Source organism: Simochromis diagramma, unplaced genomic scaffold (genome assembly GCF_900408965.1).
Source record: "Simochromis diagramma unplaced genomic scaffold, fSimDia1.1 OVJJ01000802.1, whole genome shotgun sequence".
Taxonomy (NCBI): domain Eukaryota; kingdom Metazoa; phylum Chordata; class Actinopteri; order Cichliformes; family Cichlidae; genus Simochromis; species Simochromis diagramma.
Genome location: NW_024387492.1, coordinates 6,867,070 through 6,929,192, shown reverse-complemented (window position 1 = coordinate 6,929,192; position 62,123 = coordinate 6,867,070). Strand labels below are relative to the sequence as shown.

At 39.0% G+C, this 62,123-nt stretch overlaps 3 protein-coding genes across 6 annotated transcripts; 2 read left to right on the top strand and 1 right to left on the bottom strand.

The window, feature by feature from the left end:
• Nucleotides 1-9,483: 9,483 nt before the first annotated feature.
• tmem63a (transmembrane protein 63A) lies at nt 9,484-25,495 on the bottom strand. Of its 3 annotated transcripts, XM_040017605.1 has the most exons (23): nt 25,198-25,495; nt 21,802-21,978; nt 21,533-21,612; nt 21,330-21,408; nt 20,760-20,797; nt 20,484-20,626; nt 20,160-20,211; nt 19,940-20,048; nt 19,697-19,767; nt 19,511-19,591; nt 18,956-19,073; nt 17,193-17,326; nt 16,504-16,647; nt 15,558-15,711; nt 15,368-15,474; nt 15,192-15,278; nt 14,765-14,830; nt 14,216-14,378; nt 13,962-14,067; nt 13,677-13,844; nt 12,454-12,569; nt 12,314-12,364; nt 9,484-11,792 (listed from the first exon to the last, which is right to left on the bottom strand). In XM_040017605.1, exons 2-23 carry the CDS (start codon nt 21,952-21,954, stop codon nt 11,631-11,633), a joined length of 2,382 nt encoding a protein of 793 aa, XP_039873539.1. In that variant the 5' UTR covers nt 21,955-21,978; nt 25,198-25,495; the 3' UTR covers nt 9,484-11,630. The 3 variants fall into 3 exon arrangements, with proteins under 3 accessions (XP_039873539.1, XP_039873538.1, XP_039873541.1); XM_040017604.1 differs by lacking the exon at nt 25,198-25,495 and having other exon boundaries at nt 21,802-22,262; XM_040017607.1 differs by lacking the exons at nt 9,484-11,792; nt 12,314-12,364; nt 12,454-12,569; nt 25,198-25,495 and having other exon boundaries at nt 13,727-13,844; nt 13,962-14,099; nt 21,802-22,265.
• Nucleotides 25,496-28,246: 2,751 nt separating this feature from the next.
• gprc6a (G protein-coupled receptor, class C, group 6, member A) lies at nt 28,247-37,377 on the top strand. Of its 2 annotated transcripts, none has more exons than XM_040017603.1 (7): nt 28,247-28,710; nt 29,914-30,080; nt 30,343-30,452; nt 30,767-31,516; nt 33,157-33,372; nt 34,090-34,216; nt 34,390-37,377. In XM_040017603.1, the coding sequence occupies exons 1-7, from the start codon at nt 28,589-28,591 to the stop codon at nt 35,544-35,546; spliced, it is 2,649 nt and encodes an 882-aa protein (XP_039873537.1). In that variant the 5' UTR covers nt 28,247-28,588; the 3' UTR covers nt 35,547-37,377. The 2 variants fall into 2 exon arrangements, with proteins under 2 accessions (XP_039873537.1, XP_039873536.1); XM_040017602.1 differs by lacking the exon at nt 28,247-28,710 and adding an exon at nt 29,499-29,827.
• A 2,283-nt stretch (nt 37,378-39,660) lies between these two features.
• LOC120725518 (G-protein coupled receptor family C group 6 member A-like) lies at nt 39,661-55,667 on the top strand. Its single transcript, XM_040018507.1, has 2 exons — nt 39,661-39,811; nt 54,535-55,667. The coding sequence occupies exons 1-2, from the start codon at nt 39,661-39,663 to the stop codon at nt 55,665-55,667; spliced, it is 1,284 nt and encodes a 427-aa protein (XP_039874441.1).
• The last annotated feature ends 6,456 nt before the right edge of the window (nt 55,668-62,123 follow it).

Below are 62,123 nucleotides of genomic sequence, written 5' to 3'. Positions count from 1 at the left end.
CGCTTTTACAAGAAAACTACAATGTTTTGCTAATTGGGTGAAGAGTTTCCTTATTTGTGTGTAGAGTTTTGCAAAAATAGCCAATAGTTACAAAAAATATGCTTAAGCCATCAGAAAAAACTGTAAGATTAAGGAACTGACCTCCCAGCCCATTGTTCCTTCAGTGGGCTGGGTTCAGTCATTATGCAAATGTACTGTTTATAAGACTGGGGAAACCTGCAGTCAGCTGAGACTGAAGAAGTCACTTGGATGACGCTACGCTACGTCCAGATGAACAGAATCAACTTTTTGGAGATTACCATCGCACTATTTCAATAGCATGTAGGAAAACTGAGAGATGCTGGTAAAATGACACTTCTTTCTTGTTATTTTGAGATATCTAAAGGGATTAAATGTGTAGTGTTCTTTACACAGACAGAAAAGCCAGTTTGGTCCATTATGTAAAATCAGTTTGATGTCCTCTGCACTAGAGGCTGGCTCTAAAATGGATCAGATCCACAAAGTCTGATGTTAAAATGTTCAATTTAACAGTATTACAAAGCATATTTGCAGTCTTAACCTCACATTTCCTCCACTGTTTAACATGGCAAATTGGGCAAGATTAAAACACACAATTTTTTGTTAGGTAAACAAAAAAAGAAAAAGGTTTTTACCATATTTTATTCTTTTACATATGCTGACATCCTCTTGCAGCTTGCAGCACTATTCCTGGACACCTTGACCTTTCTGCACTCATTCCTGGCTGAGGAATTGTAAAATTTGTTGCTTCTATAGTTAAATAAATATTTGGTACGTTACTAAATATTTACTATCATATAAGTAGGGATGGGGAATGTTTCTTTTAGAGCCGTGTCTTTAGTAAAAGAAGTAATAAAATGCTGAAAACAGCTCTTTACATATGAAACTGTATTATTGGCAAATTGTGTAAAAAAAAAAAATCCCCATCAGTGTTATATTGATTAGTAGTACTGCTGTAGATGTTTAGAACCTAGCACTGTGTCATGTTAACTGTATGTACCTACAGCAGGATTAAAAATATTAATGAAAAATGAATCTTTAAAAAAAAACCCGGTCAAGTTGCTGGTTATATTATACTGGATGTGCAGCCTGAGAAGTGCAAGCTACAGCTTTGGTGAGTGAAATTCTAGTCATTTAGTAGTCCTACTCACATTGACTTACTCAATATGACTGCATTGCACCTGTACAGTCTTTGAATACAGATTGCTAACCAAGTTAGTTATCCTGATGAATTATCACTCAATCCTCTGATTCGTATAAATTAACCTCTAGCTGGAAAACGCAACATGGTGGCAGCGAAATGAATACACTGAAGCTTCAGAATGCTGAAGTGTCTAACGTTGGCGTCATGGACGGGTTTCAAGGTTCCAGACCAATCTCTCCCGTTTGTCTTCTGCTTTGCCTCTGCAATCTAAGAGAGAAAACTGTGACTACATTTCACTGCGAATGTACTGTGTGTGGATGGTTGTAAGCGTGCAGTGAAAATCCATTATTTATTTCTTTTTTGGAATAGCAAAGTGACTTGAGCCCTCCTGTCAAAGTTGGTTGCTAGTTCAGTTCAAATGGTCTGCTGCCAACCTGTTGATGTCATGGTGGCTATGTCCTTTATTTATACTCTCGATGGAAAAGACCAAGCACAATTCCAGGTTTTCTAAATGGTGTGTCAAAGAGTTCAAGAATACAGTTAGATTTTCAGGCTCAAGTGCCCTCATACAGATGATTTTACATGAAAAGTGGCATGGCTTTGCAAAACTAGCCTTTTGACCTGTTACTATATTTTGGCTCGGGTTACATTCCTACTTAATTGTACAAAAGTATGCATTATACAGGGTGGGCCATTTATATGGATACACCGTAATAACATGGGAATGGTTGGTGATATTAAATTCCTGTTTGTGACACATTAGTATATGTGAGGGGGCAAACTCCTCAAGATGGGTGGTGACCATGGTGGCCATTTAGAAGTCGGCCATCTTGGATACGACTTTTGTTTTTTTCAACAGGAAGAGGGCCATGTGACACATCAAACTTATTGGTAATGTCACAAGAAAAACAATGGTGTGCTTGGTTTCAACGTAACTTTATTCTTTCATGAGTTATTTACAAGTTTCTGACCACTTATAAAATGTGTTCAATGTGCTGCCCATTGTGTTGGGTTGTCAGTGCAACCCTCTTCTCCCACTCTTCACACAATGAGAGCAACACCGCAGGAGAAATGCCAGCACAGGCATCCAGTACCCGTAGTTTCAGGTGCTGCACATCTCGTATCTTCACACCATAGACAATTGCCTTCAGATGACCCCAAAGATAAAAGTCTAAGGGGGTCAGATCGGGAGACCTTGGGGGCCATTCAACTGGCCCATGACGACCAATCCACTTTCCAGGAAACTCTTCATCTAGGAATGCTCAGACCTGGCACCCATAATGTGGTGGTGCACCATGTTGCTGGAAAAACTCAGGGAACGTGCCAGCTTCAGTGCATACAGAGGGAAACAAATCATCATGTAGCAATTTCAAATATCCAGTGGCCTTGAGGTTTCCATTGATGAAGAATGGACCCACTATCATTGTATCCCATATACCACACCAAACCATCACTTTTGTTGTTCCAACAGTCTTGGAGGGATCCATCCAATGTGGGTTAGTGTCAGACCAATAGCGGTGGTTTTGTTTGTTAACTTCACCATTCACATAAAAGTTTGCCTCATCACTGAACAAAATCTTCTGCGTGAACTGAGGGTCCTGTTCCAATTTTTGTTTTGCCCATTCTGCAAATTCTGTGCGCCGATCTGGGTCATCCTCGTTGAGATGCTGCAGTAGCTGGAGTTTGTAAGGGTGCCATTTGTGAGTAGCTAATATCTGCCGAAGGGATGTTTGACTAATGCCACTCTCCAGTGACATGCGGCGAGCGCTACGCTGTGGGCTCTTGCTGAATGAAGCTAGGACAGCCACTGATGTTTCTTAATCAGTGACAGTTTTCTTGCGTCCACATTTTGGCAAATCCAACACTGAACCAGTTTCACGAAACTTAGCAAGCAGTTTGCTAACTGTAGCATGGGAGATGGGTGGTCTCGTAGGGTGACCTGGATACTGCGTTCACCAGATATCAACACAATTTCGATCCGCTCCTCACGTGTTAACCTCTTCGACATGTCAATGGCTGTGAACAAAGAGAAGCTTGTAAATAACTCATGAAAGAATAAAGTTACGTTGAAACCAAGCACACCATTGTTTTTCTTGTGACATTACCAATAAGTTTGATGTGTCACATGGCCTTCTTCCTATTGAAAAAACAAAAGTCGTATCCAAGATGGCCGACTTCTAAATGGCCACCATGGTCACCACCCATCTTGAGGAGTTTGCCCCCTCACATATACTAATGTGCCACAAACAGGACTTTAATATCACCAACCATTCCCATTTTATTACGGTGTATCCATATAAATGGCCCACCCTGTATTATTGGGTCATAATCTTTGTTTTATTAATGTGTAATGAAACAAAGACAGACATTATTAGTAATGTGTATCATTTTGAAGTTCGACACAGGTATGATTCTAATGCAGGGCGTAATATAGGATATCATATTACTATATTTATATTTTAAAATCCATAAAATAACAAGTACTTGAAAAAAAGTATAAAATAAATCATAAGAAGTCCAATAAATTTAATAATAAATCAATTTAGTTTAGACTGTGCTCGCTTTAGGCACTGACTCTCTTTCACCCTTTAAGTTCAAAGAAAGGAAGACATACAGAGGACCCAAACCAGAGACTTTGGTTTGGCAATTTCGACCAAACTATGCATATAATTGGTTAAGCACTATAAACATCTGGTAGGACGCAAGCTTAGATCTCTCTGACTCGATGAATGATTTGCACATGGAGAAAATAGCAGTGCTAGCAAACCAGCTTAGTGTGCTTTTCCTGGGCTCACAGTCATTTTCTGTGTATGACAGTTCACTAAATATGCATAATTAGTGATGAGATATCATCCTTTCACAGACAATATATCATCACAGTTTACTGGATTGTGAAAATATATTTGTATGGGTGTCAAGCAATTTAACAACCAGGATCTAAGGCCTTAAAAGTTAACAAACAGTCTCTTCATTTGTCTGTTTCAAGGTTAAGGCAGTCTTGGCATGACATAATCTAGTGTAGGAGAGGAGGGAAAGGGTGCTATGTATCAGTGTGTGCTGTCTGATTTTTGCCATCATATTGAATATTTGCAGTCAGTTGTGCTATCTGTATTTGACAGTCAAATCTGTTTGCTTTTGAAAGATGATGCAACAAAGAGTTTTTATTTTGATAGAGAGATGCCTCCCAATCAGCTAAGCTGCTGTGGCTTGGTTTAATCACTTTTTGTAAAACTGTGTATTTAAAGGTCAGAATTTTGTGAAGAGACCAAACTTTTTTCCTCTTTAGTTTCTACCATTATTCTTTTTCCAGTTCAAAATAACTTACTTTCTCTCTGTCTTCTATTTGTAATATAGAGCTTTTGGACATCTTTTGTAGATTACATGGAACAATTAAATCTGTTTTCTCTTTCTTATGCTGTCAACTCCTTTCATTTACCATGCTGATTCACATCTGATCAGTCATGTTTACCAGTCTGCTCATTAAATGTCTTTTAAATACATGGGCAACCATCCACCATCCCTTTCACCATGACAATTACCCAGCCATCTTGTAACAATTAACAAAGAGTCTTCATCTTCCAACCAAAAGTGTTTGACTCTAAATGATGATCCCTTCCTGTCTTTCTGCCTCTGTCTGTTGCTTCTTTTATTTGTTGGTATTCATACCAGTTTATTTCTAACAATATACAAACACTCACTGGTCACTTTATTAGATAAACTTTGCAAGCACTGGGTTGGACCCACCTTTGGCTTCAGAAGGACCTTATTTCTTTGTGGTACAGATATTTGAGCTTTCTCACATGGTGTAGTATCTTTCGGAATAAGTCATCAGAGTTGTTATAAAGCAGGGGTGTCCAACTCCAGTCCCCGAGAGCTACTGTCCTGCAGCTTTTAGATGCATCCTTGTTCTGACACACCTGAATCAAATGAGTGGTTTTTAACAAGCCTTTGCCAAACTTGATGACATGCTGACGAGGTAATCCAATCATTTGATTCAGCCGTGCTGGAGTAGGGATGCATCTAAAAGCTGCAGGACAGTAGCTCTCGAGGACTGGAGTTGGATAGCCGTGTCATAAAGGACTGGATATAGTCAGGAACAATAGTGAGATCGGCATATTAAAAGTGTAGTGTCAAGAAAACATCCTGCACACTGTTATATCACCATAGTGATTCAAGGAAGGGTAAAGCCATAATTTCATGTTGTACAACCAATTCTGACCCTACCTTCTGAATATCACAGCAGGAATCGAGGCTTATCAAATTGATGAGCAGCAATTTTCAGCCTTCTCCTTTTCACGTTTGGTGGGCCTGTGCGAACTGTAGCTTCAGGAGTGGTACTTAGTGTGGTCTTCTGCTGCTTGAGCTCATCTCCTTCAAGGTTTGATATGCTGTGCCTTCAGAGCTGCTCTTCTGCATACATTTTTTGTAACCAATAGTTATTTGAGTTACTTTTACTAACTTCCCATCAGCTCAAAGTAGTATGGCCATTCTCCTTTGACCTCAAGGATTTACAAAAACATTTTCACCAAGAGAACAGGCCTCACTGGATATTTCTTTTTTTCAGACCATTCTCTGTAAACCCTAGAGATGGCTGTTTGGGGAAATTTCAGCACATCAGCAGTTTGTGAAATACCCGTTTCAAATCAACATGCTCAAAGTCACTTAAATCACCTCTCTTCCCCATACTGATGCTCAGTTTGAACTCCAGCAGATCGTCTCGAATATGTCTACATGTCTAAATGCATTGTTTTGCTGCCTTGTGATTGGTCGATTCCATTATTGTATTAATTTGAACAGCTGTTCCTAAAACATTGGCTGAGCATATATACTGTATTTACAGTATATAGAGAGACTCAGCAGTGTTGGCCTCCTTATTGAGTATTGTGTGAAGCAAATCTTGTTTGAGAGACACTAAGCGAACATCGGTTGTTTGGTTTATCCTGGCTCACATCCAGCAGTCTTAGCCAGAACAAGCAGCATGAACTTGGCTTAAGTTGCACAGAAAAACATGATTGGCTACTGTCCAATGAAAGATTCTGGACAGTCTGCTGGGCAAATCTTGGCCATGATGATCCCATTGTAGGCCTTTACATTGCCTGACAGCTGAGCTTTCCACTATGTAATTTGTGCCATATGACTCGTATGCCCTTGCAATCCAAGAATGTGAGAGTTTCTGAGTTAGAAACCTCAATTACATACATACACGAAAACAACACAGCAGAATACAGGGCATTGTTTTCACTTCTCACCTTTGCACATATTTTATTCTTACCCAGCTGTCATAACCAATGAGAAAATAAATCCATATTTTTGGTCACATTTATAATCATTTTTTTTTTTATGCACTAATCATTCAATTACCTCCTTCTCTACATGCAGTAGTTTGAATTTTAATTGCGGGGTCCAGTTCACTCACTCTACAGCAGATTTACTGTAATCAAGTCAGCGTAAAGGTTTGCAACTGTATCTCACTTACACTAGCTTCAGCGCTCACACTTCACTCACTCTTCACAGCTGCGTAGAATTACTGCCAATTCAGCTAATTCAATATCAAATAGAAGCGGTTGGGTGTGTGTGCACCCTGTGAATACTGTGAAAGCATCGTGAATTCAGCCTGGGAGTTAATGGTGGATCCGTTTACTAACAATAAAAACAACTGCATGGAGGATTCATTTGAAAAATGTAAACGCACTGAAGCCTTTGGATTTTCACCCCATTTCTGATCACATTTGTGGTCAACATCTTATTTGCCAAAGGGCTGTAACTCTCAGACCGTTGCAGATGTTTCCTCTCAGCAATCACAAAACAGATAATCAGGTTTTAATTATTACTGCCGTCCATTCATTCCCATGCTCGTCTATTCCCTTGTCACGCTGCATTTCCAGGACTGTGTGTTGGCTGTAACCATCCAAACAAAGGGGCCTCGGTCTGGAGTCACATGCTTCGTCAGCAGCGGTGATTTCAGCTGCCTGGCCCTCCGCCCTTCTGGCTAATGTAGTCCAAGAGAAAAGAGAATGAGAGTGGGGTGACTTTTCTACAGAGAGCTCCACAGAGAAGAGAACACACAAGGACAGCCCCTCATCAACCCACCTACTCACCCACACAGACAAAACACACTTTGAGCTTGTGGCTCACATTGGCACCTCATTAGAGTTGGCAGTCTTGGTGGAAGTTTTGGACTTACAGAATGACACGCACGCACATACACACTGCTTCAGTCCAGCTTTCCATTTGGCCAGAGAGGAAGTTAAGACTTGGACTCAAGCGGCCTGCTTCTGTGCTTGTCCTGCTGCTCTGGGAAACTCACCTCCCAGGCGACCAGCGTTGCCATGGCACTAATCCTGACAGACAAAAGATAGGAGTGCCACAGAGCATGATGCTTCCAGGGGTTCTCATTGGTTGGCACCATCCCACGAGATGTTGTGATTGGCCAGAGCTGTGTTTATATACAAATTGCAGCAGTCAGAGGTCACTTCCATCGATCTTGGTGGTGACATGAAGGAAATCTGACCCCAAACCCTCAAAACACTAAATGGGCTTAATTCTTATTTGATACACACACACATACATCCACACACCCGAACACACACAGCGGCTCTTTCTTAACTTCAGTGTCCTGGGAGTGCACAATTAACTGAATACTGAGAGAGAGGGAGGGAAGTGACATAATAGCATCTGTGGTACACAAAAGCACAGACGTCAACAATACTAAGAATGCATTTAGGGCACTGAGTTCAACGCTTTACACACCTATACAAAACAGCCAGAGAGGGTTTGGATTAACAGTGGATAAATTGTATTGTGTATGCAAGTACTAGCTAAGTCTCTGCTCTTTCATTTGATGAGGGGCCCCAACAATCTACTCAAACACAGTAATTACTATAATCAATAGGCTTACCCACTCTCCTTAAATTTGATTATTCTTTTTCTTATATACTTGAGAGTGATATCAAAGTTCCCATCTAAGTCTTGGCAAGACAGCTAAAATAATCTCATTTTAATGCCAGTTAAAATAAAATAGTATTTCTTGTCATCCAGATAATTTCTGAACGATCCTTATTAACTGCTTAAATGGTTCCACTAAGCCACCATCCCAGCTGGTACTAATAGAAGCTGTTTAGCTGTTTACTAGCAAACCTTGAGGGCTATTTAAAGCTGGTTGGCTAAACATGGAAAAAAAAAAACCCAACAGTGTAAGGACAGACACAGGGTAATGCGCAGACACAGCATAAGTTTCCAATAATAAGTGAAAAAAAGAGGAATATTTGCCCAGGTTTAAATGAAGCATTTCTCCTAAAGACATTATTATTTTCCCGGAAATTTGTACCAAATGACACAACTGGTTTCCAAGAAAAGTCTTGGTAACTGTTAGGAAATAAATTAGAAAATTACAGCGCCATATAAATAAAGCTTTAGCAAACAAATTTATGTGATCAAAACTATATTTTTTCCACGTTTCTCTTTATGCGCAGTGTATGAATTCAATAGTCAGAGGAGAAAGAAAATGAGAATAAAAGAATATGTGACTATCCAAGTGAATTCCTTGCATGTGAAATGCCACAAACTACTCCCAAGATTGCATGTGACTGGATCAAACTTCAGACTTTCACACACCCATGACATAAAGTCGAGCACAATGTGGGCCAAAGCAAGAGCCAATGAGTTTGTGGCGTTTTTAACATCGGGTCAGAGTTTGGTGTGTGGTTTTGGAAACTTGTATTGTACACTGTAGTTCTGGCTGCAGCTCAGAGCTCCTTCCCAGGCTCCTGCAGCCTTTAACATCAACATTATTGCCGCTCCACTGAGCTAGCAGAAGGCAAGTTTCTCCAGCAGCGACCATGCATTACATGTTCAAAGCACAGAGGATATATCAGGTGTCTAATATCAAAATCTAATCTTATTTCACCAGCTCATCTTTGGAGCCACATGAGGATATGTGCAAGTTATTAGTTCCCCTGCATCCTGACCCTCTACAGCTTTTCTCATGTGACTTTCTCCAAGTTTTTCAGATCAGTTTCCAAATCTCTTTGCGTGAGACTCAGGCAGGTTTCCCCCTTTTCCTTCTCACTATTAGCTTTTCATTAAAAAGGTTACACTGAAAATTGTGTTATGACTTTAAGTATACTGGAGATCGAGTAATACTAAGAACAGAACTTTATTGCTTAATCACTTTCACACAATACTAACACTTGAGAAAGGGTAAACATGTGAGAGGCTGTTTTGTAATACTTAATCTTTGTCAGACATTGGGGTAGAGCACAGTCAGTAACCTTTGTGCTCAGTGCTTACAAAATTTATATTGCTCAGGGGGATTTTTTTAAAAATATTTCTTCATTTCTTTTTTTATCATCTGGTACCTTCACTTAAGTAGCTGATGTATAAAGCTTCCAAGTAAATGCATGCACATTTATACTGGATTCTTGGGCCAGGATGTACGAGGACATAGTTGTCCCAAACCTCTTCAATAGTTACTCTTCCTGAACAGATTTTTTGTTCTTCAAGAGCTACTGCGAGGCTCCGTTAGTCTGCGCTGATATTCGTCCAGCAGGTCCGTACGTCTCCTTTCACCACAGCTACTAGATGCTTAGCACTTCATTACCCATATTTAACAACTACGGCACCCTAAAAGCCTTTTATTTGACAACAGTGGTCTTTCTCAGCTGAGGCAGGTACCCGTGGTGAGAAAGGGGAAAAGGCCAAGAAGAAGAGAAAGGGAACAGAAAAGGAGACAATAGCGAGGGATCAGGTGAGGAGGTGGAGCTGCTGGAATAGTTACCCAGTAAACTGGCTCATACCGATGTCAGAGTAAGTTAGAAATCCTTTATGTAGCATTGTGCATTACTGCTCTATGAATATTTCGGAGATCACACAAACCCACTGCAGCTCAACAGTGCCCCCCAATGACAAAACAGACTTATGAATGTTAATGTGCTGCCAATAACTGCATGATCTGAGAACATGTTATCTATTATAACTCCAAAGAATCAACACTCTGCTTACCCGCCACTGAACAAGTTTTCTTTAATAATTTGTTTCTTTGTTAAATGCTTAATTTAAGCTGCAAAAGATACATTTGACGCAGATAAACATTGACCTGTTTATAACATTCATTAAGTAATGCTTCAGAATTTTTATCTGACCTTAGACAACATTGTATATGGCACCAACAATCAAAACATGGTTTTGGTTTCCACCTCCTGTAGAACTGATTGTATTACAAAAAGCAAAAACTGATTTTTTTAGTAAACACAAGAAAGATACAAAAAAGTGCAATATTAAGGAGACCCTTGGCAGGTGCTCTGGCAATAATCAGCAATCAATCCCTTTGGCATTTGTGTAGCAGACGTAAATCAGTATGTGTGAGAAATTAATTCTGGTGTTCCTTTGCAAACATTATGACTCATATTCATTTGTTCATGTCTTCCCCCTTCCCCCCTTCATTTTGTTCCTTAACATATCTACATCAATTAATGCCCATCTAGTAGATGGTTTGTCATGGTTTTAAACAAAGAATGAGCAGCTGCCTCAAATAAATCTAAATGCTCATTGCCCACCATCATATTCCAGCCAGAGCCAATAATGCTAACCGTCAGTCTAAAATGTCTCAGCTCTGAGTAAACCACGCCAAATATTCTGCTGCTGGCTGCAAGGGTGAACAAAGACCCTGAAGATTTCTTGCTTTTTTGGTAAAAAGGTTTGTACATTAGCACGTTTGCTACCCTTTTTCTTCGTGTACTCATGCAGCAAAGATTTCCAGTAAAGTGTTCTCATTACAATATTTCCCGGTTTCTGTTTTCAAACAAACATGAAATAATGACTCAAAGGCAGCCTGGTGTAATGCAAACCAGCTGCCACTCCAAAGCCTTTTTAACCTGCTGCCCAGATGTTAATACAGCTGTGACGTCACCTGAGAATCAAACCAGTTAGAAAGGTGACAGCGATGTATAAAATGCTCCTTTTAAACTTTTTTTTCTTTAGTTGCCTCCCTCATGCCAGCTGACCGGGCTTTTCAGGAGGGGAGAATTAAAGAGAAAAGCTCAGGAGTGTTTGAGAAAGCTCCTGCAATTTACACTTGAGGTGTATTGAAACATTAAACCATATAAAGCTATCCCGGTGGACCCCATAAGCTTGTGAAATGAGCATAACAACAACTGACATGACATGGTGAGTTGGTCCTTATCAATTGGTTGTGCTTTATGACAGATAATATTAAAATCTTGTTTCCTATGTATACTGGTCAAACGTATTCTCTAGATATCCAATAAAAGTCCCACCCATAAATAGTAATTTTTAAAATGAACAACACATTTTCTCTGAAACCATAAACTTATCTCACAGAAGAAATTAAATAAGTTACCACTTTGTAACATCGTAGGTGCTGATCTATGAAGGTTTCTGGACTCAACGGGACTGTCTGTAAAACCTCGAAGAAGCAAATTTATGATCAAGACAAAGGAGCATCTTGACTTCAAGGGTTCAAATCACTGTTGGATTCTTCCATGTTTTTGTCTACTGGTGTGAAGCTGCAGGCTGCAGCGTCATCAAAAGACCCATAAGACTGCGGAGCTTGATCGTCATTTTGTGGGATGCTGGCAGGTGATTTAGGGTTGAGTACTCTGGGAAGGTAAACCTGTTAACGTACAGCCAAGACAAAATGGATGAGCAGTGAAAACAAAAGAAAAGCGTGTTTCTCTATGCTGATTTTTGTAAATTCTTAACTCTATGTGATGTGATTCATGCAATGCTGAAAGTGGTGGCCAAAGTATGACCTTGTGAAGACAGAAAGGAAAGATACAGCTTCGAAAAAACAAAACTGGAGTCAGCTTTGAACATAAGTGCAGAAACTACTAATAAGGCTCAAAGTTCACGACTTGAACAACCCTCGGGATCCACAGGGTAGACTTCCATTTTAGCTCTCTCGGGTCTATAATCCTCCAACTTTTTGTGTTATTTAAGTGCAGTTGCATTTTCTGTGGCAGCTGAAGCCAAAGTAATTCATCATTATGTTAGTCATTGCTTATTAATGACTAACAGGACAAATGACAAATAGGGCAAATGAATGGACATGCAGGTTGACGTAAGTTCAGGCCCCTCTTAAATATGCCTGAGCTTTAGTTATAATGTGGACATTTTAAAGAACAAATACAGTACCGAAGTGCTTTCGTCCACGCCCTCTCCTGGATCCTCGTCCTCGTCCTTGACCTGAGAGAGAACGCAAACACTTTGAGCACTGATTGTGCAGGACGACATAGAAACAACAGAGTACTGATCACGCACAAGAAAATACTCACCACATAGTTGAGTGGACTGAGGTACTTGAAAAAGCCAAAGCAGGTATAGCTGAGAGAGATGATGATGGTGATACACAGGACCACCAAAGTAAACAGAGATGTGGGTGCCCAGAAACCTGAAACATTGCATGCACACACAAACACAATTTCTACGGAGCCCCTCTGATGACATGGTCCAAATGCTTATGCTTATGTCTCTACGCAGCTGTCCAGGAATTGTATCAATATGATGTTCGCATGTTATCTATTTCGTTGCCACGTTATACCAGATTCGTGCCCACAAATTAGCATTTCGTGGGCATGAAGTAGAATTTTGTGGCCACGATTTATTTATTTTTTGGACCATGTCATCAGAGGGGCTCTGTAGATTTCAGATACAGGTATGGAAAACTTTAATTCATAGCTGACAGGGGGGAGGGGGGTGCCTTTGGGTTGAAATAACCGTTCAATACTGAAGACGTGGACTCAAGTAAGCATTAAGTGTGAATGTATAATTTATCATTAAAAACAGATGAGGCAAATCAATTTGTGTAATTTTCATTTTATCTTCAAAATAAGCTTGTCCTGTATTTTTGGCTGCATTTGGCTTATCTTGAACTACAACTACGCAGAGCTAGTCTTCTGATGCTTGAAGTAGCAGTTTTTTCCCCCAAAAATAACATTTTAAAAACTCAGCAGCAATGTCTCTCTGCAGAAATCATGACTCAGTTACTCAATAAAATATCCATAAACCTTTTTGTGAGCTCAAACTACTCAAAACAACTTAAAGAAGCGAACTAGCACCGTAGTGATAAAACTGTGACTCTCACAGCAAAACAATGTAGACAGGACATCAAAGGTCAGAGGAAAAGCGTGTACATTTGACTCTGAGATAAAATGTCCCTCAAGCATTATTGGCCATGTTTAGGGTTAAACACAATGGATAATTTGCGTTGCAGAATTTTAAAAGTGGCAGTCAGTGCCGCCTCACAGCAAGGAGGTTTTGAGTCATCTATGCCTGGCTAGCTAGCACACCAGAGTCCAAAGACATGCACATCAGATAGCATGTTTATGAGGATTAAAAATTGGCAGTTTGTATGGATATGAATTAAAATGGTATGGTATTCTACTTCTCTGTATTCTATCATCTAGTGTCTGCTGGGACAGAGTCTGCCTCTCGTGACTCTTTGATAATTTGAGAAACCCTTATGAAAAAGGATGAAAAAGGATAGATTATTTCTCACCCATTCTGAGTGCAGAAAAGAAGTAAAGCCATATTAGGCAGATGATGGGTGCGCCCAGAGCTTGATTCACAGCCTCCAGGTGAACTTGGCGGTCTAGGCGAGCAGACAGGTAAACAAAGCACAGGTTGTATCTGTCCACCAGGTACTTAAGGACCATGTAGATGAGACCTGATACAGTCAGAAAGGAGGCGATTAAAAACTGAAAAGTCAACAGACTATTAGATAATAAAGAAAAAAACAACAACAACAAACATCTAGCGGAGCAACACTTGTGTAGTTACTCACCAAAAGGCACTATTACAGGACAAATGATGCTGTAAGCCAGGATAACCGTAAATAAACAAAGAATCCAGCCGTACATGGCTCCGTATTCAAACTCATATGCCTGATTCTGTAACACGATGTTGACAAGTTATTCACCTTCTAAATACGAAGGGGAGAATCAGAAAGATATTCACAAACAATATATTCTCTAACAGTTGTAGATTTATGACAGAATGAAATTAGAGCAAAGTATAGCAGTTAAAGCCACTACAAACCTCTTTGACATATTTCCTTTCAGCAGCAGAGCGAGCAATCATCAAACGAATGACGTAAAGCAGTAACCCTGGCAACCGCAACAACTCCATCGCAGAGCCCACGAGGGCTGCTGCAATTACGTAGTTGACAAAAAATGCCCCTTGGTCAGGTAAAAACACACACCTGGTGTAATCAAACCAGAGACCACCAAAAGAGAAGAACAGGGCAAAACGTTAATTTCGGTAAATAAATAGTTTGTCCAGGATCATAAGAAGCTATATTTAAAAACATTTACCCATTTTGTATGATATTACACTATTACACTGTCTAAGCATGTCAGCTTCAACCAAACCATTATAATCTCAGAAAAGCATCTAGCTGTAAATAAAACAACCAACAATCATACTTTAAATGTAAAATTTATATTCTAAATCAATGTAAAGAACACAGTACAAAATAATCTTAAAAACAGGCAAGTTATTAATATGTTAGTAAAGCTTGTATTATATAATATCAAAGAAATGATGACTTAATCTCAACTCTATTAACTTTCAAGATAGCTCACTTACTCAAATCTCACTGTCCCATCGGAGAGAAATTTTTTGTCAAATAGCCATTGGAAGAACACAGCAAGACTAAACAAAAACACAGAAAGTTAGCCAAGCTTTCTTGGCTACATGTACCGACACCATTAAACATCTCTACACTTGGGGGGATTTTTATTTTACTGAGCAAACTACATATGAACATAAAAAGGATTTATTTCATGCAAAGCATTTACACTTGGCTGTGGCGACTGAACTTGGATAGTTTTTGTCAGCGAGTCTTATGAAATGTAGGCCAACAGTGAGTTATGGCTTCTGATACATGGAAGTGTTTGAGTTCCTCCATTTCTTGCTGTATGCGACATACTGAGAAGTAGTTTCAGTGAATAGACAATAAACCTAGTTTTTTTGGAAACTGGTGCTTATTCAAACTGGCAGTAATAAAAATTACCTGGTGAGTCCTAGCGAGGGGAGGAGGAGTACCATGAAGAGCAGAAAAAAGTACAGCTTGCGCATCATGCTCAGCTGCTCGCTGGACCTGAGACACAGATGGCAGCGGAATAAAACAAATTACCTCTGAAACCAATCAGTACACTACTGCTCTGTGTGTGTGTGTGTCCTTTCTACCTGCTCCAGTGTGCCTCTCCTAGTGTAGAATAGTACACTATTGTAGGAAGCAGGGCAGAGAAGGCCCACAGCAGGAACGTGGGGAAGAACTGACTGATGATGGGGCTCTAGGGCAAAAAACAAACAAAACAACCTTTAGACTTGCTGCAAACCTGTGATGGTTAACTGTGTTTGCATGTGCAAGTCTCACATTAAGAGCGTTGATGGGCTTGGTCACGTTGAACTTATCCATGGTGTTGATAATGATAGTGGGGGTCGTGAATAAGGTCAGCAGGATGAAAAGGAATAAATTTAGCGCTACATAGCGCGCGTACCAATGAAAACCCTGCACTGAGAGATTTTCCCTGTGGGTTAGGAAAAACGTGAAAAACAGAAATAACAGGAGAGTTACATACAAAGAGACACTGCAAAGAAAAGGCTGGTGTGCACCGTGAATACTTCCTCATAAATGTCTCCTGTTTCTGATGTGAACAGTATACATTAAGAATACAAATGTTGTGTGCTTGCTTTCTCAAAAAAGGTTAAATTACTACGCCGATAAAATGTGACAGCAAACGCGCTCTAGTGTGAACCCTCAAAGCGGCCCACATGCGCAAAAGAAGACCATTCAAACAGCAGTCGCTTTCTAAAACATCAGATATGTATCGGATTCAGTACCACATACGAAAGTGACCCAGATCAGATTTGAAAATATCGCATTTGTGCTGTTCACACGGTCATACCATGATTGGATATGGGTCGCAAAGGGTCAAAAAAGTCAGATTTGATGCGCTTTCGCCTGCAGTGTGAACGTAGCCTATGTGCAGAGTATAGGTTTTGATGTTAGTACAGGCAGAACTTAGATGCTCAAATTGTAAAATTCTGGGCTGACACAAATAAAGGTACTTTTGACTGCTCCCTTTTTTCTAAATGTTGCCACAGTTTGGAGTGAAAGATAATAAACCAGATAACTTTGCTACATTCCACAAATACTAATGCTTACTAACAATTTTGCCAGAGTCAATGTATTTTTTTGTATTATTATTTTGTTATTGTTGCCACTTAGTCCATCTACATAGATAAATTAGTTTATGAGTAAAATTCTACGGAGTACATGGGGAGCATACAGTGTGAAAGGTTAGTGTTTCAGATCTTACCAGTAAACATTCCTTGTATATGGTGCAAACCCGACGCGCCACTTGTTCACTTTCAGACTTTGGCTTTTGGATGACGGCTGGCGCTGCGCTCCACAACAGCTGCTCATGGTACCACACTTGACTGCATTGAAGTCTTTCAGAATTCTGCAGCAGGTAAATGATAACTTTTAGCGATTAACGTTTGCATTAGCTTTCAGAAAAATTGCCACGAGGCATTTTCCCATTAAACGTCAACAGAATAAGAAATCTGATGACAACGCAATTAAGAGATCATGGTCATCATCAGGGAAGAGGATAAACCACACAGAATATTGCTGCTTACAGAAAAACACTGACACACCTGGCATGCCAATGTTGGTTACGCTGTCAAAGCATGTTGCTCTTACAAAAATAAAAATAATGGAAACAGCAGTCAGTCACCAAATGAGTTACAATGCAGTTGGACCCATTACATACAAAAGTAGTACATACTGTACAGCAAGTAATGATAGTACAGATAGTAAGAACACTTAAGTCACCGTCAGTGACAACCCCAACTGTAACACTAACCCTAGGCTATTAAAATATGTATGTAATTATGCATTTTTTGCAAATTTGTTAATTTGGAAACAATCTGACACAGGGCAGAGTTAAGGTTAGGGTTACCACTTATGACTATTTGGACCTCAAAAGGTTACACTAATACTCACAATTTGGCCATGGCCTCAGTCTGTAAGGTGACAAAAGCAATCCCTAGGGGGTAGTGTGGTGCTATTTCTGCCTCTTGTCTCACCTCTTCCAGCAGTAACCTTTCTTTAGCATGGTAATGCTCTATGGCGTCAACCTGAGAAGACACAAACACAGAAAATATTATTTTAATAGACGGTACACGTTTTCTGAATCAGTTTCATTTTCAGATTTAGCACTCTGCAGTGTAGATCTTTAATTATATTTCGAAGATTAAGCTAAAAGCTCACCAACTACTTTAAATGCTTTATGGATCTTGTTCTGCATAGCATTGAAACTGAGCAGTTAAACATATTCCCTTAAAAAAAAATCCTCTTTTGTGTTATCATTTTCTAATAACATTTAATTTTACGATACTGGAATACAAAGCAGCAGATAATACATTTCTGAAAGCGCTGTAACTAGATTTAAGCAAGTGTTTCCTCCATTATTTCTTCAATATTATGTGCAAACACAATGCAAACCATCTAAACTCTACTCCTACAAAGGTTGATTGTCTTGTTAATAGTGTTAAAGCCTCACTGCAAACGACCCTGGAAACTGTGGCTTAAAAAGGAAGGCAACAAATCAAGGATATTTAACTCCCTGGTATAACTCACAAACAAGCACCATGAAGCAAATAACTCAAAAATTAGAGAGAATATTGAGTTGTACACACTTAAAACACAACAAAACAAACAAACACAAAACCCCAACAACATTCTATGAACAAGCACTTGATGACAGTGGGTCATCAAGTGCTCTGTTGCAACCAGACAGATGGCCAATGAGTGGTTAGAGCTCTGTTGAGCCAAACATTCCTTTAACCATTAGAACTTTAAAAAAAATTCATCATTAAGGATAGCAACTCGAATAACTGCTGATATTTACTGTGACTTTCTCTCTCACTGATCTGAGTTAACTTGAATAAATGCTTCCTCTAAACCATTAAGGTCCCTTTTAGCCCACATTCTTACAAGACTGCTCAAAGTAGTTTCACCATTAATTAATGATTCATTTTTAAATATGATTCATCTATCTTTATTAAGAGATTACATACCACAGGCTTTTAAGGGTGGCAGTAATTAAATCTTTACTTAAAAAGTAGTCACTTGATCCAACTGTCCTAGCTGATTATAGATTTCTAATCTTCCTTTTATCTCAGGAATTCTTAAAAGAGCAGCTGTAAAACAGATAACTGATCACTTGCAAACAAATGTTTATTTGAACAGTTTCAGTCAGGACTGAGAACTCATAACAGTACAGAAAGTCTTAGTGAAGGTCTCACATGGTCTTCTTGCATCCACTGACTGTGTATTAATTTCTGTACAGTTCCAGCAAGACTTCAGTGAAGAGTTAAACACCGTTAACTATAATATTTTACTATAGAGATTAGAACCTGCCGGAGGTATTTAAGATACTATGCTGCAGTGATTTGAATCATATCTATGTGATAGCTAGTTAATCCAAGTTGTGCAGCTGTTTACATTATATGTTTCCCTTGGGTAAATGATTAAAATATTATTTAAAAAATACTGCATACATTTTCATTGCAATGCAGATGATACCCAGCTTTATTTCTTCATGATATAAATTAACTAGTTAAACTACTATGTCTTAAAGATATAAAGACCCAAATGTCCTCTAATTTCCTACTTTCGTACACAACTGTAATTGTGAGCTGGCGCTATATACATAATACTGAACTTAAAATGGTGCAGAACTCTGATCATCTGGCCTGGCTCACCTTCACACAGCTGACGCAGCAACATAAGTAGCCACACATACGGGGGGTGATGAACACACGTTGTCCTTTTTTCCGTAGGACATGCTCATAGTAGCACAGGTTTTTCCCAGCACGTATCCTGAGATGAAAAAAACCCACAACAACAAGAACAACAAAAAGACAAACTCAAAAACCAATAAAAAAACAAAACAAAACACAGAAGTGATTGACACTACTTGACAACTATGTGTACATAAAAAAACCCGGTCACACTTCCTAATGCTTGAATTTGCATAAAAGTCACCAATGCTCTGCTGACTGACTGCTGCTCTGCCTACTTTCTGTGAAATTAACATCAGCACAAAATCTGTGCACCATGAGCTTCATGACCTGGGTTGCTATGGCTGAGCAGCTCTTGTAGCTGTAATGTGTAGGCGGTCTGCTACTTCTGTAAAAACTTGAATATGCTCTACAAGATAGTGTTTGAAAACATTTTGAGGTTAGAAAAACAAATGTGAAACTGTCACACATTTGAACTTACTGATAAAGTATAAAATACACACATGGTTTTCTTACCTTTCCTTATCAAGGTACATGAGCTTGGTCACATTATACGCCAAGGTGACAGCACACACTTGACAGGAAGGGTATGCCTCTCTTTAAACAAACACAGTTGGTTACAATTGTCTCCATGCTCAAGACAAAATGTGAACAAAACCAGAATTTCATTATAATCTTTATTATACAATTCTGTTTACTCACACGAAATGGGTCTTTACATCTTCTGCTGTTACTTCTTTGGGGAGGGAACACACAAACAAGGTGTTTCTGGCCTAGGAAAAGAAAATCAGAAGGGGAACTTAACACTTCTCACAGAAAAATGCAATCCAATGTAAAAGGATAGTGGGAAACTAACATCCCAGCCATGTATTATCATAAATTTACATCAAATAGCATCCAGTCTAGTCTGAGTACTCTAGTCTACTCCGGTGCTCTGACACTCACTATCTCTCTGCGCGTGCCCTTCATTTGTGACACGTGACGCTGCAGCAGCAGAGCCGTCAGGATCAGGTAGATAACTGCAAATACTGTGTGTAGCCATAACAGGTTGTTTCTACAAGAAAATACCAGAAGGACAGTTATTCAAAGTAGACAATAAAGACAAGAAAATACCATCCTACGGTATCAGGGTTTGTTCAAACGTCATAATTTATAAAGCAGTTACCCCTTTTTCAGATTTCCAATAGTTGTCTCTCCAAACGTCAATCTGTCAATATCTGAAAGAAATAAAACCTTTTTTTTTAAATTAGCAAAAATATGAATAGACACATATCACAGAACAATGAATTTAACCTTTAAAAAAATGGCTTAAAAACAAGCTTAATGGTCTGTGGGTACAAATCACTGATTATGAAGTGGACAGCTCAGCTCCTGAGTTCTTGTTGCTTGACTCACGCCTGACCTTTAATCAGTAAATTTTTTAACTTCAGCCGTTAAGCTGATTTTTTTTCTTGAAACACAAGCGTGAAGGGTATACTTTGAAACTTACTCAGAAGGCCTCCAGTCATGTTGACAGGTAGTATGACACCGATGGACAAGACTGTGAGAATCACCAGCAGGTAAATCAAATGTCGCTCGTATGACAGGTAGTGAACAGCATCCATGCCACACTTGGCTTTTATCTTTTCATCACTGCGACATAAGCATACAAATACAGAATCACACCTCACATATTCTGCCTCATTGTTGAAAGGATGACAAAGTAGGTTTTTGGAGTGAAACAATGATTAAAACAGGGAAAAAAAAAAAAAAGAAAAACACTCACTCTATTGTGAATAAATACCACAGCCAAGAGCAGAATCCCTGAACAAAAAGAGAGATCTGTTATTGCTCTAAAATACCCAAAGAAGACCTGCGTAAAGCCCTTTGTCACCTTTCAAAAACACGCTGAGACTAAAACCAACTTCCTACAATTGCAAGTCATGGTCACGGAATCAAAAAGGGCATAAGTGTTAGCAAAGCACATTATATTGATATCTTTAAGCAACCAACATTCCAGTGGATTAAAACTGTCTGCCTGCAATGCTATTAGGTATATGCGGTCAAATGTATTAAGTGAAGCCTGTGAACCAGTTTAGGTGAGGAACTTGAGCTCACTTCATATCCCAAACACACATCCTAATTTGATGGTTTGTTTATGTTTTAGTGGTTTTCATGCATTTTCAAAAGAAGGTAGTGTTTTAAAAAACCAAACAAAGAAATCTGTTTTTTGATCATTACTACATCGAGTGTTAACTGAAGTCAGTTTAACTTAACGATACCATTTATCTTTATCAGTACAACCACCGTTTTATGCTTTATTAATTCTCATTTTTAGTGGCATTCTTTTACATACCGTGTCATAATCTGGTTCCTCCATGTTGGACCCAGTGGATGACTTACGTCCATAGCGGCGGCGTGATGAGCCAGTGAACCTGATATACAAAGTGGCTGTGTCAAAGACTAATGCAGATTCAGTTTACAATTTCAAAATCTAGATTCTGGGTAGTATGTGCACCACATGTCCTTCTGCTTAGATTATGCTCAAACTTAACTGACCCGTCATCGTCTGCGACCAAAGCTAAACGTCCGTAGTCCCAGAACTGTTTCCTGATAATCGTGAAGATGATCAGCAGAATCTGTGGATAGCAATACAACTGACCATTTATCACTATTATGTCTTAAATTGCTCTATTGGAAGAATTTACTTTTGCTTTTAAAACATTAAAAGGAAAGAATGTATTCACAAGACAAAGAACTGAGTTTTAAAGTATTTGTAATTATGTCTCCCTTTATCAGAAGTAGATCAGAAAGGGGCAGAAACAAACCACAAAGACAACGAAGTTGATTAGCAGGACAGCTGGCACTCCTCCAAATTTGAGTCCTTTTAGGACGGTGCTCTGTGTGGAGTTGAAGCAGACAGTGCCATCGCTATGGTTTGCAGGCAGGTGGGACTCTTGCTCCCACCACAGTGATTTCATTACTGGAGTGGACCAGCTGTCTCTCTGTAGAGAATAAAAGCACTGCACGATTAAAATGAGATCTCTCATAGTCACAGAAGTGGAAGACGTATTAACTCAACTACTGATGACTTGTGGGAGTACCACCATTAAGGCTTTAAACTGTGTGATCACAAACAAATCTCAAACCAATGGTCCCTGAGTGCCGACTTTTGAACAATGATTTCCCCGATTAGCAAACCTTTGAATAAGGGATGCAACATTTTCTTTGAAATTGCAACAATCAACCACCAATTACTGCTATTATTGAGAAACATGTTACAATAAAATAAATAAATAGTCATAATGTAATTAATTATTTAATTAATTATTTAATTAAATTTTATTTTAACTTATAATTAATTAAATTAATTGTTTCATTATTTTTAATGACTGTATTTACTTTTTAGTAGTGGACATCAGGTCTTTTTAGATCACAAAAAAAAAAATGTAATTAATGTAATTCTACCGTTACCGTTTGTGTGGATTTCTGGCCAAACTTGAATGGTTAAATGAAGGAAACATATCTGAACACTGAAACACCAATAACTTCTCAGAGTCTAACTTTAAAAAAAAACAATTAAAATCCATTCTACACACCTAATAGTCACACAAAGCTGGGTTGTTAAGTCTTGTCACTCATGGCACAAACAATGATCGTGGATGAAAGGACAGAGGGCTGAGTGAGGCAGACAGGATTTTACTCAGAACTGTCAAAGTGGAGTCATACTTAGTGCTGTCAGGAGAGGAGCTGGAGGAGGGCCAGACAGTACTGCTGTACATACCAGCTTTTGAGGAGCATTGGCAAACTGACAACACCTGAAGTCTATTATTGAGTAATGTGTAAGCAATGGCTCTGAGGTTGTAGGATTTGGTTTATGAACTGCCAAACAGGACACTAGGGGTGGGCGGTATATAGTAGAAACCATATGAACGGTACCGCGATAGCGCATGTTAATTGTGTCATCATAGTAAATGGACAGATTCTTATATAGCGTTTTTCTACTCTCCCGGAGTGCTCAAAGCGACAACATGCCTCATTCACCCATTAGCCACCCACACAAGCACTTCTAAACACAAGTGCAAACTAAACTACATTCACACTCCAAAGAATGCATCAGTTAGTATCTTGCCCAAGGATACTTGGCATGCAGACTGGAGGAGCCAGGGATCGAACCACCAACCTTCCGATCAGTAGCTGATCTGCTCTACCACCTGAGCAACAGCCACCCACCATCAAGCCGGTCAAAAGGATTATGGTATGGTCAAAAGCATTGCAGCGGCTGCAAGCAATATCATCTGCAAATTATGCTGAGCGACAGTAGTAGGGAGAAGATGAAGCACGTTTTGGAATATTAGGAAACATATATATATATACATACATACATACATACATATGTGTGTGTGTATATATATATATATATATATATATATATTATAAAAATCAACAGGGTAAAGGAAGAAAATCTGTACCCTGCCTTCTGCTTCCTGAAGTATGGCCACAGGTTTAAGTCCTGCCGTCCACTTTTGTTTTGGAAGTGGTAAAATTACTGTACATTTCAGAAATCCTACTAAGTCAAAGATAAGACTCTAAAATTGAGGAAACTATTTAATATTTTTTAAGCAAAAGAGTCATAATATTAGCAAGAAAGGATCACTTAGCCTCCTTTGGGGCCATAAAATGTGGAAGCTGCAAATTCCCCATCATTTTGAAATGAAAGTTCTCTCTTAGCCCAACCCCCACAAAAGTGGCAGCACAATTAAAAACAATTTACAAGAGGTCCTCTTGACAGTGCAGCAGGACTCAAACTGCATAAATGGTGTTTGATGTAAAAGTCTTAGAATTGTCCAGCCCGAGTAAAAGGAGGATATATGCTGGAAAAGCTGAAACCAGCAAATGTTTGCTAATAATCTAGCCATTTTCTTCTGCTCATCCAATTCAAGGTTTCAGTAGTATTTAAGCCTATGCCAGCTGTCACAGATATTGGTATGGGTCGGGTCTGTCACATGGGTGAGACAGACAGCGATTTATGATCACATTCATGCCAAGAGCCAGCTCAGAAGCACCAACCTAAGAGGCATGTGTTTGGACTGTGGGAGAAAGCTGTAGTACCCAGTAAGAACCTTGCTATGAAGCACTACATTAGTTGCTATTTGACTTAATGACCTAATTAGTTAATTGATTATCAGAGTTTAAAGTGAGCAATAGCAAACAAATAGGCCGTAGCGTTTCACAACTCTGCAACTTTCAGCATTTCAAAAGCAAGTTTCAAGTCTTGCGGCTCTAGATTAAATCAGAGGATATTCCAGATTAAGACACTTGAACCGTGTTGCGATAATCAGTTTTTGCTGTCTGTGCATGCAGTGGCAGCTGCTAGTTATAACTCCGAGAAAAGCACTACAGAGATCTTATAACAGAAGTAAAAGTAGTAAGAGTGTAGTGTAGTAAATGCACAACTTTTAATTAGGTTTGTATATCCAGCAGGGTCGTCTTTGTAGCTTGTTCATATTAGATACAGTTGAATCTATCAACTGCTTTTAGGTAGGTGGTATTTTATACAATTACTTGTTCGTACTATGTGACTTTTTAGACTGAGAAACTATAGTTTCTCAGTCTAAAAAGTCACGCACATGTACTTAAAGTACATGTGCGTTCCCCTCTGCTTGATAGCTTCCTGTAGTGTACTGCAGTCTGCTTTCTGAAATGCGTGCAGAAACCTGATAAGGTCTGTGGCTTTTTTTTTGTCATGTGAAGTAATACTGGTGATGTGTCATTTAGCCACTTAGCTCCATGTTAACTAACATTCATCTCTAGTGATCCACCTTCACTGAAACAGATGCGCCACGCTGAGTCACGCGGATCAAAACTGCAATATAGGCCACGAGATAAGAACTTTACTCAACGCTAGCACAAAAAAAAATTACGAGTAACAACATTCACAGTACAAAAGCGGGACAACGTTGTTTAGTCTTAATCTGACTGAGACATTTCTACAAGTAACACAAGGTGAAACAAGTGTCTCTGAAACAGCTGTTTGACAGTTTGACTGAACGCACACAAAGAGGCTGTTGTTAAAGTAAAATACCCAAGCTCAAAATTAAACAAACGCGTAGTGTAAACTGGTTAACCGAAGCAATGGTTACACCGAAATGAAGCAATGGTTAAAATAGTTAAAGAACGAAAGAGTTAGCTAGTGCTAATAAGGTAAACAAAACTTTGCTTACCTACTCCAAGTCACGAAGCTACGTCAACATCCGCTAAACAACTTGATTAACTTGTTCAGACAGGGTGTAGGCGTGGTTTCCAGATTATCCGCAAAGGTTTGTGCTGAGTAGCCTTACCGGTATGTCAATGTTTTGTTTTTGTTTTTTTTTTTCGTTTTATTTTGTGTGGAACAAAACTTCCTTCTATTTTAAATAACTGAAGTCTGGTAAAACTTCGCCCCTCTCCCGTCTCTGCCCTCCTGAACTGAACTGAGTATGCGCAGACGCAGCAGAAGCTTTCTTGCGCTCGGGGTCCTGTCATTCCTTCAAACTGCAGGGAAGCAAGTAGTAGACAGGAAGATCCGCTTACTGCAGACTTTCAAACCACATGCGTAAATATCTGGAGGGACTACATTTTTGAAAATATCTGAACTGGTGAAACATGACAGTAATGTGAGAAAGCAATGGCACAGAGAAAGTGAAAACACCCCCTAAAACTGGGAAGTATTTATACCACGTCTTTTAGTATTGACTAATGGTAACATTATTTTTTGAACCGTGATTCAGAAAACAGCATGCATAGGTAATGAGGTTTAAGTTGACAAATTTTAAAGTTGTACAGAAGACACCTCTGCTGGGAGTACAAAAATGTTGTTTTTTTGTTTCTTTTTCTTGATTATCTGTCACAAACTAACATGTCATTCCTATAAAGTTAATCTTTATTGTATTGTATTGTATCATTGGCATAACTAAAAATATCAATTTGTGGAAACATAATACACTCTAATCTAAAGCTGACAAAACTTCTGCAGCACTGGGTGTGTAGTGCGTTGTGCTTGAGAGTAGTGGCACTGTGTACACTGAGACTCCCTATCAATCAAAAGCTGGCAGTCTTGCCAATAAGTTTAAAAACTGGAATGAAGGAAACAACCTGCTGTAGTTATGTCTGTAAAAGCTCTACCTCCGTCTTACTGTTAAGTCTTATCTTTTTTTTCTTTTATGTGGAACAAACCTTCCTGCTATTTTTAATATCTGAAGAATCACAAAAGTCCTTTCACACCTTTAAAACCTGCAGAGAAGCAGGTAGGAGACTGGAAAATCCACCCTGTGCAGACTTTCAACTGACATGACTCTATTTAAGGCCTTACAGTTGTGTGAATGCTATTGTAAGCAAATGTGGGAAAGAAATGGCACAAAGAAAGTGATAAAAGTCTCAAAACCTGGGAAGTACATAGAGTGAGTTGGTTTGTATGAATGGTTATTAACATTAGTTTGTGAACAATATTGCTGATTGAAATACACAGCATGGCTACTTAGTTTGTGTAAAACGTAGCACAGCTCCAACATTACGACAAGTAAACAGATTTAAATTGGCGGCCTGTTATAATTCTGTTTCATTGTCATTGTTATGCAAACATGTGCTGCACTGTTTGAAATAACTAGTTTGCTTTGAACATGACGCCTCAGTGTGTTCGCGGGATATTGTACTGTAAGTCACTTTTGCAATTGTAATTATAATGTATCTAAAGCTCTACTTCAGGTTTTTCACACTAGAATTGAAACTGCTCTCAGGCCACAAACAACAAGCACTTCTTCAAACTCACATCATACACATCATATTTCTCTACAGACTGCATGCTTATCCTTTTATACAGTCAATGTTGCTAATACAAAGTTATTCACAAGAGAATAATGCTCAAGTTTGATATTCGACGAGTAACAAAAGCAGAGAACAACAGGACTGTGGCATCTTATAAAGAAGTAGATACTTTCCGCTCCTCATTTATTCACAAGCGGTCACCACAGCAAGTAGCTCCACGTGCGTGATTTGGCAGATTTTTTTTTTTTACATCAGATGACTTTTGTGACACGACTTCTGTCAGATGCTCCATGTTCCAGTTTTCATGTTGACATGGTGATTTAAATAAGTAAAGCAGTGCCTTTTAACAGTGAAATCATATGTAATAAAAATAATAAATCTGACTTTCCTTCTTCCATTTTGTACTTTGCACTTGGATTTAGTTATCAGAAAAAAACTTGTAATTGTTAAATTGTCAGAATCAATCAAGAGACATGTAGTGAAACTGACATTCAGTGCACGGGATAGATGCAAGAATGTTACTTATAACCTGATACTTCTGTTTAACTTCCTCTTTCATATGTGTGACAGTAGCACAAGATTGCTCCTTAACCCATTAAAAAAAAATGAACTTTGATCTTCGAGAATTTTATCTCTTCTTCATTAGGACCACTTGTTCAACTGCTTGTTAAGAGAAATATCTAATCAGCCAATCACATTGCAGCATCTCAGAGCATTTAGGCAAGTAGGCATGGTTAAGATGGCCGAGCAACAAAATGGGAATGAAATGGCATAATTGTTGGTGCCAGATGGGATGGTTTGAGTATTTCGAAACTACTGATTTACTGGGAATTTACCACACAACTATCTCTAGTGTTTATAGAGTATGGTCTGAAACAGAGAAAATATCCAGTGAGCAACAGTTCTCTGGCTTTTTGATGTAAGAGGAGAATGACTCTCTCCACTCATAGGAAGGGAACACTAACTCAAATAGCCACTTGTTACAATTGAGGTATGCAGAAGAGCATCTCTAAATGTTCAACACATTGAACCACTGAACAAATAAGCTATATGAGCAGAAAACCACACCATGGCTCAGTTTTCTCCTTTTCGCTGTCAGCTAGGAGGAGAAAACTGAGGTTACAATTCACACAGGCTCACCAAAACTGATGAAGATTGGGAAAACGTTGCCTGGTCTGATGAGTCTCTATTTCTACTGTAACATGCAAGTGATAGGATCACAATTTGGTGTGAACAACATGAAAAAACAGCTCCATCGGGCCGCTGCTCCTGCTGGTATTATAATGTGTAGATGATATTTTCTCTTGCACATTTTGGGCCCTTTGGTACCAATTGAGGATCATTAAAAACCACAGACTACTTGAGTATTATACCTGACCATGTCCATTAATTTATGATCATCTTCTGACTACTTTCAGCAGGATAAAGCACCATATCAGAAACCTTAAACTTTGTCAGACTGGTTCACTGTACTTAACAAAGAGTGCTTTGTACTCAAATGGCATCCAAGGTCAAGAGATTTCAATCTAAAGTGGAACAGGAAATTCACATCATGATATTTTACAAACAAAGCTGCAGCAACTGTGTGATGATTACTCATTTTAATGGGGCGGCATGATGGTTAGCACCATTGGCTCACAGTAGAAAAGTCCACTGTTAAAATCCAGGCCGGGGACTTTCTGTGTGGAATCTGTGCTTGAGTTGTCCCTCAGTACTCATGCTTCCTCTCACAATCCAAACATGCATAGGGTGGTCCATAGGTGTGAATGTGAGCATGAACATTTGTCTGCCTTTCTTTGTTAGCTCTCCAACATGATCGGCAGCCTGTACAGGTTTCACCCAACCTCTTCCCCTGTGGCATCTGGGACTGGCTCTGGCTCAAGTGTCCCTGAATTGTGTACATGGAAGAAAATGGATGGACAGCACTTTTATGTGTAAATACACACTTTTAAATCCTCAAAGCAACTGCTAACAGCAGCATTGATGTGAATGTAGTTAAGTAAAAGTATTAGATGTAGTGGAGTATCAAAAAGCACATAAATCTATAAATTAAGCTTAAACGAACTTAGATACTTTCTATGCTTGGATATTTTGTAGCCTTATTTATTTTTAGTAGCACATTTTCACTTGTATTAATATGATGCTATTTTTTTTTTTTTTACATATTCTTCTTGTGTTCTTTTGTAACAGAACAATTTGGGGTTTTGTTGAGGCAATAAAATCAGAAAAGTAGCCAAGGGAGACCAGGAAATGCATGCAGTACAGAGGTGTGTGCAACAAATCTTGTTTAACCTGATTAAAGATCACAGTCAAAGTCACAAACAAGTGTTACAGATAAGACATAAGTTAAGAATTTGGCACCAGAGCCCTCTTACTTCTTTTTCTTACTTTAGCATCTATAGAATTATTTTTAAGCCTATTGGGGAAATACCTAGCATTGTCTTGCCAAGTATAGTAGGATAGTATGTCAGTATTATATAACAGCACTGCCAACAGATTGGTTTACTGAACTGTAAGCCAAATTATCTTTATACACAGTGGATATGAGTAATGTCAATACAACACCTGTCCAAATACTTCTTATCTTTTTTTTTTAAACCACACTGAAACTTATCAGAATAATTACCTGGAAGTAGCGATAACATTTTCACATTCCATGTCTTGAAGTGACATCAAACCCCATGTGACCATAAAAAGCCCCCCCCCCCCCAAAAAAAAAAAAAAAGATAAGCAGTATTTCAAGTTAAAGAGGTTTATCCACAGCTCTGTCTTCTGCAAACACACTGAAGGGATACACACAAGTGATTTTTCAGAGCACGTTTTCGGAGATTATTCGAAGAAGATTTCTACTAACAAGATGGACAGCTGGAGGAAGATGAAACATTCTTTCAGCTTCTGCATCTTTTTTGTAGTTTTATCACACCATGGTACCAAATCCTTCGAACAGGCCACAGCAGAAGGCGACATCATTATTGGAGGATTGTTTCCGATTCACGAAAGCGTTAATGTCACTGTGAATTATGATGGCAGTGAAAACCAGATATGTGACAGGTGCTGTTACTCTTTAGCAATGAGTGTCAAAGTGTGTATTAAATTAGGGTATATTTGTATATAACATATCTGATTGTGCCATGCAGGTTTAGCACGGCTAACCTGGTCCAGTCTCTGATAATGGTGCAGGCGCTGGAGGAGATAAATCAGAAGCAAGAGTTGGGGAACCTCACCTTGGGATATCTTATACTTGACTCCTGTGGTGACGTTACTACCTCCCTGAGAAAAATCCCGTCCTTTATGAGGGGAAACTGTGAGTACTCTGAGGGGGAAAAAAGTGAAAAATATGAGAATTTTCTGGCTAGTCGGTTTGATTAATTCCTTTGTCTTAATTGTAGTTTCGTAAAAGTAATATTATGTACATGCTGAAAAGCTACACTTAGTCAAATTTACACCTAAATAAAGATTTTTGCCCACAGTTTAGGTAAATGTAAATGTAATTGTTTGTAATCCTACTGTCTTAATATAAGTTAATGTAAATGCCAGTAATTGTGTCACTGAATACATTTTTGCAGGTAACACTAGTGCACAGCAGTCTTCCCCTGTCCTTGCTGTCATTGGTGGTTACTACTCAGAGATAGCCATAGCAGTTACAAGGCTACTCAACCTGGAATATATACCCGAGGTATGACTGACTATTTGGATCTATTATGATTATGATGATGATGATGATTAGTAGTAGTAGTAGTAGTTATTACTGAATGTAAAGTCTATTATTCAAACAGCAGCAGCTATTATTCAGAGAATGGATGAAATGACCTGATATACCTTTCCATTCTGTACTCAGCTAACAAGCTGTGATAATACAGTGCTTAATTTTTTCAAACTTATTGTAAAACATAACCATAAATATCCTTGCACTGTAAAAGAATGAATGCAGGCAGAATATGAAAAGCATGTTTCACTTGTCCAAACAATGTTTTGTGATTATTTCCACAGATAAGTTATGGTGCAACCTCTGGCCTTCTAAGTGATAAAACCCGTTTTCCAAGCTTTATGAGGACTGTACCACAAGATAATCACCAAGCTCGTGCCATCTCCGAGATTCTTGATAATAATGGATGGACTTGGGTCGGTGTGCTGACAACCGATGGTGAATATGCTCGCTATATAACTGAGCGGCTCTGGTACTATACAAACCAAAAAGGCATCTGCTTCGCCTTCACCTCTGTTCTTCCAGATAATTTAAATGATTATTTGCTGGGAAAGAGCATTGAGTCTACAGTCAAAACCATCATAGATAATGAAAACGTCAGTGTCATTGTGTCCTTCGCGAAACCTGACCATATGATGTATATTTTTCAAAAACTTCTCAATGATCCACAAGGAACAAGGAGAATTTGGTTGGCCAGTGATATTTGGTCACAATCACCTGAAATACTGAATACAAAAAAACATACTTTGAGTGACATAGGAACAATCATTGGGATCACTTTTAAATCTGGAAACACAACCAAGTTGAAGCGATATCTCGATGACCTTGATGAAAATCCAAGCCACCACAACAACAACCCATTCTTGTCTACATTTTTAAAGCAGCATGGGTCGACTTCATCAGAGAAGTTAAAGACTATGATATATCCATCTGCTGTGTTCAGTATAGAACTGGCGGTTAAAGCAATAGCTCAGGCTGTTGAAGACCTCTGCACTGACAGAGACTGCAAGACAAAACGCCCATCCCCATTGGAGGTAAATGCACACACACTCTCTCTCTCTCTCTCTCTCTCTCTCTCTCTCTCTCTCTCTCTCTCTACATATATATATATATATATATATATATATACATACATATGACAGAGATCTCAGATCTCAAAACCAACCAGCTTATCTACACCATGGCAGCAGTGACCACTGAGATGCTTGCTACAAGATGGGTGGAAGATGAACAGCACAAGCAGCAGTACCCTCCATGGAGAAGGAGGCTAGAGGCCAAGATGCAGGACTGCAGAAAGGTGATAATGAAGAAAGGGGTGCCTAAAATTGCAGCAAGCTGTGCATACCCGAGGCCTTAAAAACTTAAAGGCGAAGACTCACAGCCTTGTCAATAAAGCAAATGGAAGGCCACAACCCAAAAAAGGCTCAGTGGCTAGTTGATTTAAGAGCAAACCACATCTCCCTGAACAGGATCCAGTGACCATCACAGATGCAGACATCTAAAAAAAAGGGTCCCTAGTATGAAGAGTTGAACAGCACCAGGGCCTGACATGATTCATGCCTACTGGCTAAAGAAGCTGACTGCACTTCACGAGCATCTGGCAGCATAAATGAACCAGCTGCCAATGGACGAGAGACACCTGGAATGGCTAAACAAAGGCTTGGACAGTAGAAGGGACCTGTCCCATGCAACTACCAGCCAATAAGACAAGACCATACTCACCAAGCTGTGCACTGCCTGGATGCCATGCCATGGATCCTGAAAAGTCTGGATTAAGAACTGATGAAGTAAGACCTTCATCAGGAATACAATGTGGATGGGGGAAACAACACTAGAGAGCAACTTCAAGCCAATAGCACAAGTTTTCATCAAGTCTCCACTGCTGTTCTGCATGGGCCTGAACCCCCTCAGTGAGATCATTAAAAAGACTGGCTATGGATTCCGACTATGGAATGGAGTAGTCAATAGCCACCTCTTCTACATGGATAACATCAAGCTGTATGCCAGTAGTGAACGAGACATCAGTTCACTGATCCACACCACTTGATCTACAGCAATAATATCAACGAAGCTTTAGGAGATATAGCTCCTCTCTCAGCTGGGCCAGTGACCTCCACACTGGGTGAGTGGCTTTGGCAGATTCCAGGAACAACATCTGAGATCTCTGTCCAGAGAAATGCAGTCCTAGAAACAGCAAAGATATTGCACAGAAACCTCAAGAACCCTAAAGCTCCCTCTACAGAACTCTCAAGCTGGAGCTTCAAGAAAAAAAAAGATTGCAGGAGAAATGGGGTATATATAGTAGTTCTACCAGCCTTCACTCCCCATGTGTATCAGTCAGCCTTGGCCACTCATGATCCTGTCACTGGTTCTATTGTTGGACTACTTTTGATAGATACTGACTACTGCAGACCACGAAAAACCCACAAGAGCTGACGTTTTGGAGATTTTCTGACCCAATCGGTTAGCCAATTTTTCTTGCTTTTAATACATCAACTTTGAGGACAAAATATTCACATGCTCCCTAATACATTCCACCCACTAATAGGTCCTATGATGAAAAGACATGTCTCTGGTCATAATGTTGTACCTAATCTGTGTGTATGATGTTTTGTCCTGTCCACTTTAGATACATTATTTTTAATCAATATTTTCACACACACTGCAATTTCAGTTACGAGGGGCCCTATGGAAGGCAAAGTTCCACATGGATGGGAAAAACTATTCATTTGATCCCCATGGTGACCTCAACACTGAATACGATATCGTCCTATGGAAGCAGACTTCAGAGTCTCTAGACGTAAATGACATTGTAGCTCGCTACAGTATATTGCAAAATAGCCTGACGTTCATCTCGCAGGAAACAAAACATGCTTTCTACATTTACATTGTAAGTAATAACTTGCCCTCCACTGTCAAATTGTTTTATTCTTCTTCCATTCATTCATTTTTTTTTATTTTTAGATATTCACATTATCTACAGTCAGTGTTGGCAGGATTAATATATTGTTGGACTCATTGGTGGTTCATTCATAAGCCATGTTGAATTGATATTTAAAAAAAATATTTAAGATGTGTAGAAGATGAATCTTACCAATTCTGGTGATTCACTAAATGTTACTCTAATGCTATGCTGATATTGATATTTCATATTTAAAGAAATCACTGTTGATTACCATGTTATTTGATACAGACTTTGGGTTAAATTATTAACTCTTGCACTGTCAAAGGTCACAATTTGTCTCTCTACTGATTTTGTGAATGAAATTAAAGGCAATCTGATCATACTTAGTTGTGCTAATATTGGCATACTAAAATGATAACCTAAGTATTTGAAAATTACCATTATCATCAGGAAGAACATAGGTTTGTTTTATTTGTCATATATTTATCAATGTCAATACTCAATTTAAGGAGTTTTTCTTGAAAACTGAATGACTGTGTGTACTGGATTAGCTCCTCAGTTTCTTTTTTACTTTCCTTCCTTCTTTTTTTCTTGTTCTTGTGTTGTTTAAGAAGCAGTTAGCATATAAAAACTTGTGTGTTAGAATAAAGAGAGTACACTATACAGACTGTAAAAAATAATCATGATTCTTTCTTCTCTCAGGGAAACGTGACTTCCAGGTGCACAGACAGCTGTCAGCCTGGCTACAGTAAGACTTCAGTTTCGGGCCAGCCTCGTTGCTGCTATCAGTGTGAACCCTGTGCTGAGAACACCTTTTCCAATACCACTGGTATGTATTATAAAAAAAACCAGTAAACTCCATTTGTATCAGTTAACTGTAAAATTACATAAAAGCCAAAATAAGTGTTTTAAAATGCTTATATTGCAGTCTATTGCATTGACAGTTCAAGGAGCTTGAATCCAACTTACATATTCTAATGATCTTATTTTCTTTCTTTTCAGATTCGGAGAAGTGTAATCCTTGTGAAAAAAACTATTACTCCCTAAAAGGCAGTTCAAAGTGTTTGCCAAGAAAAATAGATTTTCTGAAATGGGGTGATGTATATCTTATTGTGCTGCTGTCTTTTACTTCTTTAGGAGCAGTGCTTACCATTGTTGTTGGGATCATCTTCCTTGCACACTGGAATACCCCTGTTGTGCGCTCATCTGTTGGCCCAATCAGCATCATTCTCCTCCTCTCCCTTATGATCACATTTACTAGTGTTATATTATTTGGTGGTCCACCCAATAGCTATCAGTGTCAAGCACGGCAGGTGGTGTTTGGCTTGAGTTTTACCTTGTGTGTCTCCTGCATCATGGTCAAGTCCTTTAAGATCGTCTTAGCCTTTGAGTTTGACCCGGTCATTCAAAGTGTGCTGAAGAAGCTCTACAAGCCTTACCTCATTATTGCAGTCTGCATGGCAGGTCAAGTGGTTATCGTTACAACGTGGCTTATACACAGTCCTCCAACTGCTGACTCAGAGATCACACAGAACAACATGAAACTGATGTTTTGTAATGAGAAATTAATTCCTGCATTTGGAGCCATGTTAGTCTATATTGGCCTTTTGGCTCTCATCTGCTTTGGTGTTGCTTTTAAGGGACGAAAGTTGCCTGACTGTTACAATGATGCAAAGTTCATCACTTTTGCAATGCTCATTTACTTCATCTCCTGGATCATGTTTGGTCCAGTCTATGCCAATGTCACAGGCAAGTACATTCCAGCAGTGGAGATGGTTGTTATCCTCATCTCAGCCTACGGCATCTTGTTTTGTCAGTTCTTCACAAAGTGCTACATTATTCTGTGTAAGAAGGAAGCAAACACAGAGAAATCATTCCGCCGGGATATTAGGAATTATTCCATGGATCACAAAGGCAGTGAGGATGAGCTGTCATCTAAGGGAATTCAAAACCCTACTTTATCTTTATCTTTGGAGTCATTCCCAAATTCCCAATTTTCAGACTCAATCACTGATTGGAGTTCCACCAGGCAGCCTAGTGATTCCTCAAACTCTCTCTCCCCAGTCTCGAACCCACAGCAAAACATACTTCAGAACAACCTAAATTCCTCTAACACCCTAAAGAGAATTTCAAGCTTGCCAACATCACTAATAAAATAATTCACAATTATTAAGAAGGCAACATAATGTTTAGAATTGCAGCACAAAGTGGAATAAATATGAAAGTCTGTGCAGGACTGCCACTAACATTTTAAGTAATAGATAAGCACATTATTTTCTGATTCATTCAATTAGTTTGTGTCTTAAAATATGTAATTTCCAACAAATTGTAATGTGTTTGGTCCACACTGTTGATGTAAAAATCCCCAAAACTGATAATATTTAGTTGATTTCAACAATTTTAGGAATTGACAGCATTCTGCATCTTTAAGTAGATGGATTGACTGGTTCGCAGGAGGATGCTTGCAAAGCCACTACAGACTGTTTATCCATTCATCCATTCTCTTCTGCTTATCCTCATCAGGGCCGCGGGGTGTGCTATTACAGGGTACACCCCGTACAGGTCACCACCCAGATGCAGTGCTAACACATAGAAACAACCACTCACATTCGCACCTGTGGACAAATTTAGATTCACCAGTCGGGCTTGCTCAGAGTGGTATGGCTGTAAGCTTGCAGACTGTTTGGTATTCTTCAAATCATCATTATCTTGCAGATTTATTGTTCTATTATTCTGGAATCACTGACTCGTTGAGTCAGGGTTAAAGGTCAAAAGAATACGACACAATAAATATAAAGAAAACTTTTTAAAATGTAAAACATTTGAAAACTTGTAAGCATCTTTCTGCAATTCTGTAGGGCATATTTGTTGGTGGTGCCTTTTAACATTATGTTGATGATTTACTGACACAGATTTGTTACATATTTGAATTTGATCATGTATTCTGTTATATTTTTGTATCTAAAGGCTTAGTGACTATATATAAGAAATACACATATACACTCACCAGCCATTTCATTAGTTCATCAGTTAACTCTTTTCCGGACAGTGTTGGGAACCCTTTTGGCTAACCATAGAGATGGTTGAGTGGGAAACCTGTTGGATTAGCAGTTTTTGAAATACTCAGATAAACAACCATGTCATGTTCAACGTAATTTAAATAATCTTTCTACCCCATTCTGATACTTGCTTTGAACTTCAGCAGGTCATCTTGACCATGTTTACATGCCTAAATGCCTAGAGTTGGTGAAAAATGATTGGCTGATCAGATGTTTGCATTAACAAGTAGTTGAACAGGTGTACCTTATAAAATGGCCTGTGGGTGTATATGTAAGAGAATAACTTTTAGAAATTTTTTTTATCATCTGTTTGTATTCAGTGTATTCGGTTCTTAAAGAGTACTTCAATTCCTTGTAATTGTTCATTCTTTCAGTGTTTCAGCCAAATCCTGAACTTCAACAGGTAACAAACTGATGAGCAGGCAGCATCCATTTCTATGTGTTCATGTTGCTACAGTAGAATCACTGTGGTGATTGGTTTAAAATGTCTCTTTGTGCTGGTTTTCATTTTCGCTCTGTGTTTTCAACTTGTGTTCATACCTAAATCCTTACTACTAATCCTCATTAGGATCAGGATTTGTGTTGGTGTGTGGGACTTTAGTCTCAGGTGTATATTGTTAAATGGTAACTATGAGACAATGCATTGCAGATAATGACCAATGGAGACCGGGAACACCCCACAAGAGCTTCAGTTCTGGAGATGCTCTTACCCAGTCGTCAAACTATCATAATTTGGTCCTTCTCAAACAAGCTCAAATCTTAGGCTTGACAAAATGTTCACTTGCTCCATAATATATCTAACCCACTAACAGATGCTGTAATGAAGAAACAATCCAATGTTATTCACTTCACCTGTCAGTGGTCATAATGTTATACCTGATATGTGTATGTTTGTTCTTTCTTGAATCAATTAAAAGGAGAGTTTGCCAGACGTAGAGTTTATATTCCTAAAACCCTGCCCCTACTATCTGCCGCGGGAATTCTCAGCTGTGTTTTTGGCTATTGTTTACATTCAGCCACAAGCTAGCTCCGCAGCAGCGCTCGGCAAACTCCATGACGTCATCAGCGCATTAGAGACAACTCATTTAGACGCTGTTTTTATCATCACTGGTGACTTTAATAAGTGCAACTTATGGACTGTACACCCAAAACATCACCAACATGTGGCCATTCCTACCCATGACAAGAACACCCTGGGTCATGTCTACAGTACAACCCCACATAGCAAAATTGGTATGGCCCGGATCTGGCCCACACAATGTGCTTACTCATGGCCCACATACCGCAAAGAATGACGGCCCTTTGGTGGCCCAGATCTGGTTTGCCAGAGGTGGCCCATACATGCTTCAAGACCACAACCCTCAATCCGTCTCCCCAAGAAAAGCCCAGCCACCTGCCTAAATGACTACAAACCAGTTGAACTCACTCCAATCATTGCAAAATGCTTTGAGAGAGTGGTGCTGGCCTACATCCAGAGAAACATCCCAGACACTCTGGATCCCCTGCAGTATGCCTACCGGGCCAAAGGGTCCACGCCAGATGCCATCGCTGCTGCCCTTCACTATTCTCTCTCCCATCTGGAAAACAAAGACTCATCCATCAGGGTACTTTTTGTTGATTACAGCTCCAATTTCAATACATTCATCCCTAACAAACTCACTCACAAGCTGGCAACAATCGGCCCACACCCCACCCTCTGTGACTGGCTACAGGACTTTTTGACTGGCAGGCCCCAGTCCGCCAGGATCAGCACCAGGACTTCAGCCAGCATTATTACAAACACAGGCGTTCCACAGGGTTGCGTCTTCAGTCCCATTCTCTACACCCTGTACACCCATGACTGTGTCACATCCAACAAGGACAACACCATATTGAAGTTCGCAGAAGCAGCTTTAGATACCTGGGTATCTACATCACTGAGGACCTCACCTGGTCACTGAACACCACACAGCTGGTCAAGAAGGCTCAACAGCGGCTGTACTTCCTGAGGAGGCTGAGGAAATTTGGTTCGTCGGGCAAGATCCTCAGCAGGTTCTACAGCTGCATTGTGGACAGCACATTGACCAGCTGCATCACTGCATGGTACGGCAGCACTACTGCTATGGACCGCAAATGCCTGCAGAGAGTGATAACAACTGCGGAGAAGATCATCGGGACCCCGCTGCCCTCTCTGCAAAGCATCTACCATCACAGAGTCCAAAGGAGAGCTGCCTCCATTCTCAAAGACTTCACACACCCCCAACATAGACTGTTCACTCTTCTGCCCTTGAGACAAAGGTTTAGAAGTGTGAAATCTAGAACATCCCGACTCAACAATTCCTTCTTCCCCACTGCTATCAGACTCTTGGACAGCTGACCTATTTTTAACTATAATAATAATTTGTGCACATCAGGCACATTAAGCCAGCACATTAAGCTCATAGATATTTTGAACACACATCCATTTCAAGCTTAAATTTGTGTCTTTATTTATTTATACTGTTTTATTTATCATTTCTATTTCCCTATATTAACCGGCATTTTTGTGTGGACAGCAAAGAAAGAATTCCATTGCACAGAGAAATGCTTTCTTAGTACATATGACAATAAATGCTTTGAATCCTTGAATGTGGTATAAATTAAATGTTTATCTTCAAACAAGCTTCAGCGTCAGCATCAGCCTTGCCTGGTCCAGCCTCTGCGTCTTCATCCTCGCCATTGCCAGCAGTGCCAACACCTGCTCCAATGCCTGCAGCTTTCACACCGTCACCGATAGCGTCACCATCCGCAGCTGTCACGCCGCCGTATAGTCCAGCCTCTGCCGTCTCTACAGCGCTGTCCGATCCAGATCGGCTTGAACCACCTCTCCTTTGCCGGCCACTTTCCAGGCCTTTAGCTGGATGTCATCGCCGTCCGGGGGGGCCCTAAACAAGGTCGTCGCCACCACTGCCTTCCGCGTAGCCAGCCTCCAGTTCTTTCTAGTGTGACAGATATATGTTTTACTGCCCTACTTAAAAAAAAAAAACTAATACAAAAATACGATTGTCTTTGTGCCCATGGACTGCTGGTCGATGTCTCCAACAGATGCTTAATCGATGCCCTGTGCTTCTCTTCAATACCCTGTTTCACTTGGGCCATTGAGCCCCTGAATCAGGCTAATTTAGTGACTTTGGGGAATGTTTTTCAGCATTTGTTTTTTGAGTTTCCTTCACTGACTGTTCCGAATTTCTCGAACATGGCAATGGTGTTTGCGCATGCACACTGCCTCGACCCTGCGAAATTGTCCGTCGCTCGGGAGGAGTTTGCGGCCATGGAGCGCCTCGGCATTGTACAGTCCTCGAATAGTGCCTGGGCCTCTCCGCTACACATGGTGCCCAAATCAGATGGTTGGTGGTGGTTGTGCGGGGATTTTTGCCATTTGAATAATGTCATGGAGAACGACCGTTACCCCATTCCCCATATCCAAGAATTTTCCACACACCTCACCAGCACCTCGATTTTTTTCTAAAATTGACTTGGTGCAGGGGTATCACCAGGTTCCTGGTGCCGAAGACGTTCCCAAAACTGCTGTAATTACCCCTTTCGACCTGTTTGAGTTTTAGCGCATGGCGTTCGGCCCGAAAGGCGCTGCCTAGACTTTTCAGCGGTTGATGGACTCTGTGTTGTGCGGCCTGCCTTTCGACTTCATGTACCTTAACGAAATATTGGTGGCCAGCTGTTCTGAGAGTCAGCACACGTCCCATCTGCGTCAGGATTTTCAGTGCTTGGCGGCACACGGCCTGATTGTAAACCTTCCAAGTGCCAGTTCAGGTTGCCTGTTCTGGATTTCCTGGGGCGCCACATTTCCGCTGAAAGTGTGGTTTCGTGTCCCATGTCGGTGAAAACGGTGCAGGAGTTCTTGGGGATGATCAGTTTCTACAACTGCTATTTTGTAATAGGTTTGGTTTTTTTTTTTTTTTTTTTTTTTTTTTTTGAGCAGACAGCTAGGAAATTAGACAATGGGGATCAAAGGAATATCTAAAGGAGAAACCCATGCAACAAATCTGGTTTTACCTGGTTAAATATAGCCTCGGAGAGACATTGCAGATAAAACAGCTCTTAAAACATTTTAGTCAAAAGCCTCTTAGGCTTACCTACCTCATACCTGACTCCTGTGGTGAAGTTACTACTGCCCTGATACAAACCAAGGCCTTCACAAGGAATTACTGTGAGTACTCAAGATGAGAAATGTCTCTTGTTATATACAATAGACCTTATTAATTACATTTTTGGGATCACTCGGGAACATAGCACATTAATTGTAAGATATGTAATGGATACAAAAATGGGCACTTGTGCAAAAGTGTGAAAATAAAACACATTTACTTTGGGTAGTTAGCTAGCTTAAACACAATTCACATTTTAACAAATTATATAAAATATAAAATAAAGGGAAAAATCATTATGAAACAAGCTGCTGTGGCTCTGCTTAAGAACTGTGACATATAATAGTACTATTGGGTATTCAAAAGGCAACTGGAAATATGTCTTTACACTGACACACTGAATAGGAACTTATATTATTTTGTATAATCTAAATAATATAAGTCTCTGTCAGTGCGCCCCAGGGCAGCTGTGGCTACAATGTAGCTTGCCATCACCAGTGTGTGAATGTGTGTGTGAATGGGTGGATGACTGGATGTGTAAGGCGCGTTGGGGTCCTTAGGGACTAGTAAAGCGCTATACAAGTACAGGCCATTTACCATTTACCATAATCTAGAAGAACAAAAAAAACATGTTACATGTCTGAGTCATGACCCGTGAGCTGGTGGCCTGAAAGAAATGCTTCATCTGGTTTTGCAAGATATTAATGCACATTATCCATGCTTGGGTAAATGGTTCAGAACAAAGCTTTAGCAGGAAAGAAAATGAAACTCAAAGTACGTTTGAAAAAGTAATGAAAGGCTAAAGACATTACAAACACACCAAGGCGTATCGGCTTACATCTTTTGGCATGTTGAAAAACAAAGACACAAACAGTAATTATAGAGTAATTATAACTTCACTCACCACAGGTGTGCAGCTCTGATTACAGGCACCATTGTCTGTCACTTGCAGAAGCAATGACGAGTTATGCATTTGCCCAGCATTTAAGGCCAGTAGGAATGGAACTGAGTACATTTATACCCAGAAAATTGTGCCATTTAGAATTTAATGACATCAACATGTCTCAGAAAAGATAGGACAAAGCCATGTTTGCCCCTGTGTAGCACTATTCTTCCACACTTCATGAAACAACATCCTGTAAATGTCTGGGAGTTATAGAGACCAGACATTTGACCAGACAGAGACCTGGAATATTGGAAGAGGAATGTTACTTCATTCCTAGAAGGCAGAAACTGAACTCAAAGAGAACAACATAAACCAGAGACAATAAATTTAAAAAGTAATGAGGTAAGTGGAAACTGGTGCGGAACACAGGTAATCTAAAAACTAATCACAGAAGACATGACAATGGAAACAGAACTAAAGCTTCAGTGAAAAAGACTATCAAGGCAAAACAGGGAGTAAATTAACACAATGAACTTGACACAGATGGGAAAGGCTAACAAGAATAAGATACTAAACCAGATAACCTAAAGCAGAATGCTAACTGAAATCAGCATGAACTGAAACAGTTTCTTGAAAAAAGTTTCTTAGTAAAGTCTCGATCAAATAACCATGAACAATCAAACTAAGAACTAGAGATGGCACGATACCACTTTTTTATGTCCGATACCGATACCGATATCATAAATTTGGATATCGGCTGATACTGATATGAATCCGATATAGTGTGTTTTTTAATCAATAAAACTGTTTTTTTAATATCTTGCTGCATTTTGTATAAGTTCATACTCAAATTTAAAAAACAAACAAACACTAAAGCTATTCTGTTATACCTGTATGCAAGAAATACACTGCACCCAAAATATTTCATAGTTCAGCAATACTGATCAATCTAATAAACTTAAACCTCTTCCATCCTCCCTATTCTGGTATTTTAAAGAGTAAGCAACCTAACGAATAGGGTTGGAAACTCCCAGCAAAAAAAATAGGGAACCACCCCCCACCGCATGATGCTGCTGTTGTTCAGCCGCTTGTTTCCTTTTTCTGGCGCGAAGTGGGCGATAAACAAACAACAGAGACGGACTCGTGACAGAAAAGCCGATCAGCTGATCATTGATCAGTTTCATGATTGAAGTAGCAGCAGGAGAGGGAGAGAGAGAGAGGCAGTCGCTCCATATATCGGTTGTTAAGCTTAACGCTGGAATGCTTTACAAACATTCAGAGATGAACTTACACACTTGCTTTACTTCTCTCTGGGATAACCTTCTCGGAGATGAAATGCCAGTTTGGTAGCGAGGCTCCAAATACTCAACGAGACCGCTGACAGGTCTCACACGCCACAGCCGCCTACGGTTATGAACCGAGTTATGCCATGTGGCAAGTTTTGTGAGGTGCTTTTTTGATATTTAATGGATCGGATTACATTTTTTTATTTCTCTCCGATATCCGATCCAGTAATTTAGGTCAGTATCGGACCGATACCGATACGTAATATCAGATTGGTCCATCTCTACTAAGAACCAAAGGGAATATTAAATAATAAAGAAGAATTTCAAATGTCAACAAAATGAAAGAGTCCAGGATCATGACACTGGATAGAGGCATATATTTCTTTAAAATCCTTGAGAATTGATAGTGCCTTTCAGATATCTAAGCTCCTCATACTATCCAACCTTTAGGTCTGACATCACTAGCTCCAAAGTCAAACAAACACTACAACATTACTGAGAGTTAAAAACTGTCTAAATTCTTTTATCTTTAATAGAATTATCAGTGTGGAGGTTCTACCAGGTGTAACAATTAAGTTTAGCATCCAGGCATCCATGAAAATAGAATTTATCAAGTTAAACAGAGTTAGAAGTTAGCAGGGAGTTACCTTGCTAATTTCCACCTTAACATAATATACCATGTTCTGACTGAGGAATTTCTGAAAAAAATTATGATATTCCCATATGCAATGTTCAGTATTGAGCTGGCAGTTTAAGTAATAGATCAAGCTGTTAAAGTCCTCTGTACTAACCGGAACTGTTGGAGGTAAAAGCACACAAAAGCAAACATAAATACACAAAATAGCTTGACAGAATATCCTTTAACACTATCTAATTATGTTTCCTATTAATAATGAAGCATATAAATGCTAAGACTTGGCAGAAACCCAGAAAAGAGCTAAAAGTAGAGTAGATGTTGTTCTTCTATTCATCAAATGGCCAGAAACGCATCCTATATTCAAAATCTTATTTGCTAAAACGCTTCTCATGCCTGCTTTAGGTATATTATTTTAATATTTTTTTTCCACATTGTGCAATTTCAGCTATGACAAGCCTTATGGAAGGCAACATTCCATATGAATGGAAAAGACTATTCATTTGATCAGCATGGCGACCTCAACTCTGGATATGATATCATCCTATGGAGGCAGATACAAGATTTTTTGGATGTGCGCGACATCGTACCTCATTACAGTATAGAGCAAGAGAGCCTGTCTTTTACCTCACAGGAAACAAGACATGCTCTCAGCAGTCAGATAGTAAGTATTTCCCTCCACTGGCAAGTTATTTGATTTTTCCAATATTCATTCATGGTTATTATTTTCAGGTTATCTATAGTCCATGTTAGCAGGATTCGTCATCAATATTGGACTGACTTGGAAAAAAAAGGGGGCTGAATTTCGCCAACTCTGGTGATTTGCTGCATGCTACTCTATTGTTTTGCTGAAACCGTAATATGCCATCCTTAGTTAAATCTCTTGACAGCTGCTCTGATCATCGCCATAGCATTTGGTTAGACTCTCATGATTGTATTGTTTTCAGAAATAGCTGATGATAGATAGCAATCACTTGACTCTTGTGCCATCAAAGGTTACATGTCAATAATCAGTTGCGGATGATAAAGGATTATCATCAATAATTTTGTGAATAGTCCATCCCACTTAAAATTAAAGGTAGCACCATTAGACTTAGGCTACGTTCACACTGCAGGCGAAAGTGCATCAAATCCGACTTTTTTGACCCTATGCGACCCATATCCGATCATGGTTTGACAGTGTGAAAAGCACAAATCCGATCTGGGTCACTTTCGTACGTGGTACTGAATCCGATACATATCTGATGTTTTAGAAAGCGACTGCTGTTTGAATGGTCATGTCGCATTAAATCCGTCTTCTACGTCACTGACACAAGACAGACGCCAATTATCAGCACTGGAGAAGACATTGCGAACGCTTGCTGGCCATCCAGTGAAACTGTTTGGAAGACAACGTTGGAGAAACGTGAACATTTCATTTGTACTGTATAATCTGCAGATTCTGACAGAAATCTGCGACTATCCTTTGAAGCACCGCTCCTCTCTAAAACAGCAATAAAGATAATTATTAGGCCATATCTAAATGACAAAGTAACTTAGAGCAAAATTGGGAAACGTAAAGTCCGAAACAAGTCTTTATATTAATGTCAATCAGTCAAACAATACTGTTTGGTCTGGGTCTAAACAGAGCACGTTATGTGTGACGTCTCCTTTTGCGTCTTCTTCTTTTGGGGGCCGCTTTGAGCGTTCACACTAGAGCGCGTTTGCTGTCACATTTTATTTGTAGTGTGAACAAGCGCACAAAAAAATCGGATTTGATCAAAAATTCGGAATTGAGCATCAAGACCTGCAGTGTGAACGTAGCCATTGTTGCACGCTATATTCAGGGCTACTTGTTGGCTACCTTTTAGCATGCTAACATTTTGTTTGTGTAAGACGTAGCACAACTCCAACATTACGACAAGCAAACAGATTTAAATTGACAGTCTGTTATAATTCTGTTTTATTTTTAATACAGGGGTATCAGCTGGGTGTACATCAAGTGCTTTGATTGTCAGCGTTGTGCAAACATGTGTTGCACTGTTTTCATTTTGATGTGGTGAGACGAAATACCTAATGGGAAAGTAAATCAATTTGCAAATAAGTACAGCAATCCCTTTTAGAGATGATGTCATGTTTAAATACATATAATAAATCTGAGTATATGTTATGGTTAAATGGTGCAGAGGTAATGTAATTACCAGATCAACAACAGATTGTCAGTTTATGAAGAACAAGGCTGCCCACGTTAGTAAAATAAATTAATAACATATGGTTTATTAGAATAAACACATTCATAGATCTGAATATTAATCTAAAACTGAGCTTTACTTAAGAATTATCTACTCCTGAATCTGGTCTCTGCATAGTACAGTGCATCATCTCTTAGTTGAAAGAAACCAATAAAGACTTTGCATCTGGTTGCATTATTTTTTTTCCAAGTTTCCTCAATTTCCTTCTTTACTTGTATAATTTGCACCGAGATATTTGGTTATATGAAAATAATTGTGATTTTGTTCTAGAGTCATGATATTGTCATAATTATCCAGGCTTTCTAAGAAATGTGTAGTGAAACTAGTGTTCAGTCCACTGAATAGATCTATGAATGTGACTGATAGCGTCATGCTTCTGTTTAACTTCCACTTTACTGTGTGTCAGTTGCGTAATGTGGTTTCTTGTCTCATTAAAAAAATTACTTTGATTTCACAATTTTGAAAAGCAAATTATGACTTTTATCATTTCAAACAATATTATGATTTTCCATAATTCCCTGTGGCCACCTTGCCTCAGTTTTTTTTCTTTAAACCAAAGTTATTCTCGCTGTTGTACAATTCCACTCAAAGTCTTTCCCACTGAACGTCTTATACAATGTGAACCTTTACTTAAATGCGTTCAGTTTTATGTATGGCGAGATTGTGTATAGGCTACTTAATAAAGAAAAAAGTCTTGGATTATGTAGTATAAGTTCTACCATCAGAATCTTTATTTCCTATACAGTATCAAACATGTGCATTCAATGACTTCGTGATATTGCCCAAATTCTTCTTCTTCTTTTTTTTTTTTTTACTACAGATGTATTTTTGTTGTATTTAATGAAGTAGTTCTGTGTTTCTAAGAAATTTAGCATTTTTAAAAAAAGCATTGCCCTCTAAAATATAAAATAGCGCAGTAGCATTGTGAAGTAATAAAAATTTCAAATGTAGCACAAGTACCTCAGAACTACAGTTGAAGACAGAAGTAGAAGTCAACAAAGAGCAGTAAACTGAGGCTACAGTGACTAATCGTAAATGCAAGTGGGTGACACCTTTTTGCCATTTAGGAGTGTTAAGATATATGTGTACAAATATGACATAATAATGCTGAGGAATTATTGTGTGAAACTTTTTAATGGGGTGGCATGGTGGAACAGTGGTTGGCATTGCTGTCTCACATCAAGAAAGTCCAGGGTTTGAATCCAGGCTGGGGCCTTTCTGTGTAAAATTTGCATGTCATCCATGTGTTTGCATGGCTTCAATCCAGTGATATGTATGGGGGAAGATTAATTGGTGATTCTGAATTGGGCAAAGGTGTAATTGTGAGCATGAACAGCTGTCCACCTTTCTGGGTTAGAACTACAACAGCCTGGTGACCTGTACAGGTTCTACCCTGCCTCTTGCTCCATGTCAGCTGGGATGGGCTCTCGCTCAGGTGTCCCTGAAGAAAAGTGGAAGGCAATTGATGTGTAAGCACAAAATTCTACATTCTCTAATTCAAACCAACAACAGCTGTCAAATCAATGTAGTTAAGTACAGAAATATAAAAACCTATATGAATTTGACATTACTTTATATAACAAAGTTTTACTTGTAATAATATAATAAAAATCTCAAATGTTTTGTGGGGACAACAAAGTCAGAAAAGCAGCCAACAGACACCAGGCAGGGCATGTAAACAAGTAAGAAAACTCTTGATTTGCAGACATACATGGCAGCTAATATATGAGAGCCTTTTTGCTTCCTTTGACTGCTATAGAATTATTTTTAATCCTCCTGGGAAAATATTGTCTTGCTAAGTATCAGATGCATAATATGTCAGTATTACATAACAGTACAACCACTGATAATGCTTCGACTCAACTGTAACCAGAGTTGTCAAAGTGGATATATGTTGTGTAACAAAACTACAGCTGTTACAGTCCGAATAATTCATAAATCACTTGTTTTTTATAGCTCACAACTGTGAAACCTGTCAAAAATAATTACCAGGAAAAGTAAGTAAAGTAAATGGAAAGTAAAAGGACATCCCATTTCTCAGTGACATCGAACCCCATGTGACCAAAAAAAGAAAAGAAAAGAAAAAAAATGAAAGAAATGATAGTATTTCAAGTTCAAGAACTTTAACCACACCTCCGTCTTTTGCAGGAATGCTGAAGAGATACACACAAATTATTTTTCAGAGCAAGTTTTTTGAAGATTCACTGATTTACACTCATAAGAAGCACACGGGGAAGATGAAAAATTCTTTCAGCATCTTTCTTGCAGTTTTATCACATCACTTTTCTGGTACAAAATGCTCCAATGAAGCCACAGCAGACGGTGACATCATTATCGGAGGATTGTTCCCGATTCATGAAAGCGTTACTGTTACTGTGAATGATGATGGCCGTGAAAACCGGACATGTGACAGGTAATACACATACACAACTGATCATTGTACACATTTTATTAGGGTATATTTATATATAATATATCTGATTGTGTTGTACAGATTTAGCACAGCTCGTCTGGTCCACTCTCTGATAATGGTGCACGCACTGGAGGAGATAAATCAGGAGCGAGAGTTGGGAAACCTCACCTTGGGATACCTCATACTTGACTCCTGTGGGGACGTTACTACTGCCCTGATACAAACCCAGGCCTTCATGATGAGAAACAGTGAGTTCTCTCGGGGATAGAAATCTGCCTTGTTATTTGAATATCATTTTTGACACGCAATAGTTCTTACTAATTGAATTTTCTTTGGAGATCATCATGGGAACATAGCACATCAACTAAGAGAGATAATGGATACTAAATTAGGCATTTGTGAACATTTTCTTAAAAGTTGTATATTTATATTTATATTGGTAACTGGTAATTATGAGACCGTGCATTTCAGGTAATTTTACAGAATCAGCAGGAAGTAATGTAGTAGTGTAACGAATAGTGTAGCAAATTACTTTCTCTGGCTTGTAATTAAGTGTTGTTCTAAATTACTTTTAACAAAAGTAAAGATTTATACATTATTTGTCTGTGTATTCTGTTAAGTTACTCAATGTGAATAATGTATTTGGAATACTTTGGATTACTTGATATATTGTCATGCTTTTTAGCTTGTTAGCTGGCGTTAGCTGAGGTTAGTTCAGAGACCGCAGAATATTAGACTTGATGGATAGTATTAACAACCTGCTAGCTGCAAATAATCATGTGCAGTTCTGAAAGCAATACCAACTAGATTTTGAAATCTTAATATGCAATTAGTAACAGTAGGGTGGACATTAGGTAAGGCAGCACTTCTTGCAGTGATCTGATATAGAAAACAATGTCTGTATCAGTAAAATGTTTTCTTTCTGCAGGTTGTCATGCAGCCTGTAATCCAGCCTTCAGTAATAGTAATAAATCACACAGCAATAGTACATCGAAGATACTGAAGTGGCACATAACCCAGGTAGCTACCACAACTATGACAAGGTAGTTGCAGTAGGGTAAATGTTAGTTTTTAAAAAAGAACTTACTTCCAGGTGTTTCTTTAGGTTGGAGTATTTTCATGCTGAGAGCAGCTTGGTTGCTGGCAGACAGAGTTTGCATTGCACTCTCAGATTACATCCATTCCTTTCTTTGTGAAGTGGTGTTGGAATTTCCAAGTAAGAAATCCATCCCTGCCTGTGCACTGCTGGCTCTGTTGTGTTGGCTCTGGGTTAATTGTGTAACTGACGCCACCAAAATTAACAAGGCGCTTACATTAGAGCCTCTTGTTGCGTGTTTTGTTTGGATTTCCGGCAATATGTGGAATTACCAAAATTAGAGAAGGGATAGCCTAACATATGAAACAGAAAAGACCGCCGTGCAATCATGTATTTCAACAAAGTAGCTGTATTTTAATTATGACTTATTTGAGCAGTAACTGTAACTGAATACAGTTACTCATATTTTGTATTTTAAATATGTAACACCGGTACATGTATTCCGTTAGTCCTCAACACTGTGTGTGTATCAGTTTAAATGAAGGTAATAGTATCAGTTAATTCATTTGTAGGTAATAATCGCCAAGATTGTGCACAGCAATCTTCTCCACCTGTCCTAGTTGTCATTGGTGATTACTACTCAGAGATATCCATAAGCGTTACAGGTCAGCTCCATCTGGAGTACATCCCTGAGGTATGACCGACTTCTGAGGTTATGTTACCTAACCCTAAATGTAAAATCAATTGTACAAACATTAGCAGCTAATATTTGGATGATACATTTTGCATTCATGGATATGATGAACAGCAAAAAAAGACAACAAAAATGCAAATAGTATAGCTTAGCAACAAGAATTGAAAATAGGTGAAACAGACACACTTAGTCTAAAAATGACAGTAGCAGTAACTTTGTCTCTGTACTCCCCCAGCCAAAAGAAAAAACAAGAGTAATATTGCAGTGCTTAATAAAGCAGCTATTTTGCTAATTAAGACTTTAAACTGTTAAAAAAAAAGTTTTTTTGTAGATACTTTACCACTTATGTTATACGCTTAAGATATATGTGTACAGACAGAATATGAAATGTTTGTTTCACTTCATAGTGTTTTGTGATATTTTCCACAGATAAGTTACGGTGCAACTTCTGGTTTCCTGAGTGATAAAACCCGTTTTCCAAGCTTTATGAGGACCGTACCACAAGATGATCACCAAGCTCGTGCCATTGCCCAGATTCTTGATCATTACGGTTGGACTTGGGTCGGTGTGGTAGCAACTGATAGTGAATACGGTCGCTATATAACTGAACGCCTCTGGCATCATGCAACCAAAAAAGGCATCTGCTTCGCCTTCGTCTCTGTTCTTCCAGATGCTTTAAATGATGAATCGCTTGAAGAGAGAATTAACTCTACAATCAAAAGCATCATAGATAATAGAAATGTTAGTGTTATTATTTCCTTTGTCAAAGCTTACTGTATGATAGATATTTTTGGGAAACTTCTCAAATATCCTCAAGCCAGAGGGAAAGTTTGGTTGGCCAGTGATATTTGGTCACAGTCACCTGAAGTACTGAGTTCTCAGAACTACAAATTGAGTGACATAGGAACAATCTTTGGGATCACTCTTAAATCTGGAAACACAACCAAGTTTGAGCGATATCTCGATGACCTTGATGAAAATCCCAACCACCACGAGAACAACACATTTTTGTCTAATTTTTTAAATGAGCATGGGACGAATTCATCAGAAGAGTTAAAGAAGTTGATATATCCATATGCTGTGTTCAGTATTGAGCTGGCAGTTAAAGCAATAGCTCAAGCTGTTAAAGACCTCTGTACTAACCGGAACTGTAAAAGACAGCCCTTACAGCCATTGGAGGTAAAAGCACAGAAACACATAAACACATACAGCACAGCATATTAGAAAATCTTTCAATACTAAGAAACTATATTCATTATTTTCTATTAATACTGAAGCACATAAATGATCCACAGAGGCGTGTCAGGTCTCACAGAGGACCTGACTTACCCATTAGTATTGAAAACATCACCAATCTTCTAAATATATTCTAAATATATAATTCTATAGGTGCTATAGACATGAAATTCTTTCCATAATTCATAATCCAATTCCATGAATTAACTTATGTGTAATAATGAGAAATGACACAGGAATAAAATATTGAACACGCTTACTGAGATTTCTTTAATACTTCGTACAAAAGCCTTCGTCGGTGATGACAGTTTGTATGGAGCCTAGTCGCATGCATTGCTCAGGTGAGATTTTGGCCCATTCTTCCACACCAGTTAAATCCTGGAGGTTCAGTGAACTCTGAGCTTTAGTTCTTTCCATTGATTTTCAACTGGATTCAGGTCAGGTCATTTTAGCACCTTTTTTTTCTGAAACCTCTGTAATTATTTTCTCCAAGCCATCAACTTGTCCCCATTTCAAGAGTGCTCAAAGAAGTACTACTGTTAATGTTTATTCTTAAACATGATCAATTATTAATCGGCTATGTACCACAGGCCTTCAAATTGTTACTTAAAAAGTCATCACGTGACCCAGCTGTCTTAGCTAATTATAGGTCAATCTCCAGCCTTCCTTTTATTTCTTTAAAGAGTATTTGTAAAACAGCCGAAAGATCTTCTGCAGAGAATTGGTTTGTTTGAAGAGTTTCAGACAGGTTTCAGAGCTCATCATAGTACAGAAACAGCTTTAGTGAAGGTTACAAATGATCTTCGTATGGCCTCTGACAGTGGAGCCATTTCTGTGATTGTTTTGCTACACCTCAGTGCAGCATCTCATACTGCTGTCCATAATATTTTATTGCAGCAATTGAAGCGTGCTGTAGATATTGAAGATGCTGTGCTGCAGTGGTTTGAATCATATCTTTCTAATCTAATAGAGTCCATTATGTTCATCTAAATGGAAAGTCCTCTTCACACTCTAAGCTTAATTATGGAGTTCCACAGGGCTCCATGCTAAGACCAATTTTGTTTACATTATACACGCTTCTCTTAGACAGTATCATTAGAAGGCATAGCAGGCTGTACCTGCTGCGGAGACTCAGGTCGTTTGGAGTGGAGGGCCCACTCCTGAAGACCTTCTATGACTCTGTTGTGGCTTCTGCTATCTTTTATGGCGTGGTCTGCTGGGGCGGCAGCATCTCTGCTGGGGACAGGAAGAGACTGAACAGGGTGATCCGAAGGGCCAGCTCTGTTCTAGGATGCCCTCTGGACCCAGTGGAGGTGGTGAGTGACAGGAGAACGGCGGCTAAGCTGTCATCCCTGTTGGACAACATCTCCCACCCCATGCAGCAGACTGTGACAGCACTGAGCAGCTCCTTCAGTGGGAGACTGCGGCACCCACGGTGTGGGACGGAGAGATTTCGCAGGTCTTTCCTCCCCACTGCTGTCAGACTCCATAATAAAGACTTTAACTGATCAAGCACACACATCCATACATATACAATAATACTAAGTGCAATAATCCTTTCTGTCATCGTTGTATTTTTACTCAGTTGTATATAGTATTTGTATTTGTATTCTATTTTTATCTTATTGTATATTTATTTTATTTTATTCTACTGTATATAGTATTTTATTCTATTCTGTACAGTTGTGTACTGTATTTATTCTTATTGTATTCTAATTTTTGCCTCATAACTTTTGCACTGTCCACTTCCTGCTGTGACAAAACAAATTTCCCACGTGTGGGACTAATAAAGGTTATCTTATCTTATCTTATCTTATCTTATACATTTTCACTGCTATGCAGATGACACCCAACTTTATCTATCCATGAAGCCAGATAACACACACCTATTAGTTAAACTGCAGGAATGCCAGGAAAGACATGAGGACCTAAATGAGCTCTCATTTTCTGCTTCTAAATTCAGATAAAACTGAGGTTATTGTACTCAGCCATAAAAAAAGAAATGGCATTGAAATATTGTACCTAACCAGATGCTTACTCTGGATGGCATTACCTTGGCCACCAGTAACACTGTGAGGATTCTTTGAGTCATTTTTGACCATGATATTACCTTCAATGTGAATATTAAACAAATATGTAGGACTGCTTTCTTCCATTTGTACAATATCGCTAAAATTAGAAATATCCTGTTTCAGACTGAAGCTGAAAAACTAGTTTATGCATTTATTGCTTCTAGGCAGGATTTCCAAACAAACTAACTGAAAAGTCTTTAGTTGATCCAAAATGCCAAAGCAAGAGTACTAACAGGAACAGAAAGAGAGACCATATTTCTGTCTTTCTATATATATATGTTAAATCCAGAACTGAATTCACATTCTTGAATAATCTTGTCGTAATGACTTTATAGTACTGTAGCCCCCGATTAGAGCACTAGATTTCATTTCTTTGCACGTGTTGATTGGATGAGTTGTTACATCTGGTGAGAATTCCATGTAAATAGCACCTTTAGAAATATATTTAATTTGTAAACTAGTTACATGTTCAATACTTATTTTACCCACTGTATATTTTTGTGTATATGTATTGTACTAGATATTGAACAAGTGGCCAGAAACACAATCCTCTATAAATGTTAATTTTTCTAACCGCTACAGGTAAATTATTTTTAATTTGTGTTTTCAAAACTTCAGCTACGAAGAGCCTTACGGAAGGCAATGTTCTACATGGAGGAAAAAAGTTATTCATTTGATCACCATGGTGACCTCAACTCTGGATATGATATCATCCTGTGGAAGCAGACTCAAGATTCTCTAGATGTGAACAACATTTTAGCCTATTACAGTATAGAACACCAGAATCTGACTTTCACCTCACAGGAAACACAACAGGCTCTTCAGAGACACATAGTAAGTGTTTAACTTTCACAGGCAAGTTATTTTACTCTTTAACTCTTTTATTACACTATTCTTTTATCATTGGTACTGGGTTCCATTATAATAGCAAATATTGATATGCTAACATGCTAACTTAAGAGTTTGCACATGGCAAAAACTGCCATCATTGAGACTTTAGTCTCTTTTTCTGTTGATAATGTATATGTTAGTGTGTAAAAACGTGCAAACCCTTGTGTCTAAGAACAGATGGTATATGCCACACTGATTTAAAAATAAAAGGGTGGGGGTGGGGTGGGGTATGATTTCATATGGTCAGTAAATAAAATTGACGGCCATGATGGTGATTCTTTCCTCTCTAAGGGAAATGTGACTTCCAGGTGCACAGACAGCTGTAGGCCTGGCTACAGGAAGACTTCAGTTACAGGCCAGCCTGGTTGCTGCTATCAGTGTGAACCCTGTGCTGAGAACCAATATTCCAACTCCAACGGTGTGTATTACAAAAACAACTCCTAACTCCATTTGTGTTGCAAACTGCAAAATATTATGAAAACAAGTGTTTTGAAATGCTTATATTACACAGTCTGTTGCATTGACAGCTCAAGGAATTTGAATCCAAGTTAAATATTCTAATGACCTTTTGTCCTCTGTTTCCAGATTCGGAGACATGCCATCCTTGCAAAGAAAACTATTACTCCAAAAACACCAGTTCAGTGTGTTTACCCAGAAAAACAGATTTTCTGAAATGGGGTGATGTATATCTTATTGTGCTGCTGTCTTTTACTTCTTTAGGAGCAGTGCTTACCATTGTTGTTGGGATCATCTTCCTTGCACACTGGAATACCCCTGTTGTGCGCTCATCTGTTGGCCCAATCAGCATCATTCTCCTCCTCTCCCTTATGATCACATTTACTAGTGTTATATTATTTGGTGGTCCACCCAATAGCTATCAGTGTCAAGCACGGCAGGTGGTGTTTGGCTTGAGTTTTACCTTGTGTGTCTCCTGCATCATGGTCAAGTCCTTTAAGATCGTCTTAGCCTTTGAGTTTGACCCGGTCATTCAAAGTGTGCTGAAGAAGCTCTACAAGCCTTACCTCATTATTGCAGTCTGCATGGCAGGTCAAGTGGTTATTGTCACCATGTGGCTTGTACACGGTCCTCCATACATTGACTCAGAGATCACACAGGACAACATGAAACTGATGTTTTGTAATGAGAAACTAATTCCTGCATTTGGAGCCATGCTAGTCTATATTGGCCTTTTGGCTCTCATCTGCTTTGGTGTTGCTTTTAAGGGACGAAAGTTGCCTGACAGTTACAATGATGCAAAGTTCATCACTTTTGCAATGCTCATTTACTTCATCTCCTGGATCATGTTTGGCCCAGTCTATGTCAATGTCACAGGCAAATATCTTCCAGCAGTGGAGATGATCGTTATCCTCATCTCATGCTACGGCATCTTGTTTTGTCAATTTTTCACAAAGTGCTACATTATTTTGTGTAAGAAGGAAGCAAACACAGAGAAAGCGTTCCGTTGCAATATTAGGAATTATTCCATGGATCACAAAGGCAGTGAGGATGAGCTGTCATCCAACAGAGTTGAAAACCCTACTTTATCTGCATCAGTTGAGTCACAGGATAACAGGAATTCAGTCACACCGCCCTGTGTTTCCTCAAACTCTCTCTTTCCAGTCTCAAACTCATGGAATAATGTCCTTGAAAACAACCTGAAATCCACTAAGAAGACCCTACAGAGATACAATAGCTTACCACCATCACTAATCAAATGATTCACGATAGTTAAAAAGGTATTCAAACAATTGGAGTGTAAAGGGGACTAAATATTAGGGTCTATGCATTTTTAAGTCTTTAAAGTTGTTTATCAAGTTGTTGAACATCTTTATCGCCATCTTGTGCCAGTAAAAAATGTGACATCATCAGGTTGGTTGGTTGGTTGCAGCTAATAGACTTACATTAATTTATGTTAGCTAACTAGTGACAGAACCAATAGTTTCGTGAAAATTAAGGAGACTAAAACTAAAAAACAGTCTAAGGGGATCACTTTTGTTCTGCCCCTGGCTGCAGCAGGCAGTTTTATGTAAAAAAAAAAAAAAAAAATAGAAAGAAAGAAAGAAAATCCACCTGTTAGCTGTAATGTTCAGGTTTTTAAAACACTTTATAATTGAAAACATCCATCAGCATCTCCATAGGAAAAAAAATCCTTCTTCTTCACTTACATTTGATTTTCCTGACTTCTAATATGAAACAATCCACTTAGTGAGATGATGTGAGAGAAAAAAGATCTCCAAAACTAACTGCATCTCTTCCTCAGAGACTCCTTTTTTCTTTTCTTTTTCTTTTTTCTTTTGTTGCAAGGATTCCCGACCATGTTTCAGTAAGAAATTGAGTCATGTTTGTTTTGTGATGCACATATAGTAAACTGTTTGAATGTCCTTGTGTAAGAGACCATTATTATAATATGTAACAATGCCTCATCAATTGATTCTGCTGCTCGTACACCTGGCCCAAGGAGGAATACTCTGTGTCTGTCTCCAGCTTGTCGTTCTCTTGAATTACCAGGAAATCTGACTCAAACAGGCTCTCCTGCACACTGTCCTCATTTATAAAGTGCTTTACAAGCCTGAACATGGTGGCTAACAGGTGGATTTTACCGTTTCAGTGCAGTTAGCCAAACAACGAGGAACCACTTACTGCTTAACAGTCAGAGAGTAAAAGTGGACAAAGTGGACAGCATATCCTTGGCTTTTTTATAACATAACGACTCACTGTGGCAGCCTGATCAGTACAAAAATGATCTCCTTTACACTACTTTTTATTTAGTTGCCTTATTTTTAACTGAGTCACTGATTCGTTCACTAGTTAGCTAAACTTAACTAATGTAAGTCTATTAGCAGCAACCAACCCAACGACGTCATGTTATGTATTTGGACAAGATGGCATTAAAGATGTTCTCAAAACTTTAATTTAAACAGGTATTCCTTAAATCCAGCTTTGTGCGACTCCAGAACATCAACATGCTAGCAGCTGAGGTAACATAGTTGCTGTTGATTTCATGTTGTTAGTCTAGACAGATTTTGTCAATATGATGACTTCACACATTTATTAAATTAGTGTAGCCACATTCATTCAATTAGATGATGGCCTTTTAGTGGCCAGTATTCACATAATAATTGACTAGTCGGGGGTTAAAGGTGAAAAGAGTACAGTACAGTAAAAGATCATTTTTAAAAAGATGTTTTTCTTTTTTTTAACTAAAACATCTGAAATATTGAAAGCATCTTTCTTTACATTATGACTTTCAATATTTACCATCACAGATTTGTTACATATTTTAACTGAATTTGATCATGTCATCTTCTGTTATATTTTTGTAAATGCATCTGAAGGAAAAGAGACTCTCTAAGAACTAAACTCACTTCATTAGCTGCAAGGTGCTAATACTTGGTCTAGTTGTACTAGACCAGGGGTCTCAAACTTGTGGCCTGGGTGCCACTTGTGGCCCACTTCCCCCCTACTTGCGGCCTGTATATTGATGTGAAGAAATATAATGCAATTTTTTCTAGGGAGGATTTGTTTGTTGTTGAATGGAATGTTAAAATAAGTTCTTTAAGTTATTTGTAAAGAAAACAATTTTTACTCGTAGTCAAAATCTAATGCATACATTTGTGTTTGCATTTTTATTTTGTTAAATACAAACAAAATCATAGCAGAAGTGTTTCCACATATCTGGCCAGAAAGAGAGTACCAGTTTGTTTATTTAGTATTTCAATGAAAGGCTTCAGTTATTAAGAGTGAAAAAAAAATTACATTCACATTTGCTGTTTTGTCTTGTTATACAATATTTGAAATTTAAAACAAAAAAAAAAACAAAACGCTACATTTTCAGAAATATTCGTGGGTGTTTTCTCATTTGTTTGTTTGTTTTTTGTATTACTTGACCATGTCTTCATGCCTAAATGCCTAGAGTTGGTGCCATATGATTGGCGAATTAGATATTTGTCTTAACTAGCAACTCGCCTTATAGAGGGGCCAGTTAATGTATGTATGATAGAATAACTTTCTGTTACCTGTTACTTATATTCAGGTCACAATAAGACTTTGAAAACCAATAGTAACTCAGTTACAGGTGAACCAGTTATATAATACATGTACATTGTTTCATAGTTTGAATAAAGTAGGAATTATCTGTTTGAATCTGGGTGTAGGTTTTACCTGACACTTTTTAAGGTACACCTTCTTACTTGGTTGGACCCCCTTATGGCTTGAGAACTGCCTCCAGTCTTCATGGCATAGATTCAACAATAATGTCATACAGTTGCTGCAGACTTGTCAGCTGATGTGAACCTCCTGTTCAACCACATCTCAACGATGTTTTACTGGTGACTTTGGAGGCCAGTGCACCTGACATCTGTAAGTGTAGTTCTCCTCTGTAGCTCAGACATTCGACTCAACGAAACCATCCAAAGAAGTGCCTAACTGTCATAAACAACAAACCTGAACTGATCCACCAAAGAGTTGCTATAATGTGCTCTTTGCAACATTTTCTTTTTAATCTGATCAGTGACTGGTCAGTGTTTTACTTTATGATATTTGAACAAGAATCGGCATGACATCAGCCATAGCGGAGCGAATGTGGATTGTTCCACATTTGAAACATCACATGAGATTTCTTGTCGCGGTTTGTAGGACAGAGCATTTCTAACCAATGTCACGGGCCCCCTATCTGATGTGCCAGTGGTCAAATTAACGAATCCAATGCAATTAGTCATTCAATTTACTGTGAGATTCTGTGGCTGCTCTGAGTATGCCCCTCTTTCCCTGTCTCCCTCTCTCGATTTTCTCTAGTTTTCCATTATGGGATTTTCTGTTTATCTGTTGTGGTCTTGACTGTTCATTTCTGCATCCCATGTCTTACTGTGTGTATTTGTGTGTGTGTTTCTTGTCTCAGGGCGAATGTGTGCACACAGAGAGGTAAGTGTTGTCGGTGTGTATACACCAACATCGGTCTGCTTGTGTATGTGTGCGCGGTGACTGTTCATGCCTCACTGTGGGACGCGTTGATTAGCGCTCACTGCGGCTCAGCTCCCAGCTGTCCTTGCGGCTGGTCGCTGATTGAAACCAATCAGGCTTGCGATGGCCCCATCGCAGTGACCCCCAACCCCTCCCACCCCCGGCCTAATCACCTGCTGATTGGCCCACGCAGGGCCCCCTCCCGTTGGCACGAAAGGTTAATTTGACCGGCGGATGAAGGCTCCAGGAGGGAATAGGAACGTGCGCTGGGTGATATTGCATGGATATAGCCCACCTGTCAATCACAGCCACTTAAAGAGGAGCAGCAAGGGAAACACTGACAACTAGGGAGGAAGCAAGAAGCAGAAAGGAAAGGAAAGAAGGAGCGGTGATGTTGGCGTAGAAGAGCACCTAGTGATTAGCAGATGAAGTTGAGACAGAAACAATAAAGAGGAAGACAACAAGATACAGCTGAGTGCTCTGTAACAAACCAGCAATGTGATTCAAACTAGAGTTTTTAGGTGAACTTTCATCTCCACTGCATCTTGTTTACATTCGGCTCTGATATTTCTATATTTCTGTGTTCTTTTTGCGCAAGTGACATAATTAATCACTTACACAAATGGCTCAAATATTATATAGTCTGTGATAAGTATTTTGAAAGAGTGCATATAAAATAACTATTTGAGATTAAATAACAATAGTATGTGTGAAAGAGTTGTCACCAAATTACTATAATATTAATCTTCTTTCCTTAAACTCATCAGGGCCAGCTCTGTTCTAGGATGCCCTCTGGACCCAGTGGAGGTGGTGAGTGACAGGAGAATGGTGGCTAAGCTTTCATCCCTGTTGGACAGCATCTCCTACCCCATGCAGGAGACTCTGACAACACTGATCAGCTCCTTCAGTGGCAGGCTGTGGCACCCACGATGTGGGACGGAGAGATTTTGCAGGTCTTTCCTCCCCACTGCTGTCAGACTCCACAACAAAGACTTTTGCAGCTGATCAAACCCACACATGTGCAATAAGACTAAGTGCAATACTCTTTTTCTGACAAAGTTGTATTTTTACTCAGTTGTATATAGCATTTGTATTCTATTTTTATCCTATTGTATATTTTATTCTATTTTATTCTACTGTATATAATATTTTATTTTATTCCATTCTATTCTGTACAGTTGTGTACAGTATATTATTCTTAATGTATTCTAATTTTTGCTATATAACTTTGCACTGTCCACTTCCTGCTGTGACAAAACAAATTTCCCACGTGTGGGACTAATAAAGGTTATCTTATCTTATCTTATCAGAGTCATTACACCTGAATATTTTGATATTCAGTCAGATTTGTTTTATAATTTGACAACCCTATCTTAATACATATACATAAACATACTGAGGCACTCTGACAAAAACAGGTTGGCCTGCCTTCTAAGTTACAGTTATTTATTTATTTATTTATTTTTACAGTCAGTATATTGCATATACTCTTCATTGAAAATATTGTAGTGAATAGGTCTTTCCAGAGGGTGGCGGTGTTGTATTCATTCTGGATACTCGCATCCTGTCTAATAAATAATCTATTAGTGCTTTATGGCCATCTTCTTTATGTTGATGCTTTTAGGTCTGTTTCCCCCTATTACATTACATTTGCATTATGCTCTCTCACATAACTCTCTGTCTGGCTGTATGTGTGTCTATGTAAGTGTGTGTGTGTGTGTGTGTGTAATTATAAGTTTCTAGCATGATAGTTTATTCTTAACCTTTGCAGCTCAGCAAAAAGTTAATTCCAAAACTTCCAGCTCCATCTCATGTGCTTTTTTAACAACAGCTTGAGCTTTTGGATTTGTCATCAGGGGTAATTAGAATAAAAGGTCTAAATCAATCACTAATAAGTCAACCGGGAGTTTGAATTTAAATTTTTTTGTCAAAATGCTCGTCGGACTTCTTTTCTGCAGAACACCACAGATTTTCAATTTTAAGTTTATTAAAAAGATTAGACACTTAAAGTCTTGTGTAATCAACAAAGTAATGATAAAGAAATCAAACCAAAGACCCTTCCTTTCACCGTTAACACTTTAACGTTACACACCTTCCCCCACACTGGTCTTACTCTCCTTTGCCATGTCAGTGCATAGATCTCTGCTTGCTCTCTCTGTCAGTGTGTGTGTGTGTGTGTGTGTGTGTGTGTGTGTGTGTGTGTGTGTGTGTGTGTGTGTGTCTGTGTCTGTGTCTGTGTTTGTGTGTGTGGCAGGTTCTTCTCCCTCCTAGTCTCTGGTGGGCAGAATAATGTTGCCAGATTACCATATCATTACCATATCATTTCCATGTCATTATCACTATGCTGCCTGTGATATGTTTCTGTGTGTGTGCGTGCACATGTGTGTGTGTGCATGCATCTGAACTTTGCATCAGATCTTCAACTGTTTCTCTCTCTGAGGCACGCAAACACTCATGTTCTCACACACACACACACACACACACACACACACGCACACACACACACACAGGAAACACGCATGCACACAGCCTCCCACAGGAATACACACATCCCCCTGACATGCTCCCTCTGTTTTTCACTGTCACAGACTCTATCTCTCTATCTACGTCCCACACCCATGTAAGCGCATCATAATTCTTGATAATCTGCCATTCATAATGCTTGTTTACATGTTTGTTTGCATTCATCTAAATGCCAATTAAAGTCAACCTGTTGGTGGGACAGCCACAATAGCTAACATTTGTTTTTGAGAAAAATGCGGCTCTCTTGGTGGTTTGTTAAAACTATTTTAAAAACATTTTGTTTTTCTCCCAGAGGAGTGATACAGCACTGGACTACCCGCGATCGTGTCTTTAAGGAACAAATATTACAACCAAGCTGCTCCACAGTACTTTTTTTTTCTTATTTAAGGCGGTGGCTGATTGGCATGTAAAAGCTGTTGAAGCTAAAAGCATTAATTAAATGGCGTTGTGATGTTTATTTCACTTGTGTTGTGTTTAGCCTTAGACTCAAATGTTGTGGACGTGTGATTTCCAATATTAAGCTTCAGCCATCAATGCACCTTCACGACCAAGACTTCTGTAGTGATTCATCTTCCGGCTGTTTGCTAAAGTGCTGAATACAGCAGCGCTCCCATAACAGTGCCGAGTGAGGAGCAGGGGAGTTATGACAAAGACTGATGTCTTGTCTTAGTTCAAGAAAGACAAGAAAGTGA

Excerpts from the sequence above, each read along its gene's own strand:
- tmem63a (XM_040017604.1), bottom strand. The coding sequence starts at position 22,023 with ATGAGAGATCTCATTTTAATCGTGCAGTGCTTTTATTCTCTACAGAGA. Across the intron at positions 15,475-15,557 it reads AGCCCATCAACGCTCTTAAT|AGCCCCATCATCAGTCAGTT; the intron begins GTGAGACTTGCA and ends TTTTTGCCCTAG. Across the intron at positions 13,845-13,961 it reads TCCTGTAATAGTGCCTTTTG|GTCTCATCTACATGGTCCTT; the intron begins GTGAGTAACTAC and ends TGACTGTATCAG.
- gprc6a (XM_040017602.1), top strand. The coding sequence starts at position 29,634 with ATGGACAGCTGGAGGAAGATGAAACATTCTTTCAGCTTCTGCATCTTT. Across the intron at positions 30,081-30,342 it reads GTCCTTTATGAGGGGAAACT|GTAACACTAGTGCACAGCAG; the intron begins GTGAGTACTCTG and ends ACATTTTTGCAG. Across the intron at positions 34,217-34,389 it reads CACCTTTTCCAATACCACTG|ATTCGGAGAAGTGTAATCCT; the intron begins GTATGTATTATA and ends CTTTCTTTTCAG.
- LOC120725518 (XM_040018507.1), top strand. The coding sequence starts at position 39,661 with ATGGCAATGGTGTTTGCGCATGCACACTGCCTCGACCCTGCGAAATTG. Across the intron at positions 39,812-54,534 it reads CATGGTGCCCAAATCAGATG|ATTCGGAGACATGCCATCCT; the intron begins GTTGGTGGTGGT and ends CTCTGTTTCCAG.